The 72,089-nt window shown below is 40.9% G+C and overlaps 3 protein-coding genes across 4 annotated transcripts; 1 reads left to right on the top strand and 2 right to left on the bottom strand.

Moving 5' to 3' along the window:
* Positions 1 to 665: 665 nt before the first annotated feature.
* On the bottom strand, positions 666 to 47,291 carry LOC121304345 (gamma-aminobutyric acid type B receptor subunit 1-like). 2 transcript variants are annotated; one of them, XM_041235431.1, is made up of 23 exons: positions 46,725 to 47,291; positions 33,226 to 33,312; positions 32,491 to 32,694; positions 31,397 to 31,591; positions 31,240 to 31,272; positions 26,089 to 26,249; positions 14,617 to 14,751; positions 13,576 to 13,746; positions 13,377 to 13,478; positions 13,205 to 13,270; positions 12,372 to 12,563; positions 10,700 to 10,945; positions 10,322 to 10,385; positions 9,310 to 9,387; positions 6,899 to 7,049; positions 6,420 to 6,552; positions 5,577 to 5,693; positions 5,176 to 5,283; positions 4,830 to 4,923; positions 4,303 to 4,430; positions 3,724 to 3,852; positions 3,244 to 3,387; positions 666 to 2,808 (listed from the first exon to the last, which is right to left on the bottom strand). In XM_041235431.1, the coding sequence occupies exons 2-23, from the start codon at positions 33,302 to 33,304 to the stop codon at positions 2,563 to 2,565; spliced, it is 2,976 nt and encodes a 991-aa protein (XP_041091365.1). In that variant the 5' UTR covers positions 33,305 to 33,312; positions 46,725 to 47,291; the 3' UTR covers positions 666 to 2,562. The 2 variants fall into 2 exon arrangements, with proteins under 2 accessions (XP_041091365.1, XP_041091364.1); XM_041235430.1 differs by having other exon boundaries at positions 5,176 to 5,286.
* An 8,359-nt stretch (positions 47,292 to 55,650) lies between these two features.
* Positions 55,651 to 62,843, bottom strand: LOC121304355 (SH3 domain-binding protein 5-like). Its single transcript, XM_041235446.1, has 6 exons — positions 62,347 to 62,843; positions 60,639 to 60,701; positions 59,997 to 60,125; positions 59,449 to 59,610; positions 58,561 to 58,734; positions 55,651 to 58,131 (listed from the first exon to the last, which is right to left on the bottom strand). Exons 1-6 carry the CDS (start codon positions 62,578 to 62,580, stop codon positions 57,640 to 57,642), a joined length of 1,254 nt encoding a protein of 417 aa, XP_041091380.1. The 5' UTR covers positions 62,581 to 62,843; the 3' UTR covers positions 55,651 to 57,639.
* Positions 62,844 to 69,637: 6,794 nt separating this feature from the next.
* LOC121304176 (L-selectin-like) lies at positions 69,638 to 72,087 on the top strand (the record flags this gene model as incomplete). Its single annotated transcript, XM_041235144.1, has 4 exons — positions 69,638 to 69,977; positions 70,907 to 71,247; positions 71,635 to 71,676; positions 72,008 to 72,087. Coding segments are annotated over 4 exons (732 nt in total), but the record flags the coding sequence as incomplete, so codon positions are not given.
* Between the last annotated feature and the right edge of the window lie 2 nt (positions 72,088 to 72,089).

The following is a 72,089-nucleotide window of genomic DNA, read 5'->3' on the forward strand; positions in this document are numbered from 1 at the left end:
CACATTTATATTACTAAAAACTGTCATTTTTACAAGTTTACAACCAGTTTTGTTTAGTTGAATTCATCAAGTTTGCCTGGACTGGAGGGAGCACCCTTTCTCTTAGGGGTGAGTGAGAGAGGGAGGAAGAGAGCAGTTCAGGCCCTGTGCCTCAAGCCTGTCCTGGACTAGAGGGAGCACCCTTTGTCTTAATGGGTGAGAGAGGGAGGGAGGGAGCAGTTGAGTCTCCAAAAAAAAAAAGCATACTACTAAACCCTACTGAGAGTGATATGGCAGGTGTTTCCAGTATTCTTCACAGCCTTTGTAAGTGCTAGTTTGAAGTCAGTGGGAGGGTGGGGGTGGGGAGAAAACATACAATGATGTAGAAAAAGTTTAACATTTATTACAGAACAATTTATTACAAGAATGTCCATATATTCTGTAAGTATATTTGTTTTATATAGGTGAAAGTACATGTAGAATTCTTTTCAACAATAAACAGTACTGAATTAACATATTATATATGATATATATATATATTATAATATATATATATATATATATATATATATATATATATATATATATATATATATATATATATATATATATATATATATATATATATATATATATATATATATATATATATATATATATATATATATATATATAAATTTAAGGACTTCTAATCAAAACATTTTTCCTAGAATTGTGTTAGTTTCTTTTAATATACACTGTATATAAAGGCAGGAATAAAGTCTCTAAGGAGAAAACAAATAGCCCAGAACACAATGATGCAATGATGCACAAGCGCACCTCATAAAGTTAAGAAATAAATAGCAAATGTCATTTTAATTGCTTTTTTGTTTTGACATTTCCCTTACCGTTTTAATTACAATCGGTCTGAGTGGTTCCGTTGCTTTAATATTGAGTTTTCATTGTTCTGTAAATCTGCCTTTACCTGAATTTCAGCTGCTTTGAGCTGGTCTGGAGAATCCTAAGTGCCAGACATTGAACGGCCTCCCTCATTCCACCTGCTCTCTCTGTCTCTGTAAAGTGGGTGGGGCTGGCAGAGCTGCCAAATGATTTGAATGGAACGAGGAAATTTGTTCAGTCCTGGCACCTGGGATTCTCCGGACAAGCTCGGAGCAGCTCAAACCCAGGTGAAAAAAGTCAGCACTCTTAAATGAACTATTAACTATTAAAGTAGCAACATTCAGCACTCCCTGTAAGCCAGATAGGATAGTGTGTGGTTATAAGTCAAGCTACTTCATGCCAGCCCTGTCTATCTTCACAACAGCCACAGTGATTTTGCAACCTCAATGCATTTACTATATGAATTAAATACCCCACCTCAAGTGCTTCTGCATTTGTGCCTCATGAAAATCTTTTGCATGGATTTATAAAGAGGAGGGTAAGGGATGCCATGATATCTAGAGAGCAAGACAACAAGACACACTGACCAATCCTGGCCAATTATAAGTTGGTTGCCGCACAGCAAACACGTTCATAAATCTTACCTAGGTTTTCAATACGCGATTATAAAATATACATGACTTCTTATTTTCAACCCTGACACCTTCACAAGAGTCCAGTCACTTCCTGGGCCAGCTTACTGGCTGAAAGCATTGTCAGTCAACAGAGGAAGCAGCTGATTGGTTCCTGACAGGAAAGAAGACATTGGAAGGGTGGGGACACTCCAGGTGAAATGGCCAAGGAAGTGCAGGCTTGCAAACAGAGGTTTGAGTGTAGTACCAAATGTTTTGCTATCATTTCAAAACTGCACACCTGAGACCTATACAGCAAATGGCAGTAAGATTTCTGCAATTACCTTGTTAGCTACAATGACTTTAAGTTTTACCTGCAGTATTTCAATTATTATACTGAAACACTGATCCAATCCATTTTAATAAAACATTATATCCAATTATTTTGCCCGTTTATCCCCTATTTAGATTGTCCAGTACAACAGATGAACAGCTCTGATCCTCCCAACCATCACGTCTTTACACACAGGCGCTATAAAGTGGGTGAAGGACAAAGGACAGCCCTGCCAGTCTGAGCATTACAGTGCAACAAACCTGTACTCTGGAGTGTCTCCAACAGCAAATCAATGAATAGCTGAATTGGAAGTCATTTGAAATATAAAGGATGCACTCAAGCGGACAAACTGTACAAATGTTTATAGATTTTCTAAAATGCAGCACTTGCAAATTCAACATTATATAAGTTGGATTATTTCTGACACGACATTTCTAAAGTTGGACCACTTTGGATCTCTTTAGTCCTTTTCGGCCCACTTCAGCACCCCCCATTTGTGACGACTTCATTACTTTTCTAGGGGTGTGTATTTTCATATTTGTTTATAGAAATCCTGAAAAACACATTTCTGACTTTCACAGGGAGGAAAGTGACAAGTTAGCCCACTTTGGCCCACTTTAGCACAAGTCAGACCACTTTAACACACTTTGGCTAATACTTTTTTTGTATTGTTAACAACAAATTTGCTTGTAGAAACCCTGAAAAAAAACATATAGTGATAGCTATATTTCGATTTTTTCAGACAGCATACATTCTGGCTCACTTGTAGAGCAGGTGGAGACGGCTGCCATGGCAGTTATTACGAGTGATTTTGTCTGCGAGGGGCGCTGGGCGGCCTGTGGGCTGGTATAGGGAGGGGACAGGGGCCAGATTGGAGTTGGAGAAATGCTGCGATTGGTGGTTCTCCAGAGGGGCCTGGTTCTCATTGGCCGAGGGGCGGTGGCGAGATCGGAGCTGTTTTCTCTCAGAGAGTTGGTGACGGAGTTCAGAGACGCGTTCCTCCTTCTGTGGAGAGAGAGAGAGAGAGAGAGAGAGAGAGAGAGAGAGAGTCACATATATCACAAATATCCACACATGCTTTGGCATATCTAACTGATGTAGAGTGCTGTATTATGGCACTGGCACAGACCAGGTTAAGAGGAATGTTCTTGTTTCCTCCTTCCCCTCTCTCCTATGTTGCCCCTCCCCTCTCTTTCCCCTCTGCTATGATCTTCTCCAGTTGGCAGTTCTCTTTCCCTCCCATCTCTACCCTGTCTCCTTTCCCCTTTCCCCTTTCCCCTTTCCCCTCTCACATCTCTGCCCTCTCTCCCCCCTCTCTCCCTGTCCCCCCTCACCTCTGCTATGATCTTCTCCAGTTCGCTGTTCTCTTTCCCTCCCGTCTCCTCTCCCCCTTCCCCTTTCCCCTCTGGCATCTCTGCCCTCTCTCCCTGTCCCCCTCACCTCTGCTATGATCTTCTCCAGCTCACGGTTCTCTTTCTCCAGCTGTCTGGATTTCTCCTCATCGTTGTTGTTGGTGGAGGAGCCAGTGCGCATGGTGTCTTGCTGCTCAGACTGCCACTCTCCCCGAGTGATCAAACGCCTCATCTGAGTAGAGAGGGGGAGAGAGAGGAAAAAGGGGGGGAGTGGAGAGGGAGAGGGGGGGGGAGAGGAAAGAAACAGGAGAGATGAGAGAGGGTAGAGAGCAGAAAGAAGGGCAGAGAAGGGAGAGAAGGGAGAGAGGGAGAGAGGAAAGAAGGAGAGAGAGAAGAGGGAAAGATGGGGAGAGAGGGGGAGAGAGGAGGAGGAGATGGGACGAAAGGATCATATTTTGGTCATGTTCAGTTTACAATATAATCTGAGTGTCTATTTGCTAGCATCACCCTGGGTTTAGCCTCTGAGAAGCCTCTGTGTTGCCGAGCTGTCAGGGTGATCTAGTCTTACCTTGGGGACAAACAGCACAACTAGGGTGATGTAAACTGAGAAGATGATAGCCAGCGCTGCAAAGGCAAAAGCTGCATCCTGCTGACTGTTCAGGATCATTGTGACTGGGGCTGTGATCATACACAGGACCTACAGAAAGAAAGCAAGAGAGAGAGAGAGAGACAGAGAGCGAGAGAGAGAGATATTCCACTAATATCTCAAAGACAGCTTAACACATTAACCAGTAAATAAACTATTTAATCAGCTAACTAAACAAATGAAGACAGGTAAGGATACACTAAATAGATTACTAAATCTAACTAACTAACCAACTGACTGACTAGCTTACATACTAGTTAACCAGCCAACGATGTAGCTAACTCGCTACAGCAGTATTTCACTAACTAGCCAGTTAGCTAACTTGTTATCCAACAAGTTTGCTTACTCGACAGACAGTGACTTGTGCCTATCTCACTCTCTAACTAGACAACTATCCTGCTAACTAGTCATGCTAACAATCTAGCTAATAAAATAGCTATATATTTAACTAGCTAAGAGAGACTGAGACAGACAGTCAGACAGACAGACGCGCAGACTGACCGCTACATTGTAGATGGCCATGCCGACAGCGCGGTGGTCATTGATTTTCTCAGTGGACACACTCTTGGTCTCGTAAGCCAGAAAGATTCCCAGCAGAAGCAGCAGACCCTTGTATCCATACACCACGCCTGAGAGGAGACATATCACTGTACTGAGACAGCGCAATACACTACAGAAACAAGCAGGAACATATCACTGTACTGAAACAGCACAATACAGTACAGAAACAAGCAGGAACATATCACTGTACTGAGACAGCGCAATACACTACAGAAACAAGCAGGAACATATCACTGTACTGAAACAGCACAATACAGTACAGAAACAAGCAGGAACATATCACTGTACTGAAACAGTGCACTACAGCACTGAAACAAGCAGGAACATATCACTGTACTGTACACAATAACAGCCCAGCCCCCAAAAAGGATCTCATAAATCATTCAGTGATGCCACTGACAGTCTCTGTTTTCATGGAGAGAGGGAGGCCCAGGACTGAATAGCAGGGCAGGGATTGTTCAACTCACCCAGCCATGTGTTCATCTTCTCTGAGTTGCAGTGCTCAAGTAAAGGCTGGACCAACACATCGAGATCACCTTTGGGTGCCTCTTTAATGAACTCCTAGAGCAAGAGTAACAGAGAGAGAGAGAGAGAGAGAGAGAGAGAGAGAGAGAGAGAGAGATTGTGTCAATAAAGCCCCAATAACAGATGTATTCAAATCATGCCAATAATGTCTTTTAAAAATGTATATGTATGTATTAAACACAAAACATGATGCATGTTCTAAAATACATATTACAAACAAGTCCTATTTCTAGATTGGGATTGCTATATAAACTGCTGCTGGTAGCTCTCTATTTAGTAATGTAGTACCTCTACAGTGATGTGAAGGGGATCCACAATCTGCCAGATCATCAGAGACAGGATATCTATGGCCAACAGAACCCCAACTGTAGCGTAGAGCTTCCAGGGCTCCAAGTGCTGCTGAGAAACAGGACTGGCAATTAACCCTTCAAGTGTCAACATCCGTTAAGCTTTGATTCAGTTTGGTTTCATTTTTAGCTCAGTTTAATTTTGTTTAGTTCATATTCTGTTCATTTTTTTCACTAAAATGTTTACCTTTGTTCAATTTAATTGAATTCAGAATACGATTTGTATTCATTCAGTTTTGTTCAAGTTAAGTTTAGTGTTCAGTCAGTTTGGCTCAAAGTCAGTTTAGTTTCATTAAGTTCATTAAATGTCGCTCAGACCAGTCCCCCAGTCCTCTGAGTTACCTTGCGCTTGTCTTTTTTCTCATCCTTCTTTGTGAAGACCGTGTGGACCCACCAGATCTTTGTGAACATGCTGCCGTAGGCCAGGCTGAACCCCAGTCCTAACAGCCAGAGACGTGCCTGGAGACAGGAGAGAGGACAAGCACGGCAGTAACATCCACCCCCCACGATGGCTCCAAATCCAACCCTTAAACTTCGATTTGCACGAAAGCCTAGGAAAGAGGCTGATGTGGTTACAGCCATCCAGGAGAACCAAAAAAGATTTCGACCACTTTGAGGACTGGGCAGAAACACGGCAAATTAAATTCAGTGTCAGCAAATGTAAAGTGTTAAAACTAGATGTTTCAAACCATTCCACTATAAGATTTGTCAGTGGTGCTCCCCTACAGCACTCACCTTTACAATCTGATCAACTGGACCTTTGAGTTCTGAGACAATCAGCTACTGGGAACCGGAAGAACTTAGATGGGCAGAATGGCCACCTCTCCCTCAGACATTTTATGTTCTCAAGTAAATTCAGAATCGGCATATATCAACAGTAAGTACAGAATAGTAGAGAATAAGCAATCATTAACTGGCAATTGGAAAATGGGGTTTAAAGACCTAAACTTCAGTAGGTACGCAAAGTACATTAAAATGACTGATGTACTATGAAGAAGGCTGTTTGATCCCGGCACTTAGGATTCTCAGGACAAGCTGAAAGCCATCTAAAGGCAGACTTAGAGAGAAATGATCACTCAAGAAGGGAGCAACAGAATAACCCAGCAAGCTGACAAACTTCCTAAAACAGCAAGCGAGCTGTATAAAATGAACTGAAGCTGAAGCGCCCGTCAACTCCCCTCTTACCTGGCAGATGAAGGGGAAGTGGCCCTGGGCAATGTGTTTCCTGTCTAATCCTAGTGGAAAGACAGCAGCCAGGGCTAGCACACAGCCCACAGCAGTCATGTTGTTGAGGTAGGGCTGCGAGTTCTGGATGTACCTGGATAAAAACACAGAAACACAAACGAGATCAGTATTCACAGTGGTGACGTCACACAGTACCTGGTTCTAAAAACAAACAAAAAAAAATCACCTTTTTGTTATTTATTTAGAGTGCCCAATTATTTTATACCTGATTTTACTGTGCTGTATTATACTTTGTACTATGGGATACTTTTATAAGGGATAGAGAGGCTTAGAAATATGAATGACTGAAGAGATCTCCTGATGGACCTTCCAGCACCTTGTGGAGTCTATGCCACGTCAAGGCTGTGATTAAGGCAAACGGTAACCCTGCTATTGAGTCCTAATAAGCTACACACCCACCTATACAGAAACAGGCTCACCGCACGCTACTGTTGTAGATGTTGAAAGTGAGGCAGATTATTCCGAACAGAATTCCAAAGCCTGCAAATACAGCTACAGAGACAAAAAGCTTCTGTGACAGGAACCGGTATTCCACAATCAGCTCTGTCCGGTCAGCGGGAGGACTCCCACCTGAAGAAATATGGATTTAAAAAAATCCATGTTTAAAATATTGTAGCAAAAGTTACTTTGGATGTGTGTTGAATACAGCATTCCAGGGTGTGTGCAATTGGTATATTTTTTATGTTTCTTGTAGACACGGCACTTGGCTGAAGGAAAAGCAACTGGGCAGTGCAGCTCAAAAGAAAATCTCAGCTTACTAAAAGTGATTGCTGGTAATTGTCTTTCAACACAAGTTCATACCACTGGCAAATGTGATTAATCGATTAGTAGTAAATGGTAAGATTGGGAACCCCCGAATGAAATGCATTGAAACGTTACTTATAGGCCACAGTCTCAGTTCCATTGACTTCAGTGTTACCAGACCTTCAATATTAGGGCCACTGTATTCAATGGACCAACACATTATGGCCTTAAACAGGGGGTGAAGTTAGTCGATTAATTTGTTTTAACAGTGTAGTTCCACTGATTACCACAAGAGGTCAGCCCACTGCAAGGAATTTAAAGAGAAGCATTATTTTGCTTAATGTTATAGAAAGCCATGTCCTAAACTGCACAAGGAGGTTGGTTATATTGATCTTTTTCACAGAGGATAAATTAGGTAGGCAAAACTCCTATCTAATAGACCCATGTCCTTTACAGAAAAAGATATGCCATTAAATACATGGACACTTCTAACGGAAAAACAAATCAAAATAAATAAAACATTATTATGAAAATATATAAAATTGTACAGAAAACAGACAAAATAATATATGTACATTTCTCCCCCTCTTTGCCCTAATTTCTGTCTCCTCTCCTCCCACTCTCCACGTCTCTCTCTCCCTGCACTTGCTGTCCTTGACTGCTCTACAGGACACAGGTTTCCATGACGACCTGGCTCCCAGAAGGCACTGCAGCAGCAGATCAAGAGTGGTTACCCCGGCAACCAGAGCAGAGAGGGGAGATGAAGTTGTTTCCAAGGCAACAGAGAGGGCGAGAAAAAACAGTTTTCTGTACAGGCGTTATTGATACACTAACCCATGTGTCATTTCTCTAGGTAATAGACTCTACAATTAGAGTTATTCTTATTGTATAACCTCAAGAGTTAGTGACAGAATCTTGTTTGTTTGTTTGTTTTGACCTACTACAACACAGATACATTTTGTTTTGTTAAGCATAGGATACTGTACTGGAGGAATTAACAAAAGATGAAGGTTCATCTCTACACCCATTCAGAAGGGACTAGCTCGGTACTGACTCCTTTGGAAAAAGTCTTCAAATGGGTTTAGAAAGCTATGGTGTAAAGTAATGCATTGTGTGTACAGCTGTGGCCAAAAGTTTTGCATCACCCTATAGAATGAACTCACGTTGCTTTAGAAAGTCGAATGAAACCTGTTGAATAATCTTATGGTAACATGTGGAATTACACACTGCTTTGCAATTTTCCATATACTTAACGAAAAACTGGCACGTTGAAAAATGTGACATTTCGAAACGGTGCTGCTATTATGGCTTGCGGTAGACTTTTGCAATATCATTTTGTAGTTTCTTTGATTAAATGATGTTAAATAAACAACCTAAACTTTGTTCATATAGTTTTAGTTTTTGGTTTATTTTAAATGATGTCTCAATCCTAAAGTACTAGGTGATGCAATATTTTTGGCCAGAGCAGTAGGATGTCTCTACTTGTAGAAGAGATGTCATTGAGTGCAGTTTGGGTGAAAGGACTGCAAAGCGAGGCTGAACAGTTCTAGCTGCTAAAATGTCTCCCTACCCCTCTCCCTCCGCCTACACCTCACTCTCCCCTCCTCTCTTTTTGCTGTCACTGAGACCTCATCTCCATTCCCCTCGACCTGCTTTTCCCTCTCCTCCTCCTCTCCCTCAATCTCCCCCTGCCCCTCACTCCCCTCTCCCTCACCCAGATGAAATCAAGCTGTTTGCTCTTCCACAGACAGCAGGAGACCCTGACAAAAAGGTCAGTTCCCCTGCAGGCTACAAAGAGCTCATCTACAGACTTCCTTTTAATAGAATCTCAAACTGCAGGGGAGTGAGGCGAGACAGACAGACAGAGGGCTAACTCACTGTCATTCCTGCCTGTGTGCCAAACTGGGGGGGGGGGATAGGTGGCACAGAGACAAACAGCAGACTGATTCGCTAGCCTCTCCTGTCGCCTACGCAGTTTCAATTTCTACAGCTTCATATGGGTGCCTTTATTTAAATTGCACCAGGCACAATGACCAATAAGAGACTGAAAGGAAAAATATGTTTTTTTTTTTTTTTTTTTTCTCACCAATCCACTTGTCATTTCCATACCAGGTGAGATTTCCTTTGGAACTGTCAAAGTATCCTATTTTCTTGTAAATTCCACCTGTGGACACAATGTTAGAAGAGAAGACATGTTATGAACAAGAGGAGGCAATTTTGCCCATCACTGCTTTTCCAATCCTAGAAAACGGGTAGTGACGCCGAAAGGTTAGGATCATGTATATCATATATATATTATATATTATGTACTATATATATATATATATATATATATATATATATATTATATATTGTTTTTTTTTTTTTTTTTTTTTTTTTGATTGTTTGATCTATGGCTATAATGCTGGTCTCAGGATACACACAATATAAGCGTTATAAACGGGGGAGGGGGCCGCAGGACACATAACAACACACATCTGACTAAAATACAAAATAAAATAACTCCTTCTCTATAATGCACATACAGTGAAGCAAAAATGTAATTTTCCATGAATTAACCATGCACAAAGCACCTTGTAACTAACACTATATTTTTTACAAAAAAAAAAAAACATTCCCACTTGTGGATCATTTTAGTTAGCAGTTTTGACACTATAAATAGCCCGGTTAAACGAGGGTCAGGAGGTCAGTTCAAAGCGAAGAGGGAACTGGCTCGCCCCAGAATCGGCTGCCAGCGCGGGGCTGAAGTGAAGCTGAAGTGTTGCGTCTCACAGCAAAAAAAGTTCATACATTAGGAAAGATAAGCAGGTAATAGGCCTAATATTTATTTAGTTATAAAACGAATTCTTAATAAGATGTCTGTGTTACAAAGTACCAGCACAGATTAGATACAGTATCAAAAGCGAGAGACGGAAACAGAAGTTTATCTGAGAAGTTGTTTACAGTTTGAACGCCTGTACTGTATTTACTGTAGAAATACTGCATGAATCGCTAGCATAGCGAATTGGGGGACATGCTATAGGAGCATTATATCCGAAGCATGTTATAAGCGAGAGCCTTATAGCGAGGGAGTACTGTATGTGATGAAGGAGACCTACCTTGAAGCTGCTCAATCAGAGTCAAGGCCATTCGAGAACCCTGGGCATCGAACACAACGTGACCCTGTAAGAGACAGAGGGAGGGAGAGGGAGAGGTGAAGAGAGTAAGGCATCTCAGTCCATTGAACTGAATGGAAAGGCAAGGGTGAGGGGTAGAGACAACGAGGGTGAGGCGTAGAGAGAGCGCAGGTGAGGAGGGGAGAGAGACTCACAGAGACTATGAAAGAGGAGGTGTTCATGGCTTTGTAGATCTCTCCCGTGACGTTGTTTTATTTGAGGAAGGAGCAAGTGAGGGGTAGAGAGAGTGAGGGGGGGGGGAGGGGGGTAGTGAGAGTAAGAGTAAGGGTTAGAGACCCAGGGTGAGGGGTAGAGACTCACAGAGACCCCCATGAAGGAGGAGGTGTTCATGGCTTTGTAGATCTCTCCTGTGATGTTCTTGTTGTTGTAGTTGAAGTCCTCCAGCCGCAGTCCCCTCTTTGCCAGCTCCCCGGCGGTCTTGTTGAGGGCCAGGGCGAGAGCCCACACCGCGTCGTAAGCCAGCGGAGCCTCCTGGAACCCCCCTGTCTCCTCTGGGTTCATCACCCCCAGACGAGCCATCATCTTATCCAGGAAATCCTCGGAGGTCTGCAAGGAGACAAGCTGCTTTCACAAAGCAGTTCTAGGTAGCAGTCTGCAAAATCCAATGCAGGGCAACAACCCTGGTCCTGGAGAACTACAGGGTCTAAAAACACTTAAAACCTGCAGGATTGGGGCTCTCCAGGATCAGGGTTGGAAGCCCCTGATGCAATAGATGGGGCCCCTTAAATACTTCCTTCTATCTATTCGTATGAAATTGGCCACAAACCAATTTCCATCTAAACAGGCCAGCGATCTATCACCCAGTCATTACCTTATTAAATATACATATCACTGCTAAAGCTTGATATAATATATATCTGTCGAAAATGTCTTTGAACTTCATTTCCACTTGACATGTTTACCTTCTATAGATAGTTCACTGAGCACATAACTCAAACCCCCACTTAGAGCTATACACTCTCTCACTCTGGTTGCTGGTCCATTTAGTATGCATGATCATCACATTTCTCTATGCAATATACTTCCATAAAAAATATATTTTATAATGCTTAACGTTTTTTGTTTGTTCACACAAACTGTTTTAAAAGGTCTAAAAATAAAAAGAATATAATGAATAGATATACATAGCCCACTGAGAAAAGTCAATTGGCAATTATCCACCAAGAACAACCCACTGCTTATAATCAATTAAGAACATTCATTTTGCAATAATACACTCAGAATAACCCACTAGCAATCACCCACTGTCAATAATACACTCCTTAAAATCAATTAAGAGTATTGCAATAATACACTCAGAATAACCCACTAGCAATCACCCACTGTCAATAATACATTCCTTAAAATCAATTAAGAATATTCCTTTTGCAATAATACACTCAGAATAACCACCAGCAATCACCCACTGTCAATAATACACTCCTTAAAATCAATTAAGAATATTGCAATAATACACTCAGAATAACCCACTAGCAGTAGCCCACTGAAAATAATCCACTCCTTATAATAAATTGAGAATAACCCATTCACAATAACTCACTGAGAACAATCTACTCACAGTCATGAATTGAGAATGGCAGTGAGAGTTGAGAATGGCGTGCACAGTGAATGGCAGTGAGAGTTGAGAATGGCGTGCACAGTGAATGGCAGTGAGAGTTGAGAATGGCGTGCACAGTGAATGGCAGTGAGAGTTGAGAATGGCGTGCACAGTGAATGGCAGTGAGAGTTGAGAATGGCGTGCACAGTGAATGGCAGGGAGAGTTGAGAATGGCGTGCACAGTGAATGGCAGTGAGAGTTGAGAATAGCGTGCACAGTGAATGGCAGTGAGAGTTGAGAATGGCGTGCACAGTGAATGGCAGTGAGAGTTGAGAATGGCGTGCACAGTGAATGGCAGTGAGAGTTGAGAATGGCGTGCACAGTGAATGGCAGTGAGAGTTTCCAGCAGTTCTCATTCAGTTCTGAGTTGCTCACCAGGTCAGACACTCCACGCACGATCTCGGGGTTCAGCATCACAATCTCTGTGGTCACATGACCCTCGACAGCCTCGGTCATGTTCTCCACCGTGCAGTTGATTGACGGGTCATTGATCTTAAACCAGTTGTCGGCATACCAGCCAATCAGAAACCAGACGTACTTCTTACCATAAAGCTTCTCCTTGAAAACCTGGAGGCGAGACACAGCACTGAAGAATTGTGGGATCTTGGAGGAGTCATAGCCTGACAGAATTTAGACAGGCAGAATACAGCAATTTGAACTTTTTTTCACTTTGCTGATCTGTTTCAGTCATCACATCCTGAGCACTTTTTAAAAGGCTCTCAAACCATTAAGAGTAACACTTACCCCCCCCCCCCCCCCCCCCCCCCCCAATACAATTGCATCAAACATTATTAAGATTCCCACAGTATAAATCTGATTCTTATGATTTAAAAAAATATATTCATTCTTATGTTTACAATATACATATATATATATATATATATAATATATATATATATATTTTTATATATAATATATATATATATATCATACATGTAAAAACTTCTGAAGCCACAGCGCCACCTAGTTGGTTCGCCCGCCATCGACAGCAAATGTGGGTACTGCCAGCAATGCAAAACAAAACTTAATACCTGTTCACTAGATGGCGCTGGCTCGCACTTCAATAGAAGGCGCTTTGCCGGATCTAGCCTGGGATAGCTATGGCAATCAGTTAGAAAGGAAGAGAGGCTCCTGAACTCAAAAGGGCACAGAAGTTAAGCAAATGCAATAAGAAGTGCTCAAAATGATTGCAAACTCATCACTCGTACCTCACAGAACACTTTGCGAGCTTCTGTTTCATAAAACAGCCCCACGATTATCCGGGCGTCTTGTCGCTAGAACAGGAAAAAGAGAGAGAGTGGTGTTGTGAATTAGCTGAACAACAAAAACTACAAACGTGGAGCCTATACTTAGTAACAGGTATGGATTGGATCGAGTTACCTTGAGATTCTTCACCGCCACGGCAGGGTCTGAAAGAAAACTCTGTCTGACACTGAGTTCAATCCCTGCCTTCTTCACTCTGTCCTCCAAATCATCCAGAGTCTGCAGAGAGAGAGAAGGGTATCACTCCTTTAAAGAGGAACCACTGATAATGTTGCTGGTAATAAGAGGCCTCCGCAGTAGACAGAGACACACTCACTGAAGTGAAGACTTCTGTCGTCTGCTGGATGGTGGCGATCTTGCTCCAGTTCCACTTCTTGAAGAGCTGCACTCGAGTGGGGTTGTGCAGCGTGGCCGAGGGGTGAGTGCGGAAGAACGTGGGGAAGCGTTGCCGGTTAGAGAGGGCTGGGGAGCTGGAGCCGTACGAGAGCTGGAGAGAGAGAGAGAGAGAGAGAGAGAGGTGGGGAAAGAGAAGTCTTTATTTAAAACCATGGTCGAAACCATAATCTATTATCATCATACTATTGTCAGTGTTTAGCTTGATGTTTCAAAGTACTGCAAACGTATTACCGATAATTATATTCTTGCCAACAATGCAAAACTAATAAGCTTCAGCGCCACTGCTGTCGAGGTGTTTTGTTCCTCTCTCTTCCTGTAGACAAGTGATTTGTCTGTAAGATGCTGGGGGTTGTTAGGTGTCATGCATATAATGAAATAGAGAATCTCTGACTGGGACCATGAGTTAGAGAGCAGGGAAGGCAGTGCTGTGCATAAACTTTGCTCAAATTGATGAATTCTACCTGATCTGCTATAATAGCGCTGCTATTTTTTCTGTTTTGTTTTGTGAACAAAATCAAAGCATCCCCTGGGGAAATAGAGAAAGAGTGCCTCTGAGGAAACTGAATCTATTCAGCCTGTAACACAGAGAAGAATCACAGGGGTCTTGCATGAGTCTTTAAAATCCTAAAAGGAGTTGACAAACCAGAACCAATACTTTAAGTGCAGCACAGAAACCAGGACCAGAGGACACCACTGGAAATGAAACAGAAAGAGGACAGACGGAGTGAGAATGGGGAGGGTATGGAATGAGTTAGCTAGCCATGCTGAATCACTGGGGTCCTTGAAGAATCAAAGTTGGTCAAGCATGGATGTACACGTCTGCTCTTGCAAGCCTCCTCTCGTTTGCACATTTTCCTATGTTCTTATGCTCCTACTCATTAAAGAGTGAGTAATGGGGTTCTGAAAAATGCAATATAGCACTAAATGGTATCAGATATATGAGATCATAAGCAGCTCTCACCACAATGAGATTCCACATTCTTGCAGCTTCAGCTACCAGGGTAGAGACCGAGCTGCAGCCAGGCATCAGCACAATCTTGATGGGGTCTTTATAGAGCAACTCGTACAGGAGCTTAGTAGCTTCCCCTGGGTCACACTGAGAGAGAGAGGGGGAGACAGTCAGGTTAATACTGATAGAGAACTCAGAACCTGTCACACCCAATCCTGTAAGACATCTTCTCTTAACCGATGGACCTCTGGCAGGTGTCAGTTACACATGCTGCTACAAACTGAACGGTATTGATGGAAACTGATCAATGCGCATTTTAATTATGGGTCTAAAACAGTCAACTCAACGCAAAGGAGGAATTCAGTTGCAGATTTGAAAAAAAAATAAATAAAGAAAAGATGGGATTGACATCACTACTGGGCCGTTAAAAAAAGAAACCAGGATTTTTGTTGCTGGCCTCCAGTCTGTGTTTGTGTGCTCACTTTCTCGAAAGCATGATAGGAACTCTTTCTGGAATGCTGTTTTGTAAATTGCCAAATATTGCACTACAGTGCTTTGTTTTGCAATGGTTTTCATCAGTTTTCTTTGTATAGTATAGCTGCAGAACCGTACTTTGGTGTTTTAGGCACAGTGATATATCTGACGCTTAATTTACATTCCCCTAATGTTACTAAAACAGCTACAATGTACTCCCTCCCATGGTTGCCTGGAACCAATTACATTGGAAAAGACATATTCTACTGCACTTATTAATTAGCTAATCCTAATTATAATTGCACTGAAACTTCTGGATTCACTAAAGACTTTATGGGCCCTATCCATAAAAGTACTTGCCGACTGCCTTAACAAAAACAAATTTCGTTTAAGTCTAACGAAAGTCGTCCATTGCTGTTCATAAAACAGACTGAGAATACGGACGACTGTCGCAAAGCACTTTCTGAATGAATGGGTATACAGCTCTTCAAGAACGAAAATCTGCCTCTTTATGATGACACCATCAGCATTATTAATGTACAGGTACCCAGATTATATCCTACTTCATTGTACCGATACAATATGTGCCATTAGTATAACAGAGATGGGCAATTGATCAGATTACCTGAATCCCTGGATAGAGCCATAAAACTCTATATCAATGATCCACGACGATCCTGAAGGCATTACAAAGCTTATTTGTCTATGTCGCCTCCATAACTGGCATTAAAACCATATGAGTTTAGGACATACGTGACTATAGTCTGTTTTTGTTAGCTGTGGCAATGTGAGATTACCGAGGGACTTGTTTTTCTCGTATGATACCCATGATCATATTTGAGTAAGAGCATCATAGAATACAGTTCTGTACTGAAGGAGAGCTGAGGATATATCCCTTGATGTAGATCGAGACACCTTCATTTATGCCCTAAATTGAATTTTCTCCATACTGTCTTGTCAACAAATTATTTAGGTCATTAAACAAATGTCTTTCCAGAACCAGTGTGCCTTTTTCATTTTAATTGGGTAGATCTAAGTGTTTGATTTGTCGGAAGAGACAAATTTATGAATACATTACCACAAACTGTATCCCAGGGAATGCAATTACAACTATTCCAGTATTCATAAATCACTTATACTCATGCAAAAATAAAATGCGTCTTGATATTTTATTTATTATTATGCTAATCACCTCTTGTGATGTACGTGGGAGAAATTTAAACCCATCGTTTAAATACACTGAATTCAAATCTAAAACACTGCCAAAAGATTATTAGCAGAAAAGTGGGAGACAGCGATAATGTTGACAGTTTATGATGAAAAAGTTTTATATATAGACAGTATAAATAGAGCAAGAAATGGCATTAAATAGGTTAATGAAAAATGCATAAGTGATATACAGGACCTAGCTGTTTTTAGGTACGCAAATGAGGTGTTACTATCATGGTAAAGTATTTGAAGATGAATTACAATAACTATCTGTACTCTCAAGATGGAAAAGTGCTATTGTGACATACAGATGGACAGACGGACAGACAGACACCTCAATCTGATACTCCCATTATCTTCATAAAGTTAAGACCAATTTCATCACAATTTAAAAAGCGATTTTCCAGACACATGCACTGATCTAATACTGTCAATAACGCATGTTGAATTTCATAAGCAGTTGTGCCCAGGTTTCATAACAATCAGCTACAAATGCCTCTATTATATGCATTTCTGGTAATACTGAGTGTGGTTTTTAGACTGACAGCCTCTGTATACCCAGAGATTATGATCCCCTTAATAACTTGAGTTTAACAAAGTCCTGAGCAAGTTTCATCACAGCTGGATAGACAGTTCTCTACAGCTATGGCCAAAAGTTTAGCATCACCCTACAGACCCTACAAATTTTGCTTCATAAAGTCGAATGAAACCTGCAGAATAATGTTACGTTAACATATTGAATTACACACTGCTTTGTGGCTTTCCTTATATATAATGAAACAATTTGACATTTTGAAATCTAACATGAAATGCTGTGCTGCTATTATGGCTTCCAGTAAACTTTTGCGATATCATTTTGGAGTTTCTTTGATTACAAGGTATGTTATATAAAATATCTAAATTATGTTCAAATAATTATATATATATAATTCTAGGTGATGCAAAACTTTGGATCATGGCTGTAGATAAAAATTTAGCTTTAGCGTTCTTTTAAGGGTGGGCAGTGTAATAATATTTCTAAACCTAGTTTAGCCCTCCTTCAAAAGAGAGCAAGCCTTTCTAATGCTTCTAGATTTTGGAGCCTTGCTTTGCGCTCTGATTCTGCTTGTAAGCAGCTCCCTAGTCTGACTGTGTCAATGTCAAACAGGACACTCCAAGGCTGATAGCATCAATTCAATGGATCAATCACTTGATTGAATTTGACATGACATTATTGCTCTTCGTCATCATAATGTAAATCCACCCTGAGCAAAGCAAGTTACTCACACAGATTTATCTGACAACAACATAAAACTGCTGGATTCAGAAACTGTCAAATCTGGGATTTGAACATCTGCCATACCACTGTCAATAGGGTTGGCCACCTTCCAACAGCGTGCCACTTGTCAGAATTCTATAACTTTTAAAAAGAAACTCCCCATTTAGCACTCTTCTACCTGGCATAAGGTAGCATGTAACTTTTTAAAAAAAATAAAGAATACATACAGCTATGTATTTATTATAATATATTATATGTTAAATATTTTATTTAACATCAAAGAAAACTACAAAATGGCATCACAAAAAATCAACCAGAAGCCGTAATAGTGTTTATTGTTAGATTTCTAAAAAGTCATGTTTTTCCCTCTCTGTCAAGTATACGGAAAACTACAAAGCACCATGTAATTCAGTATGTTAACGTAACATAATTCAGCAGGTTTCACTCGACTTAATGAAGCAAAATTAGTTCATTCAATAGGGTGATGCAAAACTTCTGGCCATAGCTGTAGGTAGCTCAATTAGCTTTCTGGGAGATGACTTGCAGAACGAACAGGGTGTATTAAATGAAATCATTATCGTACCCACGCATCCTTCATGCTATCTGATTTCCAATTCTCTAAGCTTTTCATCATGTCCTTGAAACTTATTTTTTAATTAAGAGATTAAGAAAACACACACACACACACACACCTGCTGACCTTATTAAGAGAGTCAGGAGGTCATTACTTAACAATTAATGAAATAATACTGCTGTTTATCTGATAAACAGATTGATCAATAGCGCGGGTAGCTACTGCTGTTAGGGAATGCATTCAACTTAACTAGGAAAAGCAATTCATTCATTTAAAATACAGCACAAAGACAACAAATACTTTATGGCAGCTAATTAGTCAAAAAACAAAAAAAACTAATTGCAATTAAGAACAAGTGTGTCAGAACCATCCAGCTCCAACCATGCAAATTCCTAATTAGAGCCATCGGTACGATGGAACATTTGCTAGCTGAATGGATGAACAGTCAGACACCTTCACATATACCCAGAATAGATTACTCTTAATAACTTGAGCTAAATAACGTTAAGACCTAGTTTCATGACGATTGGAAAAGCGGTCCACCAGGTGGAACAATGCTAAGTGTGATATGTGCATATATGATCTATCAAGAAGAGCCCTTGACTGCAAACATACCCCCAGATTATAATAATCTCAGTAAAAATATGTCCTGTCATTGGATCTAGATATTCACTGTCTGGCCACTTTATTTGGACATGTAGCCAATACAGGGTCACTGTTTGACCTGATAACAGCCTTGATATGGTATAGACTGCACAGGGTGCTGGAAAGTGCCTCAGGCGTTTTATTTATTTAACTCGAGAGTGGGTGTCGGCGAGCTCACTGGGCACGATGAGGAGAAACAGTCCCTGCTGGTTTTTCCTTCTTGACCCGCAGGAGCCTGAAAGTCTCTGTCCTGCTCCTCTAACCATTCTCAATGCTGGATGGACACATTGCTATCTTGGAAGTAGCCACCAGGGTTGAGCACTGTTGGGTGGACTTGATCTGCACTGATGCAGAAGTTAACTATAAATCAAAAGACCCAAGGCATACCTGGAGAACGAACCTCACACTTGGGCGATGTCAAATCCACATTGTGCTGGCAGCAGCTCCTATTTGTACGTCCCTGTGCACTTTGGCTTTGCGGTATGTTTCTCATTAGTTTAAGCATATGTGGGAGCAATTTGGGGAAAGTGGTTTTGTTAAACAGCACACAGATTGATGGCTCTTGCGTGAACGGAATACAGTTAAATTAAATGTAATTGCTAAGTGAGCCTGGGTAGGGTTTAGATCCAACAATTAAACAAGGCTGATCCCTAACAGTACGAAGACAGGTTGCTGCACGCAGCCCTAGACTCACACCCTCTCAGTACCAATAAGGAATGTCCTGATCAAGTGGCTAAGTGATTCTCTAGATATATCTAAAAATGCTCGCCATACAGACACACATCAAGACAGACACTTATATGCTCAAATTTTCATAATCTCAATAGTTTATGCTAAAGAATGTCCATACCAAGTAACAAATGGAAGTCAGATGTAGAACTACGGCCAGATGTGTTGCATCACCTAGAATATGAGGACTGAGACATAACAAAAAAAAAATACTACATGAACATAATTTAGATCTTTTATTTAACATCACGTAATCAAAGAAACCATAAAATGATATCGCAAAAGTCTACCAGAAGCCATAATAGTAGTGCGGTATTTCACGTAAAATTTTGAAATGTCACATTTTTCAATTTGTATCAGTTTTTCATGAAGTATATTGAAATATATAACGATATAACAAAATCAATTCTCTTATCACTAGCAATTGTAATATCATTACTGGCCCCCCTTTCTCTTCAGTTGAAGATCTGTTTGCTTGTCTTTTCTTGTTTGGAATATGGAGATATCTCAAAGGCAAAGCTAACATCGCAGCTGTCTCCTGTTACCAAACAAACAAGTTTTTATCTGAGTAGGTTGATAAGCATGGCAGATAATGATCGAAGCTAAAACAGCCACCGAGAATAAAAGAGAACACACGTTATAGATGAGGCTGTATTTTTTTCACGGTTATCACAGATTTCAAGTTTTCCATGTCCATTGCTGTGTAATCTGTAATTCCTCTTTCCAAATGAACAGTGTAAATATCACTTTAAAATAAGTACAGCAAATGTTTGCCTGACTGATGCATTACCTGTTGCGCTGTGTTTAGGAACCTGGCAGTCGGTTTAGTATTAAATATCTTGCAACATGCGTTGTATAATAACTAGAGAAGTGTCAATTTTGAATGTGTGCTATTTTTTTTTTCTGCTTTAATAAATACTATGTTTAATCATGAAATTCCTATTTTTAGACGGAAGTAAGAAGTTTTTTTTTGCAGTGAAAAAGTCATAGGGTTTTAAAAATGGAAGAAATGAAATATGAGGAGAATGCAGGAACGCACGAACTTGTCTTTTAAGGATCGGGGGTGCTCCATTTCTCCAGAGTCACTCCTGTCTGTTTTCTTGTCTTCTGAGATCCAGACAGTCCTGTGATGAATTCTAGACGCTCTCCGACACAATCATACGGGCATAATTACCTTTATTGATCGCATTTGTATTGTGAAAACAACACCACACTTATTAAACGACAAGGAGGGGGAGGAAGAGAGGTAAAGGCCAGAGGTAGGGAGGGGAGAGAAAGCAAAAGAGGGGGAGGAAGATAGAGAGAAGGGAGAAGAAGAAAGGGCAATGTATGAAAAGAGAGAGGCATTGGGAGGCGAGAGGGTGAGAGAGTGGGGAGGGGGAAAGAAGAGAAAGAGAGTGAGGGGGAGAAAGGGGAGGAAGAGAGAGGAGAGAAAAAGAAAGGGGGAAGGAGAGGGGGAAAGAGAGGAGGGGCAAGAGAGTAAAAGGAGAGTAACAATGGAGAGAAATGAGAAGGGGTAGACAAAAGAGGGCAAGAGAGAGTGAGGAGAGAGGGTCAGAAAAAGTGAAGAAGGGAGAAAAGAAGACGGATAGAGTCAGAGAAAATTTAATGCAGTCCAGTCCAGAGCACTATCACAGCACTGTACTGGGGAAATGAGACACAGATAATTGAATTGAGAATATATTTCTATTGGGAATAACAGATTAATATCAATCTATCTCATTAAGCTTAAGAAAAAGCAATGAACAGAAGTAATGTAAATTGATCTGAGATTTGGGAATGTTTTTAATTAAATACTATTAAATAATGCAATTAGAGCTGTGACACTGGATCAAAAATATTGAGACTTGCAGATCACAGATAAAAACACTTACCAGCGTGGAATAGCTTAATTAAATTGTTTTACAGTCACAATTTTTGCAATTGCTCGGAGTGCTTTTGGGTTCTGTTGCTCCTCCAAAACTGAGTTCTTATCCTTGTTTCTCTAAATCTATAATTCTCTAAATTTTACCTGGCTTTGAGCTACTTTGAGCTTGCTTGGAGAATCCTAAGTGCCAGACAGCTTTCAACTCTGCCAGTTACACCAACACCCTCTGTCTTTCTGTAGATAGAGTGGGTGGCAGAGTTGAAAATACAAAAAAAAAAAAAAAAAAAAAATCAACATTACTTTGATTATTATATAAAGCAAGTCTTTTACCACAGGGGAAACCATGCACCGATTTATAATCAGTGAGTATTATTATCATTCTGATTATTATCAGGTTTTAAATCATAACTTACGGCTTTATTATGGAATTCTATGGTCGATTTTGGAGATGAACGTTGCTATTGGTGCTTGGAGATCTGCAGAGCAGTATTAAAAAAAAAAAAAAGAACTGAGCCCAGGGTGGCATGGCAACTGTTGTCAGGGATACCAAAGTTCAAACACTAGACTGATTGATAGAAGGCTTCTTTCTGCATCAGCCTGCTACAACATTTAGCAAAACTGGTAACTCTCAACTCTGCATAATGATTCAACTAGGGGCAATGCTGTGGAAGTGTTTACAGTATCTTCAGTTCACTCCTATATTATTTTTTTATGTTTAAAAAGAAAGAAAAAAAAAATAGTGACCAGATCTTTTTGTTGACATTGTAGGGTTATGATTCAATTTCTTATATCTCTCTTATATACATTTCTTATAATTGCAATATATTCTGTTATTGTCATTAGAGAGTCAACCAACTCAGTTAACTTCACAAGATTACACTGATCTGATTCCAAAGCACAGGCTTCCGTATTCAACCTCTGTTACATTTAGTTATTAGTCACTAGCATCAAACAGCAGATTTAAGGTAATGGCCAAGTGCTGGAATCGTCTATATAATCGAATATAAATGTCAGATGGAAGCAACCTTGGATCTCAATTAGGATATTGCACAAGAAGAATTTCAAAAATATTTTACAAAACCCTGTTTCTGAAGAATGCACTTCTGTACACTCGCCAGTCAGCAAGGACGAGCTACATACTGCCTTGTAAAAAGTAACAGCGTACTATACCTTTAAATGAGTAATGCACCACTAAGGCAGTGCATCTTAATTCCTGTCCCCTCTAGATCTGTGATTTTGTATAGAGATTTTACTAACTCGCATTAGTCAGAGTTATAGCGAAGCAGAAATTGAGTTGCACACCCCTAGTGGTCATTTTTCAAACCACCCACAATGTAACTTTGTTATAAAACAAAACTGTTACTTAGTTCCCACTGACACACAACCTTTTAACAAAGTTGCTGGAGTGTTTAAATTGAGTCACGATGCTGCTGCAAGGCTGTGTGTTAGCGGCTTCTCAGTGACCGAATGAAGCACAAATTATGGCAACAACAGATGATTTACAGCAAGACTAGGAGTGGGCATTGTACTGCCCATTTTTCCTCAGACGCTGAATAGACATCTCATCTTTAACAATATCAATCCATCTCCCAAGCTCAGTGGTACCCTCAATATGATTAATTATCAAAAACAACCAGTTTTGCCTCCCTAACCTGTGGCAGTGCCAATGCAACGCTCCCTCCAGAATCCCAGACAGACTATTGTGATATACGATGGGCTGACTGCCTCTACTTTTTCTACTCGGTCACAGTCTGGCCCCTCTGTGAACCCATTTTCTTTTCCGAAAGCCTCTGCAAATTTGACTGCGGGGTTATTCCAGTAATATTTAGACCCATCGATTTAATCATAACACTACTGTATGTTCATGCAATCTACTTAACGCTCCATTGTGCAATGCACTTGGTCAGATCTCATTGTCTGAGACTTGTATCATTTAAATTGTGTTTGCAATTTGATATTTAAAGTGTTGCATATACACTAGATGGTGTTAGATTGCAGCCTCACGCAGGGTTTTATCGACGCTCTGAAGTCTGTGACTATTCCTGTCTTTGCATCGTGAATGGATTTCAGATTTATTTAAAGCCATGAGCTGATTTTTTTTTTTTTCAAGATTAATGTTATTCATCATTAATCATATATCGAAATTGTGTGTGTGTGTTTCTGCCTCTCCAATCTTGAACTAATACCTTAGGAAATTAAAAACTGTAAAAATGTCATTTCAGGCTAAATCTTTCTCATGAATTTAAAGAGAGGACGATTATCTATTCAGGGCAAAAAGGCTAATGGTTTTTTTTTTTTTTTTTTTTTTTTTTAAAGATTATTCTTGCATGTAAACCAAGCCATAGAGGATGTTCTGGAATCATTTGGTGGATCTATTCGATTCTATTCTATTCTAAATGTACTTGATTAAGATTCTAAAACCACATCATGTTAATAGTTATTAACCCACCGAAACCCAGTTGTTACCCTCTCACTGGCTAATCACATTCACAGTTTTACACTAGCCACTGAATCAATACTGTGCTAAAGCACTCCACTCCCTCTTCAGGCAAAAGCCCTATATCAGAGTATACCCTTTACGCAAGCTTAAGACAGTACAGTATAGCAAAGCATAATAAATGTACACGTTGCATTTCCCATTGTAAGCTTCTGTAAGAGGCAAACGCCCACACATAGAATGGCAGGCAATACTTTATAAAAGACATTGTTGCACTTGAGAAAGTACAGGGAACGGTAACTAGAATGATCCCAGGACTCAATCAGCTATTGAGAAAACTGCAAAGAATTCCCTTCAGCTCCAATAAATGACTCAAGAGAGGGGATTTATAAAATCCGAAATGGTGTAGATAAAGTCAACCCAAGTCTCTACTTTAGCACAGAGAGTAGGATGAGAGGGTTAAAAATGAAAGCTGAGTAAAATGATGTTTTTTATTTAGAAATATTAATTAATTTATTTACTTTATTATATTATTATTATTATTTATTAAATAATAATATATAGTATTCAACCAAGTCGTGATATTTCCTTTACCGTGACATTGTAAATGCCCCACAGCTGTAATTTTTAAAGCCATACTGTACATAATAATAATGATAACACAACAGCAATACTATTAATTGATATTGAATAATCTATTTGTTTATTTACTTATTAAATGTATTTATTTACCCTCTCTCAGAAATACACATTGTGGGATTTGCAAAATACAATGAATTAATCTACGTAGTGGGTTTAAATGAATTACAAAACATGAATGCAATCACATTTCCCTCAGTAAGAACCTTAAAACATTGTTTACTTATTATTATTATTATTATTATTATTATTATTATTATTATTATTATTATTATTATTATTATTATTATTATCACTAGTAGTTGCAATCATATTAGAAACGTTTGTCATCCTCTCTGTATAGCAGTTTGCTGAAACAGCCAGGCAGATAGCTAGCTAGACAAATACACAAAGATGTTACACAGTAATGTAACGGTTTTAGTGCCTTTGGTGTCGCGGTTATTGATTTGTGTTATGTGTGTCATGTATTAAATGTTATGTATTAAAGTTAGAAGAACGTTCAATACGTCAGGAGAGAAGGACGTTTATTGTACTACCGATTAAAAAAAGAAAAATATAGAATTTCACCCAGTCAGTTACATCATTAACCCTGTAATGGCCAAACAGTTATTATTTTTTTTTCTGAAACGAGAAAAGCTTATTCATGTAAGCAGATTCCGATTCGTGTACAAATTTCCAGTCTGGCAACATTGCATATAAAAAACTGGCTTGTGAGACTGGATTTAAATATTCATATAGAGGGGAGGCTAAGCATTGTATCAGATGTGATACAGCCATGGGCACTGCAGGGTTAAACGACAGCCTAAGGTGTATTATTTTTCATTTTTAAATATGTTTTAATACACTTTATAGCGGTTTATACCAAAAAGGGTCCGACAAAAAAAAAAAAACCGATGAATTAAAGATTATTTACTTTCCGTTGAAGGCGTTCCTGTTTCTTTATTAGCGGTGTTAAGCGTATAGCAAGCTTTGCTGGCGTGCTTGTCTACATTGTCACTGTAGTTGCAGTGCAGTTGTCCATATACTTAACGAAAAACTGACCAAAAAATTAACATTGTGACATTTCGAAATCTAACGTGAAGTACTGCTGCTGTAGCTTCCGGTAGACTTTTGCGATATAATCTTGGTGTATATAGTTGTTTTTGTTTTAGTTTTTTTGTTTTTTAATGTCTTAAAAGTTTGCTTACATTGGGAGTACACGTCTAACATTTGGAGTTTCAGTGTCCCGGGAAGTCTATTAAAAATGTGTGCCTAATTTTTCACCCTAAAATTACTCACCCTTGCTCTTGCGAGACGGCTTGATCATTAAATTATTCTACATTTGAAGAGAGGACGACTACTGTAAATACATTTATATTTAGCTAGCGAGGGGTCTGAGGGCAGTCAACTGGCCCCAGACCAGCAGGGGTGGTTGAACATATTTTAAAGTAACTCAAGAAAATAGGGGTACCGTAGTTACCTCACACTGCCTAGCTAAATAGAAAGGCATTGGAATAAAAGCACAGTTTGACACACACGTCCAGCTCTTCTGTACCATATACATAACAGCAATGTAACACAAGGAAAAGCAGCCAACACAGAAGAGCGTGTGAAAATACATTTACGGTGCATTTATCAATAAGCGGGTAAAGAGGTAATCATCACCGGCTTACTTTGCTGTCGTGGTGGATGAGTTTGAGCTCGTAGTCCGGTAAGATATCTGCTCTCCGGTTGACGTGTTCCAGAGCCATCTCGGCCGAAGGCAGGCAGGCTTGTCCGCCGGGCCAGCCCCCGCTCATGGGGAACAGGGCTCCGATATAGAGGGTCTTCTTACCTAGAGCCGGAGCCGGGAGCGAGGAGAGCGCCGTCAGCAAGGCGAAAGCCAGGAGCAAGCCGAAAGAGGGACGCCGCTGACCGGCTATCCCACCCACACACGCCGGCATAGCAGTGCAGTCTGCGTTTCGTTTTTTCTAATTATAGCTTTGTGTCAGATTTTGTTAATGACCTATATACATGTTATGTTTAGGTTCGTAAGCATATACGCATCTGTTTGATTTTGTCTTTTTTTTTTTTTTTTTCTTCGCTCGTTGGCTGTCACAGATCTACATATCTCTACTTTGAGTGCCTTTATATATCAAATTCACAACTAGCCAATTAAAAATGCCATTTCGACTACTGTCGCTCTGTCGGGAAATCCGTTTGTCTATTTATCACTCCCCAAGGAAGGGTAATCAATCGACTTGAACAATCGACAGATACTAATGTAATCGATTAACGAAGGGCTGTATTTCTGAGTGATGTTAACTGCGGCAAGCAATATACTGTATTGCACTTTGAGATCCCGGTATATTCCACAATCCGAGATTAACGTGGTAGTCTATGTGTTCCTCGTTTTCTCCAAAATGAACAAAACGGTAACCGAAATAAATAATCGATAATGTGTTTAATACATGAACGGACGGATCAGTGGCGTATATTTAAAAAGAAGGAAAACTTCTACCGTCCACGCCACTGCAGCCTATAAAACGACATGTTACATTTATGTATACATGCAATATATTATTTATCTAAGATAAACAAGAGATGATTCCAGCAGTAATGTCGCTCCGGTCATTTCAGCAGAGTTCAGCAACAGACAAGCCAACGGGGTGCGGAGATTGAGTGTGGGAGAGGAAGGGAGAGAGATAGAGAGAGAGAGAGCTGGGTTTAATAAGCGAGTTTTAAATGGATCGCTCTCTTCATCCTGTTTTTCTGCTGCAGTGTATGCCAAACACAGAGAGAGAGAGAGAGAGAGAGAGAGAGAGAGAGAGAGGGGGGGGGGGGGGCAGTGAAAGGGGGTTTCTATTTTCTCTGGTCGTTGCTCACAATCCTGCTCTCTCTCTCTCTCTCTCTCTCTCTCTCTCTCTCTCTCTCTCTCTCTCTCTCTCTCTCTCTCTCTCTCTCTCTCTCTCGATTTCATGTAATTATAATGTTAAGTGCAAAAGTTTTTTTTTTTTAATTACGTTTTTAATCAAACAGCATTATATATATATATATATATATATATATATATATATATATATATATATATATACACACACACACACATATATATATATATATATATATATATATATATATATATATATATACACACACACACACACACACACACATATATATATATATATATATATATATATATATATATAGATATATATATATATATATATATATATATATATGTCTCAATCTTAAAATTCTAGGTGATGCTAAACTTTTGTCTCTAGCTGTATGGATTTCTCGGTAGGCCTACATTTCTTTCTATAGAAGATATGGGATTCCATTTAATAGAAATTATGTTAATATTGTCTTAACCCTATTGTTTTTTGATACTAGAAAAGTGAATCGTTAGATACTGGATTGCCCAACTTTCACAGAACGCAAATGCTGTATGTATTACAGCTGGAGAGGCTCTACCAGAGCGATAATGCCTAATTAAATTACTTCCTTAAAATGTGGGGCCATTTATAAATTAATTTACACACACACACACACACACACACACACACACACACACACCACACACACACACACACACACACACACACACACACACACACACACACACACACACACGCACACACACACACACACCCTCAGCGTGCAGACCGTGATGATGCGCCACCATCTGCAGTCCCAGACGAATCAAAGACGTGTTAAATGATCTCTCTATGAACACTTACACATGCATAACCATTTCAGAGCGCTGCACCTTTAAACTAAAAGGGGAGTCATTTCACAATTTGGTTCGGGATTATGAAATATTCCTGCCGCAGCACCGCAAGCGAGTCTTCAATTACCTACGCGGTAAACAGTATGCTAAAGTCCATACTGTGAATATTTAAATAGTGGGAGTCTATATTAAATCGTTTATGATTAGCAAAACTAATATATATATATATATATTTGAAAGGATAAAAGGATAAGGTCAAACTCACTTAATGTCACTCCTGTTATGTATCCCCACAATAATAAAACTTCTCTGTCAAGATATAATGCGAGTCAAGCATGATAAGTTGCTGCACGGTATTTAAATATACTGGGAAAAAAAAAGCTTTCTTTATTTTAAAATAATTTTAAAATGATTAGATTATGCTGTAGATGTACAGCGAAATAGTCTGTATAGAATTTTTTTTTTTTTTCTTTTAAGCTATTCGGGGATCCTAAGACGTTTAGCCGGCGAGTGCCATTATTAGTGGCAGTAAAACGGGCCACAGATGTCGTTTTCTATTCCTCAGCCTCTGTTGGATGGTTGAAGTGTCTGACATGGTGTTTAAAACGACTGACCAATGCGGTTTTGTTTTAATGAACAGAAAAACAACATTTCTCCCGTCTTGGTGTCAACCAGCAAATTGATTAGAGAATACATTTCAATTGGGAATAGCAGGCTAGCGTGTTTCTAACTGAGTTCAAAATAGACATAACTAATAAATTGATCTGAGATTTGGTTGCTTTTCCTAAATAAATACGGTAACTATTGTGCTGAAAAAATGCAATTAGAGGCGTTCATACACTGGCCCAAAACAACGCAAACACCGAGAGACCGTAAGGGTCATATTACATTGTTGAGTTGCTATATTTTCAATTGTTTTTAATTACTGTCATCCGAACCGTGTTACTTAATTCGGTAATCTAGCATTTGTTTCAGGTTTTTCCTCTGGGCTATGCATTTCTCAATCTTTGTCTGTCATCAGGTGAAATATGCTTTACCATACCTCTCTGAGATTTATAATGCTTTGCCGTGCTCAGTATTATAGTAAAGGCTCTTATGTTACAGCAAAGCTACGTCTTGGTTGGTCCCCAACACCCCTGTATCACTTTATCTTTGCGAAAGCCGAGCCCAATATTAGCATGACGTAAATAAAACCTACACCCATGTAATAAAAATACATGTAAATCTTTTATGAAAGATCATGTTTGCTGTACTGTTTTGGTTTTGCAAAACGGTGAAGTAATCGCCACGAAGCGTATCTCCCAAAACAACTTATACGTTTCTCAACTAGGTAAAACTTTAATTGATTATTAGTTCAATTAAGGGTTTAGTTAAGTAATTGAGAGTTCAGATGGAAAACAGACCAGAACATATAGGGGGTCCCTGAAGCCCGAGGCTGAGAACCGCTGGTTACTTTCTCAGTTAAGAAGTGAACATTTTCAAAGGTGACAAAAGATTTTCTCTTTCGTTGGTCAATACTGCCATCTTGTGGTGACGATAAAAATAGCACCTGCTAAATAGGGAGTTTATACTGCCATCTGGTGGAGATATAGGAGATATCATGCATCACATTTTAATTCAATGAGCAAGTTACTTCAAACGACATGTTCTTAAGATACTGACAATCATTTTGAATGCTTCTTATGGCTATTACTCAGTTATTGTGTTAACCCATTAAGTACCAAGTTAATATTTCTTTGAAAAAAACAGAACACAATCTGATACATTACATTTAGAATGAACTTCTGCAGGTAACAACATCAGGGCAAGTTATCATAACAATATAGTTGAAGCGAGAATGTAAACAGGAGTTAACGACTAGTTAAAATGCTCAAATGAGGACAATGGCATCTAATGGGGTCATGTGCTTCAGTTCTAGTTGCCTGTAGGACAGATCAGCCAAAGAGTCTTTCTAGAAGTCTTGTGAAAAAAATTGACATTTATAAAGACACGTTTGCCAATAAGGAAATACATGCACTAGAACAGTGGGGCGCAAAGTAAAAAAAAAAAAAAAAAAAAAAAAAGATTTAGCTTAATACATAAATGTTAACAAACACATTTTTTTAAAGTTTTGGAAAGTGTCCATATTTTTGGTGGATGCATGTGTAGGAGGCGGGGAAGTGGAGAGAGTCATGAACAGTAAGCATAGAAAAAAGTTTGCGCACCGCGGCAATAGAGGGCGCTGGCGATTACTACTAGAAGGACAGCTTGGCTGCTCTGGCCTGCAGCACATGTGTCTATGGCAGGAAATTGGAACTTGAGTTATGCAAAAATACAAAACCCAGTGTTTGAGTAGAAAGTGCATTTAGTTATAAAGCCCCCAGATTGTGGAGCTTCTTGCCCTTCTCTATTAGAGGTGCTGCTTCGGTCAGTATTTTTAAGTCAAGAGTAAAGATTTAATTTTGTAGGTCAGCCTTTTTAACCTGACTTACAAATATGATTGTTTTTATCTATTTTATTTGCTTTTTTTTATCATTTTGAGTTTATAATTCTTATTAATTTCCTGTTTTCTTCAAGTGTTTTATTATTATTATTATTATTATTATTATTATTATTATTATTATTATTATTTGTTGATATTGCATACTTTTCATACAAGCATCAATATACTCATTTAATTACCTTGATTAGGAACGAAGCATTTAAAAGAACTAACGAGCCAAGTCTTTATAATCAGCTTTTGAAAATATTGCTTAGCTATATGAACACGATTTAGATATTTAACATCATGTAATCAAAGAAACGACATCATGTAATCAAAGTAATTCAACAAGTTAATATAACATCATGCAACAGGTTGCATTCGACAAAATTAGTTAACAATATAGGACAATGCCAAAGTTTTGGCCATAGCTGTACAGAAAAATACATATTTTGTACATATTTTTCTGCACTACCTTCGACTGAGACCTTGGAGTCTCATGAGGTTCCAGCGTGATTTCGGATGGCATATTTTAACCTGCGGCGCTAAGATAAGGCAGGACCACAAGTACTGAAAGGGTTAAGGGTAATAAGCAAGGTTAGGAGGCTTAGACAGTCTCTTTCCTTTCTTTACAGTAAGATGTCTTACCTGAGCGTGCCTGGCCAGTGTAGTGGCGGTCATCTGCAAAAATAAAACAAAGAGTGGGGTCACGCACTAACAGATAGGACAGTGGTCTGGTGAGGGGGAGGGTAAGGGGAAAGCAGATATGGGAGCGGGAAAAAAGTGAGAATGCTGGCATACTCACACTGGCAGACTGGTTTGGCATTGTCCCACTTGCCGGTCTTGGTGCAGGTGCTGGTGTTGGCCCCGAGCAGTCTGAACCCGGGGTCACAGTGATAGGAGAGCTGGGTGCCTTCGACTGGGGAGCGATCCAGCTCAGAGAGATCAGACTGGACCTGCCCATTCTCCAGAGACAGCCACACACGAGGGCATGGGTGAACTGAGAGAGAGAGGCGCAGAGAGATGAGAGAGGGAGGAGCGAGCTGAGAGCTAGAGAGAGATGAGAGAAGGAGATGAGAGACGACAGAGCTAGAGAGAGATGAGAGGGAGATGAGAGAAGGAGATGAGAGATGAGACAGATGAGGGAGGAGTGAGCTGAGAGATGAGAGATGAACTAGAGAGAGAGATGACAGAGCTAGAGAGAGATGACAGAGGGAGGAGAGAGATGAGAGAGGGAGGAGATGTTCAAGCTAGAGAGAGATGAGGGAGGCAGGAAAGAGATGCGAGCGCTAGAGAGAGACAGATGAGAGAGGGAGGAGAGAGCTCGACAGAGACGGGGGGGCTGGTGTGTTGCATATAGACAGAGCAGAGTTGTTTTGTGTGTTTCATTGTGTAGTTGTATATAACTGTGAATCCTTACCTATACATGTGTATGGCTGTAGCAATATCACTCTGTGTGTCACTGTATAACAGATCATTGTGTAGTTGTGTGTAGGTTTGTTTTTAGTCATGTAGAACTGTGTATAGTTGTGAGTAGCAGTGCCTCGTTGTATGAAGTAGTGTATCACAGTGTGTAGTGCTGTATTATATTGTGTGTCACTATGTGCACAGCTGTCGCCAAAGGTTTTGCATCAACCTAGAGAATTAACAAATTTTGCTTCATAAAGTCGAATAAGTGATGTTTCAAAATTAAGGCTTCTGGTAGACACTTGCGGTATCCTTTTGAGGTTTCTTCAATTACAGGATGGTAAATAAAAGATCTAAATTATGTTCACTTAGTTGTTGTTTTTTTTTTTTTTTTTTTTTTTTGAAGTGTCAATCCTAAAATGCTAGGTGATGCAAAAGTCCTGTCTCATGTTGTAGCGTCGTGTCTCGTGCTGTGCGACAGACTGTACTCACGGCATCGGCTCTCCTTGCTCATGTCAGTCCATCTCCCATTCTCCAGACACTTGCGAACTTTGGGCCCAGAGATGATCCGCTCCCCCCGGCAGACATACTCGATCTCATAATCCACCGGCAGGATCTGCACCCTGCGGATCTGCTCCTGAGTCAGACCTCGGTACCGAATCCCTCCATCGCGAGGGGGCTTGATGATGTGACAGCCTGGGACAGAGAGAGGGAGACAGGAGGTGAGGGCCAGCGGGAGGGAAGAGAGATGCAGGGAGGGGGAAAGGAACAGGATTCGAGGGCCAGGCAAAAGGAGAGAGAGGATTTTGGAGGAGAGGGAGGTGGGAGAGCAGGGGGGGTAGGATGGAGAGATGGAGGGAGAGTGGTAAAGAGGGCAAATGAGGGGAGGAGGAAAGGTAGAGGTGAGATTGGGTAGAGGGAGAGGGGAAGGGGAGGAGGGTCAGGGGGGGTGGAGATGAGGAGGAAGTGGAAAGGAGTGAGGTGATTGGGAAGAGAAGGAGGGGAGCGAGAAGGAAGGGGAGAGGGATGAAGAAGAGGATGCAATGGAACGGGATTTGGGGGAAAGAGAGACAAGGCAATAAGGTGTGAGGATGATGGGGGGTTGCAAGAGCAGGGGGAGAGAAGGGGAGAACGAGAGAGAAACAGATTCATTAAAGGCATAGTTCGATAGAAATGTGTGACAGCCAGACAGAGACAGACAGACAGACAGACAGACAGAGTTGGTACCTGCAGTAGACACGTTCCTCAGCGTGGCTCCAGTGGATTGGAGGGTGAGTAAGAGTGGCAGGAGCATTGTGATGTCCATCTTCCCCTCTACAAACACAGGCAAAGAGGTTATTCCCTGATAATGGAGACTCTCATTTGCTCATTGAACGGATTTCCCGACACATTGCATCGTCTGCCTGATGCAGAGGAATCGATTACATCTCAAACTGTTTTAAGGTACTAAGAGTTAAGCTAAAGGTCACTGCCAATGACACCAATACCTACAAGTGTAAACCGACACTTCGGTCATTGAATTTATTTTCTGTTAGCATTTCTGAATTCAGCACTAGAGGTTAGTAGTTATGGGAGACACGTTCTAGATTTCAATAACTGCTTTGTAACGCTGTTTTCCATTTCTTGTGCTGGAAAAGCAAACCAGCAGGAACCAACCTGGAGAAATCAGGAATGCGTTTTACAAAACAGCCCCCCAAAATCCTGTGCCAATCCCAGTATATGTGTGAATGCAAAGCTGTAAAAAAAAAAAAAAACACCAGTTGTACTGAATGGTCATTAGGGCAATTCTAAAACGTGTCTGTTGTTATTTTTACATTGATGTTTTTATTGTGCTTGATAATTCACTGATAGTGAACATAGAACGTCTTTAAAAGGTGGACAAAACTCTAAAAATATTCTACAATTTAGCATTTACTATTTTCCAGGGAAGTATTTCAATATTTAGAAACATGTTCTGTATAACACAGTAGCACTGAAGAAAATGTGACCACGCTGTTCTGTTCTGCGTTAATAAACATTATGTTTAATGGGGAAATAGCTTGAGAAATTCTGTGAAATGAAAAAGAAAATACAGCCCTACTCATAAAGCTTATAAAATAATTGTAAAAGAACATAGCAAAGTGTAATAAAGCATAGAGAAGCACTGTGAACCCCAGATAGGTTTGGTGATCGAAACACGATAAACTATGTTACATGCATAGAATGACTGGGAAAATATAGGAAAGCTGCAATTTTAGGAAATACAAAACGGCAGACCTGTATAAAATGGCTTTAACTGTGCTCTCCTGTTATCACCAGAAACCCTCCATGGATCTCTAGCCTTATTATACGCATGCTTTCTTACGTGTTTGATCAGGAGCAAATCTGGTTACAAAAACAAAGTGATTTTCCACGGCAGGCCATTTAAACCGATTTTCAAACTCGGCTTGTCAAACAGGGTTTATGAAAACAATAAGACAATCAGGTTAGTGATTCATTAGCCTAGCCCTGCATGCTCAATGCAACTCAGCCGAGAGAGAGAAGAGAGAAGCTCTTTCCACTGCAGAGAAATTGATTCAGACACACAGACGACATCGTCGTTTCCTCTGAATAATATTAATAAGAGCGCTGGCCATCTACGTTTCCGAATATTTAAAGCAGTTTCCAATTGCATTTTCCTAGTCTTTACCTGTTTTTTTCAAATCCTTCTGAGCGGAGCACGACATTTATCAACAGCATGCGCACAATGGCATACAATAAGAATTAGCAACGAAATGTTTAAATCGCAATTTGATATGCGGTTCTCCGGATATATGGAAAAGTGTGTCATGTATCACATACGATCGCTTCCACTATATCCCTTAACAATATTCTCTATTGCTGGGAAAGTTACACACGTACACCTACATGTTTACAATGGAATATCGTGGTAGATTTTTAAAAAACCCCTTTACCCTCAAACAAACAGACAGACGGACAGATGGCTGTTTGCAGAACCTCCACACTCACGCAGCTGTCACACTGTTACCTAGCTCTGAGACAGTTGTGTGCATAGCTAGCCTGAAGGCACTGCTTAAAATATCACTTAAAGCCACAGCATCATATACACATTTTCAGTTTGACGCTATAATTCCTCCGTGGTTTCTGTTTGTTTTCTACATTCAAGTGAAGGCGCAGTCAGCCCATCAGTGCTTGACCGATTCCTGGTAGCTGACTGATCTCTTTTGTCAAGGCGATTCTAAAAGGATCCCATTGATTCAGAATCAACAACATGGCAAGGAAGCCCTTTCATTCACCTCACCACTCTGTGTAAAGAAGCTTCTCCTACCCATCTGTCCTCAGCCTGTCTCCATTTCTAGCGGTGCTCTCTAGTCCTGGATTCTGTGCTGCGCTTCAAGTATTGTGAAGGACTTGTGACCTCCTTTAACGCTGGCTTTGCCCTTTTGCATTAAAAGTTGGAACGTGTTGTACCACTAAACATCCACAAGAGGGAAGCACTGAGGCTAAATCTAACAGAAAGGATGTTTAAAAGCCGACTGTTCCTAAAAACTACAATAAATATGTCTTTAGGGAAAGTAATTGATTATCGTGATATTATCGATAGTGTGTTTAGATTTAGTGTTCTAAGCTCCACAGGGACCTGGGTATAGTCACAATAATGTCACACACAAAGTCTCTCTCTCTCTCTCTCTCTCTCTCTCTCTCTCTCTCTCTCTCTCTCTCTCTCTCTCTCTCTCTCTCTCTCTCACACACACACACACACACACACACACACACACACACACACACACACACACTCTCACACACAGTCTCTCTCTCTCCCCCTCCCTCGCTCTCTCTCTCTCTCTCTCATACACACACACACACACACACACGTGTCCTCTCTCTTGGTACTATAATCACTCTGGGATGATAATGAAAGCAGACAACTCTGTCTAATGCTGTTTCCTAGCAACCAATCACCCCCCTCTCTTCCTCTCTCTGTCTCATTCACTCTACAGACAGCCAATCTTAAACTAACACAAGACACACACAGTGCCCAGCATCCTTTACTACCGTCTGTCTGTCTGTCTGTCTGTATTGCGTTACAGATCCGAGTGTCATTCTACCTACTGCATCCCTGTCTGTCTGTCTGTCTCCCAACAGTATCTATGTGGCTGTCTTTCTGATCACCCTTTTCCTTCACCACTCTCCCTACCCCTACCCCCTTTTCTATCGCCCTTTCCTTATCTTCTCCTTAATTCCCCTCTCCTCTCCCCTCTCCCATTTTCACTTTTTCTTTCTCTCACCCTCCTTCTCTTTCCCTCTCTCTCTTCTAATTCCCCTCAGGCATTCTTCTCTCTCTCTCTCTCTCTCTGTCTCTCTGTTTCCAAAACATGTTTTTATAGAAACAGTGGCAGATCATTCAGAAAGGTTAGCAACCAGCCTATTGGAGCGGCAAGCGTTCCAGCAAAGATCAGGAAAACACAGGCTGCCACTTGATAGCCTTACAGCAGGGCTAGCCAAGGATTTAAAACACGTTTTCTAACCTTGTATGTCGCACAGGCAACCTTATCTTTGACTCGCCTTTAAAAGTGCTGACCAAAATTAAAACAACATTCTGCAACCACATGTCTTACCTGTTATTGACGCCAGCAACATTATCACAGTGCTAAGATTCTAAAATCAATTTTCTTACCTCTTACCAGCACAAGCAACATTACACCCTCTCCTTGTCAAAGGACTACTAAACTTGGCTTCAGTTAAATGCATTTTCCTGCTTCTTATTAGCTCTTGCAACACCTGCCTGTGCCCCTTGAAAAACTGTTATAAGGCTCTCTCTCTCTCTCTCTCTCTCTCTCTCTCTCTCTCTCTCTCTCTCTCTCTCTCTCTCTCTCTCTCTCTCCCTCCACTGGTCCCAATGAACTGATAATGTAACTAGTGCCAGGATGTCTACAGCAGCTCTGTTCCATGTAATGTTGAAACCCAGTGGTTTGGAACAGCAAGCTCTCCTCACTGTCAAATGAAAATTGAGGCTACTGGCTTATCTTTCCCCAGAGCTGACAAAATAGCTCCAATTTAGAGAGTAACATGTAGTACATAACTTGCAGCTTTGGAGGAGCACGCAGTTCTGAATTGCGTACAGGTAGGTCTGCAGGTGCCCGGCTTGCCTCAAGGGTCCCCAGCCAATCTAACCCCAAGATACTAAGAGATAAGCAAATGGATTTGAAAACGGGTCATTTCTGCCTCTTTTTATCCTCCCCTCTCCCCTCTCCCCTCTCCCCTCTCCTATAAGTGCTTCGGTAACACACAGCTCCATGTTATTTTAATGAGATTTTCCAACACTTTTCAGAAGCACTTAAGGGAGTCTCCGGGCAAAACAGAACACAAGAGATTTTTCAAAATAAAATAACATAAAAAAAAAAAAAAAAAAAAAAAAAAAAAAACATGCCTGCCTCTTTCTTAGCCCTGGCCAGAAAAAAATGAAAAGTCAGCAACAGCAACAGGTTAAAATCAGAGCTCTCAGCATGCAAGAATGGACAGATCAAAGGACAGAATGCCATACCCTCAATAGCTTAAGGTAAATAATGTTAATAGCACATTTCATGACAACTGGATAAGCCAGTGAGAGTAGCGGATTCTAGGGGTCTTGTAACCGCCATGTCACGCTTCTATTTATTTCCATATATCTTCCAAGCCGCCTATTTAATTGTGATCAAACTTGTTATGAATATTATTTAGCATAACATATTGGGAGTAGCAGATTGTAAGGGTACACGGAGGTGCCTCTCTGTACATCCGCCCGTCTGTATATCTCGCATAAATCAGTCAATTTAGTAGCTTATGACACTAGCACCCCATTTGCTTACTTAATATACCTATATACATATACCGTTTATCCAATCATTATGAAACTATTAATTTCCATTTCTTATTATACTACATGATATCTGTCAAGCTCGTTAACTTTTCCGTCGTCCCGTTAGCTCTCATATTTTATTCTATAGGTTGCTTTCCTTTGTCAATTTGTACACTTAAACTCAATGCAAAGGCAAGCTGGTGAGCACAGGACGCGTTTCGTATCTCGGTATGATATACGGAGGCTGTCGGAGTCTTCCTTGTAATCTCTTGTAGTAATATATCTTATTAGCAGCGTGTGTGTGTGTGTGTGTGTGTGTGTGTCAAATGCATGAATTGTGAGCATGTTATGATAAGGACCAAAGGACTACCACAGCTTTAAAAGGGGCCCCAGGAATTGTGAATACCGAAAGGTACACAAGCTGTACTGGAAAACAGTTACAAAAGAAAGAATCATAAAAGAATGATATCATCACAGGACAGATATAAAAAGGCTTGTTAGAGCTCTTTTATTAGACCCGAGGAAGAAAGAGTGCAGGTAATTATTCACAGGAATGCCTTTAATGATTTGCATACTGATGTTTAATAAAGCATTAGTATTAAACTGACTAACTGTTGCGTTGAGCAAATCATTCCAGGTTAATCCACAAAATAAGACTCCCACCAGAGAGCCAGCTAACAAGAGAATCTGATATTATAAAAGGCTGGTGTTGCATCTATTCCTTCTCCCCCTCTCCCCCAGTCCCAGTGTGTGTTTCACTACAAATCTACCCAGTCTCGTTACATATTTGCAACCCGCTAATTGCTGTTTATAAAGAGCTGTAAGACTTTTAATTAGGGGCCATCTGCAATCTTAGTTGGGGTTAATTGAGTGTAGCTGGGGTCACTTAGAAAGAAGGCTGGTTTAAACATTCCAAACACAATAGCGTAGATTTGAAAGCCACGCGAATACACAAGAACACGGGAACAAAGAAACCGCGACACCACTTTTATCACACATGACTTCCTTCAAGTTAAATTATACTGGCCACTTCATTAGGACCAATGGATGTGGCATTGCCCTGGCACAGGGCCTTTTCTCCTGTATAACCTGGCTGCCTTCATCACTTTGGAAGTTTCATTTAGCCTGTAACAATGAAGAATTAGCTGGGACTTGATTGAAGTCTTTAAAAGGAGATGCCAAACCTGAGCCAATACTGTAAGTGCAGAAACCAGGACCAGAGGACACAGTTGGAAGTGGGACAGAGGGTAGGAGACACTTCTTCCCACAGAGAGTGGTGAGAGGATGGAATGGGTTACACAGTCATGCTGTTGATGCAGAATCACTGGGATCCATTAAGACCCGACTTGAAAAAGCCTTGAGCTCAATCAGTTACTAGAAACCGGACAAGCACTGATGCACCAAATGGCCTTCTGTCTTTCATAAATCTTCTCGTTCTTAAGCTTTTTTGTGGAACAATGCTGAACCCTGATATCAAGATAAAGCACCCATCCGCCAGAATGGAGAATGGTTTGAGGAGCAGGACAGAGAGACTTCAGGCATCTTCAGCTCCATAGACACCTTCTGCAGATCCCTTTCCACACAAACAATACCCCCCGGAGATTGGCATTGTGGACTGTCAAGGTCATTCACTGAATGCCAAGCACTGAACGTGAATTTGAAAACATTGCCTGCCACAGTCCTGAACTCTGATCCAAGGTTAGATCAATTATGTGTTTAGTCTTGATTATGTACTGTACTGAAAAACAGTAAAACTTGCATTCCGTCTATATTCATGTTTCTGACAGACACTTAAATCTCAGTGGTAGCAGTCCACCATCGCTAGAGTGATGCTTTGTTCCTCTCTTTCCTGTAGACAACTGATGTAGCCATAAAGAGATGCTGGCCCTTGGATTCAGTTCCACTTCTATAGTGGGAGACAACAGTGGTAGGGTAAAGCATAGGCAACCTTTGTAAAGCCCAGAGAGGTATGGCAAAGTATACTAAAAAAAAAAACATGGCAAACCAGTAGAACCATTAGAAAAGGATTGGGAAACCACTGTGCCTATTTAGTGAGGTAAATGTGTACAATGAAAGCTACTCATTAGAGAAAGTCATAATTCATGGGGGTTAAAACATATCATATTGATTACACTGATTATAATTGCTAAATGAAAATGGCATTAGGGTCCCACCCTACTCTAGTCTATTTGAGACCACTGACCAAACTCACCTAATAAAAGTTTCCCAATAAAAGCATATCGAAGTGTAACAAAGCACAGTGAAATCACAGGCAAGCATTGCAAATCCCAGAGAGGTATGGTAAAGCCTGTCAACTACAGTGAATGAATAGTATATCCAGAGGATAGGCTTGAAAAACGACCATGCAAATTCACAGTGGTAAACTTTTATGAGAACAGAGAATGGTAAAAGGTAGGAGCTGCTAGAGAATTTGCCTGCTGCCTCTCTGTTTGTGGCACCAAGCCAATTTCTTTTCCATTGAAATTGAAACACAACACTGTTAGTCACTTTGAGGACAGCGACAAGCAACAAAATGTCAAAAATTCCCCAGCTTTCAAGAGCACTAGACTGCCATTTAAAACACCTGGAAATGTGATTTAAAATTTAAACCAGGGTTATTGAGGAATACACTAATGGAAATAGCTAATGAAAATATCCACTACAGTGCATTAGGACACATACACGTTTCATATATGTAAAAACGTCAGAAAAATGTCACAAAATGTCATGGCATAGACTCCACAAGGTGTTGGAAGGTCTCTCAAGGGATCCACTGAGTCATTGCAGGCATGGAAACAAGACTCCTATTGTAGGTGTTACTATGACCTTGATTAGCCTCTGTGTATAGATAGCTCAGGTGTGTCTTATAAAATGGATCAAAGTGCTATGCAAGGGGAGTCTTATTTCCATCATTGCATTCCTAGTTCATGCAACTGCTGCAAAGAGGTGGGCTGGAGGGAATGGATTGTCCAAGTGCACTGACATCATTGGTGTGGCCCTGGAAGAAGCCTCTGTCATGCTCCTCAGACCAGTCACGATTCTGGCACGGTGGATGGGTGCACTGTTGTCTTGGAAGCAACCATCACTATCCGGGTTCAGGATTGCTGAGTGGACGTGAACTGATGCTCAAGCAAACTATTCGTTCGGCCTTCCAGAGTAAGCAAGGGACCCAGGGTATACCAGAAGAACATGAGCGCCATCTAGTGATCTGCCACTTTGGATCAAGTTTCTGGCAATACAGTTCTACGCACAAGATGGTGCTGGTGCTTGGTTATATAAAGACACTTTGGCTGATCTAGACTACATTATGTCTACGGCAGGCAACTAGAACTGAAGAGCAGCCCCTGAACTGATAGAAAAATTAATAACAATTGCAATAAGAACTCAGAATGATTGCATTGTAAAAAAAAAAAAAAATGCAAAAAATTATTAGACAACTATAGGACAATTCAGAACGATTGCATTGAATTGCCACTGAAGATCTCTTGGGTATAGTTAGCATACTGTAATCCCATTCTACCAGCTGCATCCCATTGCAGCTGCCCTATACTTGTGTGCTCCCTTTGTATAGAGAACCATTGTAGTACTGCAATTGTATTCCCGTTGCAGATCATTAGGTGTCTTTTGTTGTAGCGCATTAGTGATAACGTTACTGCTGAAACAATATCAGCTAGGAAGTAGCAATAGAGCAACGTTACAAGCAATTAATCAGCCATTAGAGAGTGCCGGGCAGCTGTAAATCCAGGCAGTGTCCCAGACTCATTATCACAGATGTTGGCTGGACCATCATCTACACATCACAAACCTGGCTTGATAGCACGGGCCAATGATAAACACTGAGCTGTAAATCACAGGGCTTCAGAAAACAGGCAACGGAGGGGGAGGGAGAGAGTGATGAGAGGGAGAGGGAGATAGAGAGAGAGAGAGGGGAGGAAGGGAAATAGGGGAGGAGGAGAGGGGATAACCAACCAACCAACGGCAAAGCCATCTCAGAGCAGCGCTTCACAATCAGGACCGTAAAATAGGACGAACAATAAAATAATAAAGCAAAATAAAACACACACACAAAAAAAACATCAAATGTAACCACACTCCAAAGGACTGAGAGAACAAATAGGTTTTCAGACATGACTTAAACTTTGGAAAGGAATCTCCTAGCGTGACATGCCATGCCTAGACACTGGGTTAGCAGCAGCCCTGACTTTATCGATCAAGGCCAGGGTTATAAGGATGAAGCAGTTCTGATAAAGAGGTCAACAACGTCATTTTAAAAGAGGAATCTAACAGGAAGCCAGCGCAGTCACAATAAATCAGACATGATCAACTCTTTTGGTACAAGTCCGAATTATTTATTTATTTATTATTAAATTTTCAGCGCCCAACTATTGTAGCCCCAAGTTTCTCCCCAATTTAGAATGTCCAATATTTTTTTTCCTCTCACTGCAGCAATTCCCCACACAGCTGCTCAGGAGAACCGAAGGAGCTCGAGAGCAGATCTCAGCGAGCTACCGGCCTCTGGACAAAGGCCAGCCCTGCAGGCGTCTGCTTTTGAGTTCACTAGGACCCTGGCTCTTAGGGTCTGCTGTAGTGCATTGAGGAAAACAGTCCTTGATGGTTTTGTCTGCTTATCCTGAGGAATCCCCAGCAAATACCATTGACTTCGCACAGCCAGGATATGATCCTGCACTCCCCTGACTGTATGACTCACCCTGCACACCACAGAGAAACTCTTTTATCAGGTGAGCCTTACAGTCAGGACTGTTGCCTCTGCATTTTGAACGAGTTTTAACTTCTTCACTAGTCAAGCAGCTAACCCAACTAATAGAGAATAATCAATAATCAACAGCATAGTTAAGCTTTGCATTGCACAGAGAGGTACGGTAAAGCATATTAAAAACATGATAACATATTGGGAATGCATAGTATAACCATGGAAAAAATATAAACGGGGGGGGGGGGGGGGGGGGGGGGGGGGGAGACGACTGCATTTTAAAATGTAGACAAGAGAAAAACAGAGCCTGAAGAGAAGAGGAAGAACGGGCATCCTGGGAGAAAGTAAAAGGAGTCAACTGAAGATCATTTTGACCTGATAAGCTGAAAATTATCGACCACGAGGGAGCGAGGTGAAGGCAGGAAGATGGAGAGGGGGCGTGGGGAGGATGAATATGGATGACTGCCTCCCAGCAAGCTGATATTGAGCTGAATTAAAATGACAACATCCCCCCCCCGAGACAGAGAAAAGGAAAACAACAGGAGTGATGAGCCCAGCGTGGAGATGAGAAACAGGGCTGTGCTGATAACCAGCTTCCTTGTCTCAGTGCAGCAGAGTTGCCAGCTCAGCCAGTACAGCAGAATCCACATGCCTGCTCCCCTGCCTGCCTCTTGCAGGACAAAACTGCTACCTTCTCACTAGCATAAACTAACAGAAGTGACTCTGTCCAGTCCAGCCCCTATCCATGTCTCTTATAGGATAAACTGCTGTCTATATTCTCACAAATATAAACCAATAGAAGTAAATCTGCCCAGTTAACCCGCTATACCTGTCTCTCACAGTAGAAGACTAGCGCCTACCTTCTCACTAATCAAAGGCCATCTGTCCAGTTTCCCTACGGTCTAAGGCTACTGTTTTCTCAATAAAAGGACCCTTTCCATTTAACCCTCCTTCCCTAAGGTCTAACCCTATTGCATTATCTCTGATACAAACTAACAGAAGTGAATCTGCCCATTTTGCCGTATCCTATCTTTTATATTACAAGCCTGCCTTGTCGCTGATACAACATTAATCTCTCCAGTTGACCTCCTTACTGCCCCTAATGCTTTGTTTCTACTGCCTGACACCACAGGCTGCCCATGGCTGGCCACCGAAATCAAAAAATTCTTCCAAACCTGGGAAATTATTGCCACTGTCAACGGTCACTGGGGGATTGTGGGATTGTATTATGTTTTGTTTCAACCTTTGGTTGCAGCCCTGAAGTACTCTACGCTGTTCCAGTAGTCAGGTCTGGATGACCCATACAAGAAATAATCTATATTTGCTCCAAAAAATATTACTTATTAAATGTCGTGAATAAGGTCATGCAAAATCCTGAATAATGTATACCAAATTTATGAACAAAGTATAACAAAAAAAAAACGTATTTATAGCAATGCAAATGCTCTGCCGTCTTTTCTTGCATTGCTACACCACTCTCTTCCATTGAGGCGATGGCGGTTTTAGGAAGCCGGGGGTTCTCCTTCAACCTGCTTCTCATGTGTGGTGAAACCATTGCCCTTACAAGTTCTTGCAATAATAAACGTCCTTCTCTGTGTTCTGGATGCTGTGATGTGTACAGCATGTGGTTTTCAGGCTAGATACATCCAGAAATTTGTACAACAGGACCTCTGGCCACCTTCTGGATTGTCGCTTGCAGGAATATGCACGAAACCATCTGTCCGTCAGGTCAGAGCCACCTTTACGCTGTAATGCTTAATATTTTTCTTTTTCTGCCTCATGCATTGTGGTCAGTAAAATTACAGCCTTGCCAATTTTAGTAATTTTAACCTTGACTCTTAGATGCCTTCATCACAGCAGGTATGTTGAGATTCAACACAAGTGTCAGTCCTTTCTCAAGTAGTGCTTCGGCAAGGGGCATGCTTGTGAATAAATGATCTGTTGCTACATGGTGTTTCTTAATTGGCTGTACAGCTGCAGTAAGATGTTCGATCCCAGATTCCTGTGGACTTCTTCACCGGGCTGTTTCCCATGGCAGACAATCCCATCTACAGCAAAGGAATTTCTTGCACCACATGGCATGTTAGCAAGAAAGAGATCCCGTTTTAATCTGAAAGCTACCACCTGGTCCATTTGCAGACGGAAGTCTCTTATCCTCTTGGGGTCAAACCTCAGAAAACAGCTAATATCTTCAAATCTTTCGACAGACGCTGTAGCTCGATACACTGGGTTTGAGATCTCCAAAGAGCTCCCCAGTGGAAACATCCCAGGTTTGTTCACATCCCGCTAAAAGGGAAAAGCCCAAAAAAGCCAGAAGCTTGTTTTTTAGATGCATCCTTTCATGCTCACTTCTTACTTGCTCCTCCTCTTCATCCTTCAAGGTTTGTACAAGCAGGTCCCAAGGCATCTTTGGGTAATACTGTTGCTGTTCCAGATGCAGGACCCATGGGTTCCTCACTAGTTGTTTCTTAGTGTTTTGCCTTGAGGTAGAGCATTTTCACTCTAGTATGTGCCATTGCGGCTGGTTTGAAAGGTCCTGTCTGTTTAATTCCGGACGTGTTTTGTAGCTCCCCAGACTTTGACTGATTTGTTTTCCCTGCATCCTCAGCACAATTGAACTGTACACAACGAGTACAAAGAGGTTAGAGATTTACATTGAAGATATACAGTGAGTATTAACGTGAAGCTGACTCACACACTCACTGACAGACACAGGAACATGCATACTGACACACACTGACGCACAAACTATCACAAACACACACTTACTGACGCACACACTGAAACACACAGGAATGCGCACACTGATACACAAACTGTAACACACACACAAACATTGAGTCGCGCACCCACAGACACACACACACACACACACACACACACACACACACAGAGACTGCCTCAAACATACACAAGTACACTTTCAGCTTTGTCTGAATCCAAGAAAAAAAAAACAATTAAGAGAAAAATCTTGAGTCCATCATCTTTGAGGTTGTAGATGCAATAAATCTACTCAGTTTTATAGCAGGGGAAGGTACACTGAAACACACCACTGTTAGGTTGAGTCCTAACCCTTAACCCACAAGAGGCAGGGTAATCGTATTTGTGACAAGGCAAGCGTTGACCTGGCACAGCAATGTCAACAGGGTGCCATGGTCACTGACCAGAGAAAATTAGAAGAACAAAAAAAGGTTCCAGTTGATAAAATGATGTTGTGTTCCCACTACCCGTTGATTAATAGCAGCCTCTAAAAACTGAAACTGATTGCGGGACATTGCGGGCATGTATAATGAAACCAAAGTCGCAGAGCATGTTAAACAGACACCCAAAGGATTCTATTGCAATGTCAAACTGAACACGCAGAGACGCCGCTTCTTATTAAAACTATTGGATAAAACACGTCCCCACTCACAAACGACCACATCATACTGTAATGGATGTTTCAATATTTGAATATGGCTATTTAATTTATTATAACTCACAGAGTCGTTACCGGGCGTTTCGGTTTCACACACACACACACACACACACACACAGCATTTGTACATATTGATTAAAAAATATAGCCCGTTCACCATGTTGATTTTTTGTATATCATTGAGGTACTGCAGTGCAAAGCGCCTGCGCGGACGGAAAAACGGGTTGCATCCGAGGTTTTTGTGTTGCGAATGTACATTATTACACATTTAAAAAAAAAAAAAAAAAACTACAATTGAAAGCTTCTGTGAAGTGAAAATGCAGATTACTACAACCTCATCTAATAAACTTGTACTTAATGCTGTATCCATAAACTAAAATACCGTCCAAAGAAACTCATATCTAACGTCATTCAACTGGCAACACAGCATTTGACGTTTTCATATCGCTGAAAGCATCGATATCCACTATAAATAATGTATTATTCTATGTAAAGTCAGATTTACATATTGCATATTCGAGAACGGGAACCTATGAAACCAGTATTCAAATCTACAATGTGTCACAAAGATTACAAGATGTTTTTTTGTGTTGTTTAGTTTTTAAGTAGCTATTTTTTTTCAGAGAACATGTCTATTACACCATACAGCGCCAGTCCTTACAAAATATAAATAAATTATCAAAATATTATACAAATGTATTTACATATAAACCATAGCAAATGTAATAATAATAATAATAATAATAATAATAATAATAATAATAATAATAATAACTTACCTTGATGTAACTGACAATGTTCAGTCGCGTTTTTTATTTATTTATTTTTTAGAAATGTACAGGCCTGTAGTTTTGTGTTTATTTTGAAAATGATATAACCCAGACTCGTCCAAACATTCACTCCTTGGAGTAATAAATAAATAAATCTAACCGCTATTAGAAAATGAATAATCTATACAATTAATTCGGGTTCTTAGGAAAATAAGCAGAGATACCTGTATAGTGCATAGTGCAATACTGTATTTTTAACTTTCTGCTTCGGTCAAATTATGGCTTTTCAGACACCGGTAAGAAACATAAATAAATACATAAATAAATAAACAAATGAAGTTGAAGATTTAAAAAGACAGATATAAAAGAGTATTGTTAACTGATAACAATATAACAATCCGCTTGATTAAAAGCTAATAGGAATATAGATACTGGTATATTCTGCTTTCCTGTAGCGGCGTGCAGGTTAGAGAAATATTCAGTGCGCACGGTAATGCACAAAATTCAGATGTACTCAAAAATACATATATATTGCTGTTGGGCAATGGGTACGGAAGCTACCGGCAGAACGATTTTTTTCCTTCTGCAAAATCTCTCTCTCTCTCTCTCTCTCTCTCTCTCTCTCTCTCTCTCTCTCCTTCTGTCACCCTGCCTCTCGCCACACACGCTACGTCAGTGCGCGTCATTGGGCTTGCTTTCTGTCTCAACGCCCTTCTCCTCCCTCACTCACCCGAAAAGATTTTAAAAGTATGTATCTATCTGAAACAAAAACACAATTAAAATGCGAACAGAAGGTATCAAAGTGCCCTCCACTTAGGCAGTTATTCTGCCTATTTGCTTTGTGCCGGGCAAGGCAGCCCCACTGCTTTCTTGAAACTTGGCTTGTGTTTTTGGTATTTCTATTTGAAAAGGCCGGGTACTTTTGAGAACTTGCAGTTTTTTGTTTGTTTGTTTGTTTAAATTTCCAATGTGTTTTTGTTTCAGATATCACTTTATAACACACACAGACACACACACACACACACACACACACACACACACACACACACACACACACACTACAGGAATGGCAAAATCGTCCAACCTATATTGAGGCAATGTATTGCCGTTTGGATATGACAAATGTAAATGGTTAGGACTCAAATCCTATATAAATATATAAAAGATATAAACATTTCTCTCTCTGCGTTTCCATATGCGTGGTCGCGTGTGATATGCGCGACGCAAACACATCCTTTCAATATCGTGGGTCAACAAGAAAATGTAGCTCTACTATTAATATCATAATGCGCTATTTATTGAGATTAATGAAACTGTCTTCTGTCCAGTCATGTCCCTCTCCTTGTCCCTTGCTGTGTAATCATGTGTTAAAGAATACTGTAACTGCTTGCATTATTCTACCGTAACCTATACAATAGTATTGCAACGACTCGGGCATTTGTGCTGTAAAAGGACTTGTTGTCTGTCCAGTGTGTTGTTTGTTTATGTGTTCCACGGTTCCATTCCATTATCTAGTGGGGGCGGCACACGGATACCTACCTGTCTAGGTCCAGCAATCCTGGACATGCTTCTAGCCCTGAAGAAGTCAGGGAGTGGGGTTCAGCTATAGCATGGCCGAGGTTGCTGGCCGCTGGAAAAGGGGGCGGGAGATAGTGGGTTATAAATGGTGGTGCATGTGCCGGCGAGAGGGTGGTAGTTGAGGGATGAGTTGTGAAAGAGGAGGACAAGCGGAAAGGATTGAGAGTGGAAGAGAGCCTGGGGATAGGCAGGGAGGCATGTTTTATTATTTCATTTGTGGCCTTGGTCCGCAGCTCACAGTGGTCCTTTTATTGCATTTTATTGTGCTAATAATCTGCTTGATTCGAAATGAGAGGACTGCCTGTGTGAACTAAAAGCAGGCTCCACATAGGCTCTACTCTCGATGTAAAATAGAGTAACCCTCTGTGCTCCACAATATTCTGATTTAGAAGTGGATTATCCCAACCAAGGCTGCCAAATGCCCTCTTCTCACATTGTTTTTGCTACTTTATGATGTTGGCATTAGTGTGTGTGGTTTTGAGTTCTGTTGCTCCAACACTGAATTATCATCACTTTACTCTACTATACCTGTCTTTGAGCTTGCATTGGTCTTGTCTGGAGAATCCCTAGGTGCCAGGAATGTACCCTTTCAAGCAAGTGGGTATAATGCAAACCACCAGCACTGTGAAACCAGTTTGCAAAATCTCGTTGCCAGTTTCAAACCTGGGGCTAGTTCCGTCTGCAGTCTACAATCCAATCTGCAATCTTTTTTTTTTTTTTTTTTTTTTGTTCAGCACTCACTGATTTAAAAGCTGCAACTGGATGCTGATTAAGTAACTTCCATAGCAGCCAGCAATCCTAAATGGGACTTAGAGAGAGACAAACAGAGTCCTGATTGAAATGGATTGGACCTGAGATCTGCTGATGATGCTGATGGAAATGAACGAGTCTGATTTCAAACAGTTTTCAAGTCTGTCCTGGTCCCATAAAAAAAAGGAGGATGTAAATAATTTATCTACAATCTTTCCCCCTCCTCCCAAACACACAGAACTTGACAATTGAAAAGGGAGTATAGTGCAGGCGGTCAGACCTACATGTGTCACACTTACTTTTCTCCATGTATCCGGAGAACCGCTTAATCAGCTGGCATGAAACTTGGTATTAACATTATTTAGCAGAAGCTATAGAGAGTATCAGGCTCCGAGGATACAAGGGGGTGTCTGTCTGTACATCTGTCTCTATGTCACACTTATGTTTTTTGCACAGAATCACTTCTCGAATTGTGATTAAACATTCCATTGCTAGTTCTTTTTCTATACCATTCTGTGATGATAGATGTTGTAGTCATCAGCGTTCTCATCATACGCTAATTTTGAATTTACAGCTGTGATGGTTGTTACTGACGTGCTTGTTTTGTTTTTTTTTTTGTTGTTATTAGCTGAGGTACTGTTGCATTCTGCCCTAAGGTAATTCAACGAATAGTTCAGCATTCAGTAGTTAGTGAAAAATGATTTGTGTTTCCCATTAAAAATGCAATACTTGTCATCTTTTCAGTAATAAATGTTTAAATACAGAACACATACAAAAATGCCCTAACTCCAGTAATTTAATAGATAGCACTGTGCCTGTGTGTCAGTTTGAATATTTTTGTGGGCAAACAGATCTCGAGAGAGAGAGAGAGAGAGAGAGAGAGAGAGAGAGAGAGAGAGAGAGAGAGAGAGAGAGAGAGAGATAACAAAATGTGGTGATACATTACATTTTATGTGAAAGAATTACTTTATGTTACATAAAAAAGCATTACAGTTAATGCACAACACAGGAATCAGAAAGCACTTTAACAGTGCAAGTCACTTCTTATTTGAGCCGTAGCCTGACCAAACCGAAACCAGCTCTTCTGCAGAACATATTTGATCTAGATAGATGATGTAAATGACAAGCAACTAGAACTGAAGAGCTGCTCCTAACCTTGTAGTCAAAGCACCTTCAAGTCACACCTATAATCTAATCTACAATCTTTATTTTTTTTTATATAGCGCCTTTCATAGTGGACCACCATCACAAAGCGCTTTGCAAGATATGAGACTAGGGTGTGTGAACTGTGCATCAGCTGCAGAGTCACTTCCAACAACGTCTCACCCCAAAGACGCAGCACAAGGAGGTTCAGTGACTTGCTCAGGGTCACACAGTGAGTCAGTGGCTGAGCTGGGATTTGAACTCCTGGTTACAAACCTGTTTCTTTAACCACTGGACCACACGCCAGTTTCTATTTTGCAGGAAACAGTCCTGTTTCATGGCCAGCCTCTGTCTGTTAGTCTAAATAAAAGTGGCAATGCCAGTCCTCGCGATGACCGTCTGCTTGATTGAGATATTTCTCTGGAGTCGCCGGTCTGTTTGTCAGAGAGCCACGTGGGGAAATACTTGCAAATCAACAGCTAACCTTGTACACTGTAATCAGTACACACAGCTATTAGCAGGAGATTACAGCAGCATCACTCAGCACACAATCAATATTTCAATGGGGGAGGGGGGAGTCTGTGAGAGAGAGACAGAGAGAGAGAGAGAGCAGATGGAGTGAACAATACCCCTTTTTGTTTCCTCTATGCCTCTCCACAGTGCTGTAAAAATCAATGTTTCCAATAGCAACATTGTTACTGGTCCCCCATATAAAACGGGTGCAAAGCAATACTTTAAAAATACTTTTTATCTCTTATTAGCAGTGATGGCATTATCATTGCAGCCTCTGTTATAAAGGAAAACCAGGAGTTTAACATCCATTTTCCTACCTCTTATTAGCACAAGCAACACCATCACTACCCTCCCTAAGGGAGCACTAACCAAAGTTTTCCAATGAATTTATTTACCTTTTAGCGCTAGCAACACGATGACTGGCTCCCCACTTAAAAGCGAGCTTAGCAAGATTTTGAAATCAATTTTATTGCCTCATACTAGCACTAGCAACGTCACCACCGTTTCCCTGTAAAAGAGTGCCAGCCACAGCGTTACAATCCATGTTCTCAACTCACACAGGCAACATCATGACTGGTCCTCTTATTACTGGTTCCTTTTAAAGGCATGCAAGCCACTACTTATAAACTCTCCAAGTGAAATGACCCAGGCAGTGTAAGATTTCTTTAACCCAGATAGCACGTTTTAAAATGAAAATGCCTGTTTGCTAAAAATGTGTTTCTTTCGAAACTGCACATTTGAGACCTACGTAATGAATGACTGTGTTATCTAATTAATGGATGTGCGTGGCAGGCAATTTATGGAACTGCTTTGATAGTTTTAACAAATGTCTTTATAATTGATAAAATCAACAAATAAATAAGAACACTAGATCTCAAATTCCCTTTGTGCTTTGAAAAAGCTAATCTGCTTTCCTTCTCCAGGCGAAGAAATTCATATCAATTTATAATGAGATCTGTGGGGGAAAAAAATAGCTCATTTACTCTTTGCTTTCTGAAATAGGAGATCCTCAATAATTCAATTGTTTTAAATATAGTAAGGTTAAATAGGTAAGGTTACCGGTGTGGCCCAGTACCCGTTTGTATCAGTGTGTGTGTGTGTGTGTGTGTGTGTGTGTGTGTGTGTGTGTGTGTGTCCCTCATCGTGCAATAAAAACACACAGGACACGTTAGGACACTGAAGACAAAATAAATATGTTAATCAATTAATCCATTAAATAATCAATTGATTAAAATGGAACGCACGCATTTTGCTGTTTCTTTAAAACAGAGAAAAGTATAAATTAGTTTTGCTCCGTATCACTGCCTAAGTTGAGTTTGTGTGCGGATGTGAAACACCACAATGGTAATCTATAGTTTTGTTAATAACCTTACATATTTTATATGTCATTTTCACGAAGACCATGTAAATACCATGTAATGTAATCAACGAGAACGTTTCTGTAACGGCATTCTGTTTAATTTCGCTTTGCTGTAAGATTACAACTTAAAAACAAAATCACGTTCTATTTTGTAATAAGCAATTAGTTTGAAATAACAATACACGGTGGACCATATAGATTTAGTTAGGAAATGATTAATTAAACAAGAATATTAGTCCCCTGTCATGGTTGGAAATTCAAAACTATAGCTATCTGTGGAAAAACATTACAGACAGACAGACAGACAGACAGACAGCTTGTGCTAACAACGTATGTCTTTGGATATGCTGTTGTCTAGTCAAAAAATGTAAGTAAAAGATAGAGATCTGGTCGGATAGACAGACAGACAGCCATCACATACCCCCCAGTTATGATATTCTCAATAACTTATGGTTGGAGAGAAGACATGGGTGAGGAAAGAGAACAGAAGAGGTAGAAACAGGGAAGGAGAAAGGAGAAGGGGAGAGGAGGGGGTGGTAAGAGGGGATGGAGGGGGGAAAGAGGAAGGTAAACAAAAGGGGAGAGAGGGAAGGGAGTGAGAGGCAGGGAAACAGGGACAAGGAGAAGGTAGAGGAGAGGAAAGGAAAGAAGGAGACAGGAGCGGATGAGATGGAGGGGGACAGAGGGGGAAGGGAGTGAGAGGGTTGAGGAAGAGAAGGGAAACGTACGGGGAGAGGGGAAGAGTATGGTTATGGGGAAAGGGGGCTATGAAAAAGAGAAGATGGAGAGGGGGAAATGAAGAAGGAAAATGGGGGGATAATGGAGGTGGAGTAGAGGTTAAACGAAAGGAGGGAGAGGAGTAAGGGGGTGGAGTGGAGAGGAAAAGGAGTAGGATAGATATGAGGGAGGGGGGTGGACTGTGGGAAATGGGATGGGGCTGTTTGATCTGCTCTGACTCTGGTGGGCACAGTGTAACTGCGGCGCTATTGATCTACACAGTCTAACACGCACTCTCACTGAGAAACAACACAGCCTGCAGAGTCACAGAGAGCGAGAAACTGTGCGAGCTTCCCATGAAAGTAAAACCCATCGGATTCATTGCATATCGTTAGCAGCAAGATTTAACTCAACCAGTCTGTCGCAGTGAGAGCCGGGAAGCAGGCACAGGTGTAGTGCTATGACTGTCGCACTTTTATTCCTGGGGCAGTGAGCCTCGTCTTGTGGTAATTAAGAAGCGGCTAGGCTAATATATATTAGCAATAATTAAACGCACATTGCATTAAAAGGGGGTTTACAGCGACCTTGCAAGACGTTAGAATGATCACAGAAAGTAATTGTAATTCTGGTTTAAAACAGATGCAGCTGGAGCGTTCTGCATGTACAAGGGTTAATAGAAGTAATTATTTTTTCAATGTGCTATTAAAATTTCCTCACAGCTTAAAAGGGATTCCTTCATGTAATGAACTATGAAAAAGTATGTGCCAACAGGCTGCCTCTGCTGCTAATTAAATTAAATTATGTATGTATGTATTTATTTATTTAACTGCATTGGTTTTTTTTTTTGTTAACTCCTCATTGCATTGCAACCATCAGAAGCGCTATATATATATATATATATATATATATATATATATATATATATATATATATATATATATTATATATTATCGTCTGACGAGCAAAACATATAAATATATTTATTACAAAAATTGCTTTGTGACTGACGTTTTAGCATTATTTATAATAACAAGAAACACTCCTGCAAACCGACTGCTTGTTTCTTGTTTTGTTTCAATAAATAATGTTTTAAAACATAATGTAAAAGGAATCTGACGCATAATACAAATATAAAAGAAGAGATTTTTGGGTGTGCGGCCAATCAAGTCTCTACCAGTGCCATCAAGGAAACCAGGAGTGGTTTGTGTCATTGCTGTGAACTGTTTTCTTTTAACTCTGCAGAAACGTTAATATATGAAGTGCCATAATGTCGGCTTATGTAAAGGTTATTCATTTATAAAGTACCAGTATGCTACACTGGGACTGGCAAGGTGTTTTGAAGTCAGCCCCAGTCCCAGTTTGGATTGCGGGCTGGCAGGACTCCATCTCTCCCTGTCGATGGTTGGAAGTTACCTCGATGAGCGTCCAATTGCAGGTTTTAAATCAGTGCCTGGTGAAATAAAAACCTACGATTCTGACACTAAACTGATTAGGAAATATTGGAGGTTGGGGGGAACCCATTTCAAAACAGTGGGACTGACTGCAGCCCCAGTTTGACACTGAGATACAGATTGTCCTTTGGGGTGCAACTATTTTAAATATTGCATGTAAAATAGTGCAGTTGTATTAAAACCCTATGCAATCTTTTTTATTATTATTTTTTTTATTTTTAGGTAGCAGTGTAAAACAAGATACAAATGCCCAGGTCTCATGGGATATTACGTAAATTGAGAATAGAATGGTCACAGCCGCACACTTTACAAGATTCATATTTATCATATTTATAATCACTTTTACTGGTCTTCCCTTAAGTTCCATACATCACACTACTAAATTTGCATTTCACAGCACAAAGGGTAGTCTCCTGATAGTCAGCCCCATTTACCATTTAGGGTCATAAGTGATATCATCAGAATGGGACCATTTTACAAATACGACACAGACTTAAACTTAAACAGTTTGACACAAATTAATTAGTGCCTTCAACTCCCAGGTATGAAATGTCAACTTCAGTCATAATACTGCTGTAGATTCAAAGTCATGCACAAGCAATCTAGTTATTGCCTTCAACAGTTCAGGAGAACTGAAGATCAGTGTGTGTGTCCTCTGATCCCCAAGCCAAACACACAGGAGTTCCACAGCGGCTGTGGAAATTAAACCTGAAGCACTCTGAGGTTTAAAAATACTTTCGCCCAAAACAAACATTACAATATCGGAATTTGTGTCAGACGAAATCTATTTCAGGTGACCGTTTCTTTTACTTGGATTGCACACTTTAACCGGAATTAACAGAAACGTGAACAAATGAACCTGAATATTTACTGGCCTCCCTGTATAGAAAGGGCAAGCCGCTTCAAACAAGTGTGTTACTCGTCTTCATAGCAGCAGACAGACATAAAGTGTTTGCTTTAAAAGTTTTGATATCCACTTATTTTTAATACAATATTCACACATAGTGATACCGGCGTTTTAGAGAAGGCGCTGTATTGAACATTGATTACAGCACCCCTTACTGGTCAGCATCAGATAGGCAGTCAATGGCGCAGTTGTGAGCATCGCCTACAGCACCACCCTCTGGTGGCGAAAGACAATAGCACAACTGCATCTAAAATGTATGGCCTTAATAGGTCATAATGTGGTTGCTTTTGCTCTGTAAACATCATTCCAGAAACACCGTGGAGGCTGCTGGGCAATGCACCCACAATCTTGCCCCTGTGACGTCAGAGATCTTTCTGCTTTTCCACGATAGTTGCCGAATAGTTGCACACAATGTGTGCAAGCCTAGTAGATCACATCATCCCACCACATATGCATACACTGCAGTCCAGGATAGTTAACTTAAATTCTTTGGCAGGTCGGTATATACACACTTGGTTTACTGTTGTGAAACCTTTCATCATCATCTTTTACTGAAATAGCAGGTTCCAGTTTGTCCAGGAATAAACAGTTTTCAGAACCTGAAATTGAGTGAGGTTTTGCATTTTAAAGTCTTATTCCTTTATTTTCGCTGAACTGGGTTCAGCCCATTTAAGCCACAATCGCCACACTATAAATCCATTTCTTTCCCCAATACCTGATGACTGGAAGGAAGGAGGGGAATCACGTGGAGATATAGCACAATGTCAATTTCTGCAGCTTGGATAGTGTTTTAAAAGCATTGCCTTTTAAAGAGAGCCAGGGCTTTTAAATTCAGTTTCTTCACTTTACTAAGCACTAGCAAATGTACCCCTATAATGATATGTGGTTCTCTAGATGTATGTGTGACATACACTGCTTGGCCACTTGCCCTGATCACAACCTTGACGTGGTATGGACTCCACAAGGTGCTGGAAGGTGACTTGAGGGATTTAAATCCATGTGTTAATATTTCAAGCAACTGGTAAGACAGGCAGAGGACTGATGACAAGTATAGTTCATCCTAACCATGCTCAATGGATTGAGGTTCAGGGATTGAGGTGGAAGATGCCTGCAGTCTGTCAGGTTTCTCAAACCATTCCTGCACAATCCCATTTGTAATCTAGGGACCCAGAGTATACCAGGAGATTATGCCCCACACCAGGGCGATAACAAATCAAATGCCCTAATAAGTGACCAAGTTTCCTGGCAGTGGGAGAAGACGTTTCCTCTTGCACGCCCTGGCTGCTTCTTCAACCCCCTGATGTAGAGCTTTAGCAGCATTATCTGTCACGAAATGTACATATTTCCATTCCTGTCTCCAACACAAAAAATGAACGTTTTCAAGTTTAATGATAAAAAATCTAAAATAAATTAAGTAAAAATCTCGATTGCATTAAGTCCCCCTCCCTTCACACACACAAAAAATGTCCTTTCAGTTGGACCAAACACCCGCCATAGCACTGTCAATGGGTTCTAGACAGCACAATTCCACGGGACGGTGAACTGAGTCTGCAAGGTGATTTTTTTTAAAGTATTCTGAAGGGATACAAGCCTGTGATCGAGCCTCAATGGTTTACTCTAGCCTCCAATTCCATCAAGGGTGATTGGTTTTATTGTACTGTGCTGGGGTGGGACTCTGCATCCAAGTGTGTTCTCCAATACAGAATAGCTTATTGTCTATATAGTTTCAAGTCAGATCAAGTTTCTTTTGAAATACGAATCTGTGCAGCCTTGGATATACAAGGAAGAACCTATCGAATGACTGCGTGCTATCGTCTCCCAATCGAAAGCCAGCAGCTGGTCCATTGTCCCGGTGTGTTGGGCTTGAATGGGAGAGATGCAGCTTTCTGTCTTCTTCATATGTGAGTGTCTGAGTTGCCACATACACACGAATTGAACTGTCAGTTCATTCATTCATTCATGTACAAGACAAACTTAAACTCCTTACCTGTTATTAGCACTAGCAATGAGATCGCTGGTGCTTCAGAAGGATTTCGAATCTTAACTAATGTAGTTATATTCGTGTTTAGATTTGCTCTAATATTGTGTTGTAATCATCAAATCTTGATGACTCTTTAAAAGGCACCCTGTGGCCTCAATACGCTGAAATCGAACCCCCAAATACACCAGAGTGTAACGATTCAACCTGTCCTCCCTGCTGCAAAAATGTCATAAAAAGCAAAGTCACATACTGAAACTAGAATCTCACACATGTTGTACCACCAGTTTCAGTAGGACAGGTTAATGGTTACACACTGGTATACCAGATATACTTGGAGGTTAGACGTGATACTGAGAGCTCTATGAAACCACAGTGGTGCTTTAAACTTCTATGGTGAAAAAAAGTCACCAGAAGGCAACAACCTTAACGGAAAATGACACAAAATTAATCTGGACAAGAAAATGACATTGGATACTTCATAGCTCTTTCAGACACAGCCAGAGAGAGAACTCTGTCTTCATATCTCACAAACTGATGCTCCGATGGTGTTTTAAGAAGGTGGGAGAATGACACCTGCCTTCCTGCCCTCTGTGATCCCGACTGCCCTCCCTCTGACCCCTGCCTAGGTCATCGCTGTGCAGGCTGGTAGCATCGCACTCAATCTCCCCGAGGTGCTGCACAGAATCAAATTTCTGCAGATCCGAAGCGATGGTCTGCAGACTGAGAACAGAGATATTATCAGCTGAGTCTAGGTGGTGGGAAGGGCTTGTGACATCAAAGCCAGCCCCTCCCACCCCGGCTTCTGGGATTGGAAGACAAGCCGCTTCTGACTCAGCCCCCACCGGCGAGCCCCGCCCCTCCCAGGACATCGGTTGGGACAAGTCCCGTTTCTTTCTGTTGCCTCGGCGGGCGTGGATTTGTTCGCTGATCTGTTCCAGGTTCCTCAGAGCCAAAGAGTAGCACAGTTTCACCTGGGATACTTTGCGCTCCAGCTCCAACACTTTAGACTTGTGTTCCTGTTTAAAAAAGAGCACAGGAGACAACTTGTATATGGAAACATACAAAGAGGGTGAAAAAGCTTTGGATCACCCGCACATGTAGCACAGGCATATACATCCTCTGCCATGGCAGCTTTACATGGACTCTGGAGAGCACCAATCCACCCAAATCCAAGCAGCTGTTTCACTTGGATTGGTAAATTAGCCCAGTCAGTACCAATGACCCTTATCTGATTGTCAGCACCTGGTTTCTGTTGAAAGCTGAAGATGAATAAATTGGTTCATTTGTTGGCTTTTTTTTTGTATTTTTTTTTACTTTTAAATCCATTGCTACTACAGAAAAAAAAAACACTTTCCAAGCGTTCCTCTACAATATTAACACTATAACCGTAGGATAACTATTGAATTCATAAATTCATTAAACCATATTGGAGCAGCTGCTTTTACCTCCAGGATGTGGTTGAACTGCGCTTTGAGTTCGAAGTAGGGTTTGGACTTCACGATGACCCTCTTGAGTGATTTCTGCAGGTTCTGAACCCTGGCCTCTGCTTGCTGGCACAGCTGAGTCACTCTCTGGTGCTCCTTTTCACTGCAGAGCCTCTCCTCCTCAGCTTCGTTCACCTGCCAAAGCAACACCCAGCACCCCAGAAACAGAGCCACCCCTCATCAGGGCATCAAACTTGCACTGCACCCAAACAACTTGGAGACTAGTGGAACTATGCATCACAACTACTACAGAGTCGCTTACAATAGGACCTCACCTTTACATCTCATCCAAAGGACCTCCTGGTATCAAGCCCTTTTCTTTAACCACTGGACCACCAAGCCTCCCTTGTTTACAGATACTGTCACGGATAACTTGGTACCACACAGCTGACTGTTAGAGCTATTTGCTGAACTACAATAAGCTAGGTTGTGCTTTTTGGTTTTGTGTCACAATACAAACGGTACATGCCTCTATTACGATACTAAATATCACTTAAAGAAAGTATCACGATTCCACGACACAATCATGAATGGGTGATTTATTCAGAAAATTTCCCATATGCTGTATATAACAATAAGCAGTCTCCATGACACATGCTCACTGCTTACACAAGTATATTTTCATATTTAATACGCAGATCCTAAATTAAGTTTTCATATCCCAAATTAAGGTTAGTTACTATATTAAACACATTTCGATCATTCCTAGATGGCACATATTACTGGATCACGGTGAGGTAGGAAATACAGGGAATCACTAAGCTGATATATAGTCTGTAAAGACAGCCTGCCTCCCACTATACCCCCTCTCCCTCCCTGCCCCAGTCAATGCACAGGGCAGGCTGCTACCTTGGAGGTGGCGTGGTTCAGCATCTCTTGCCAGGTGGGGTCCAGGCGATTGCGGTCCGCCATTAACCCTTGCTCTGCCACGTACACCATCTCCCGCGCGGCATTGTGCATGCTGACGGCTCGCTCGTAGCTCAGAGCTGCTTTTTGCGTCTCCTGCTGGGCCTGGCGCACGCAAAACACAAAAAACATGCAAGGGGTCAGCTTTAAAAAGCAATTCTCCACGGGGGTGGTTCGAGTCAGTCCCTTGGAAATTCAAGTAAATACGGTCACCACAATGTTCTCCAATACCCTTTATGAAACGTGAGTCTTTGCTACATACTCTGGTGGACGTTTGGGTCCACTTCCAACGCTGTTGGATTGGAGGTGCCATTTTGAATGTGTGTTTTTTTTTTTTTTTTTTTTACAACAATCTAGTTTTAGTTCTAAACAACTACATTTGAAGCAACAGTACTGTATTGTAAGCTTAAGAGTGAGGGTTTCCTTTCTCTATATAATCTGGGAGAGTTGTATTGGGATGTGAGTGTTGTAGTCCAGGGTTACAGACTGACCTCTTTAGCCAGTCTCCTGGCCTCATAGTAAGGTCTTGCCTTCTCTATACAAGCCCCTAGCTGGGATCCTTGAGCGTTGAGTTTGCGTGCCGAGTCGGTCAAGATCTTCCTATAAGCAGATCGAGCTTCCTGTGGGAAAAAAAGAGATTTAAAAAGCGCCGAAAAATACAGTACTTGGGAGAAACACAATTTCTAATTTTCTCATTTAAAATCTCCCAAGAAAGTCTGAGCTAATATTTCTTAAACAGTTTCATTAGTGCCAATTTGAGACCACACACACAAACACATCGGGGGTTTACAAATCAACTGGGGAATACATTTCTCAACACTCTGGCAAAATATTTTTCGGATATCTATAAAACCGGCAGGAGCCTGGACATCTTGCAATGGAGTTGTGCCTCCAAAGTCTAACGCAGTTTCAGGGATTGAAATAAGACTCCTATTGCATTCCAGGTTGTATTACTGGCTTGATTAACAGTGACAAGCTCAAAGTGTGTCTCATTCAACTCAGAGTAAAACCGGCACTGGATGAAACTGCTATGCAATGGGAGTTTTATTAATATAAAAAAAATTCACATGAAATGTATTTTATTGTCTGCCAAATAACGTGCCAGTGAATAGGACCTGGTGTCTCATACTCACATCGAGTTGCAGTTCGAGACTGTTGATTTCTTCACTGGCCTGATTCAAGTGCTCCAGCTCCAGCTACGAAACAGAGGGAGACAGAGGCTTTCAGCTTTGTGAACCGCACTTCACCTGGTACTAAAAGTCACGTTTCTCTCAAAACCACACTCTGGAGACCTTGATAGTGAATGGAAGTGCTCAGCAGACTTGCGGTCAGTTACAATTGTTACTTTGTAACTATAATTGCAAATACTGCAGCATAACTGCAAATGTAACTGAACATAATAGCACTGTATTGTAATTATAACAGGATCCCAGGTCTCAGCAGGTAAGATTTACGAAAGTCTTTTGACAGCTACAAGCACCTTGGAACTCTTTCACCCCTAGTCAGGAGCTGCGCTTCAGTTCCAGTTGCCTGCCATCAAATATGTAAGCAATGTTAGCTCAGCCAAAGCATTATTACAAAAGGAAGAGACAGCGCCATCTAGTACCCAACCGTGTACTACCAAATCTGTAAAAATATCAAGAGAGAAGGTTAATCTTTTCACTAGACCCCTTTATCCAAGACGACTTACAGGGCAGCACAGGGTTACAATACAAAAGCAATACTTAAATACCGTCAAGTTTACAGTAAATTATACTACTAAGATGCAACAAGGATTAGGATTACAACATTTTACATCTACAATGACACAACAGTAGTGCAATGGTGCAAGGATAGCGCATCAGCTGAGGATCCAGTAACGTGGTGCTTACGTCAGGAGAATACAGCGCACAGTAGGAGGGGTAGAGCAAGATATCTATAAGAGCAGTCCAAACAGGGGGAGGCAGCGGAAGGCAGGGAGAGGCAGAACGCTTCTGAAATTCTCCGATAGCTGGTTCAACCACAGAGAGGCTGGAGAAGAGAAGGAGCGGGCACGGGAGGACGGAGAGTGGAGGAAAGGTATGACCAGTTGGCAAGTAGAGGAGGAGGAGGAGGAGCAGAGAGGGCAAGGGGGTGGTTTACCTTTGGCAGGCAACCAGCTAGAAAAGAAAGAGCAGCTCTGAACAACACAGACTTCAAAAAAAAAAAAAAACACAGCATTTTTATACCCCAAACAGTTAAGCAGGAATCCTCGGGGTTCACCCTAAACAACACTAGCTTGTACATCATTTCTCTGATGAACAACAGAGCAGTCTTTAAATCAAACACCGTTATAAAGCTTTAAAGAAGGGTTTGAGAATTTAAATAACCAACCACACTATGAACAAGCCGAGGGGAACAAACGAACCCCCCCAAAAAAATAATGTTTTTTATTAGCACTAGAAGACCGCCAAGCACCACTTCAATACTTTCAGACTGTTCAAGTAGAAACAGTGTCCGTTTACTTTAGTTTCCCACAGATAAGCCTTTTAAAGCACAGTTTTCACACGTTAGCATGTTTGCAATCCATACAGTCTGTGCGTTCAGCTGTAGGGGCATGATCCAAACAGAACAGAATTAACAACACCACTTGGATCTAACCCAATCTATACCGGTACTGTGTTCCAGTTATATCTAGCACAATGGGCGTTACGCAAAGCAGCAAAGATACACACGCAAATGTAGTGCTACAAAAACTGTATTTTCAGTACTTAAAAGGGAGCCACTGCATACGTTTTTTGCACCACCAGTGTTAACAAGCCAACACAATGTGTAGTAGTTGTGACAGCTGCTCGTCTCGCAGAATGATGTTTACCGACACACCTGTATTCTCGGATCCAGGTCTTCCTGCTGGCCAATGTCCTCTTCGTCTGCTCCCTGTTCCCCCTCCGGCCCATCTGCATCCCTTTCCCCGGCTTCTGTATTTTCACCGTCCCCTTCACCCCCTCGCTTCCCTTCTTTCTCGATTTCTAGCGGCTCCGAACTGTCTTCCCTCCATTCCTGACCGTCGGCCCCCCCTGACCCGGCCGGGCTCTCACGCAAGCTCCCCGGCTCCATCTCGGGCCTATGGAAGAGTAAGCGAAACCAGAACCCGTCCGGATTTTTGTTTGTTTGTTTGTTTTTAAAGACAAACGGAAACCGAAGGACTACTACATATATGCTTATTGAAGTACAATTAAATCAACATTAATGTGTTTATTTTTAAAGTCCAGGCCTGTATCTAAAGCGGGTGTATTTTATAATTTTATTCCGATAGTTTGGACTTCTCCCAAAGCCAGACATTCCCTAAGACAACCCGGAGGCGGAGCTGGCCTCAAAATCGAAAAGTAAATAAAAACGCTTTTCTAGTTACAGGACTGTCCTCCCGCGGATGCCGTATGGAGTTATACGGCTGTACGGCACTATACATCTCTCCTCTATTAAAGCGAGAGTGAGAGACGCCATCTTGATACGGCACGGTATGGTTGCACACTACTTTCCCATTATACGCTGTCTGTGCAAAATGCTTGACCTAAACATGCTGGTTTTTAACTAGCAGTAGGCTTGGGATACAAAAACCCTGTAGTTTAATAGTTTGTTTTGTTTTTTTTTTTAATTTTGGAAATCTGTTTCGACACAGCATAACAAGGTAAGCGCATTTAATATTGACTTTGTTTTCTTAATGGAGTGTTGTGAAACCGGTGTCATATTTGCTACATTGTTTTTCGATGGTTAAAAATGCATAATTTGATATTTTCAAAAGTGTACATTATTGCACTACACAGTTCGCGTACAGTATACTAAATCTTGTTTGAACGCGTTGTTGTTGTGCGCAGTTAGTTTTCAGTCGCACTCTTCAAAATTGTGGGGGGTAATTGTGTATATTAGTAAACTGACATACAGTTCTCTTTTTGCATATCTTACGTGCAGGTTTTCGCTCCCTATAGGTCACCTCAGCAATGCCTCCAGGGGAAGCTGCTGTCTGGTTAATAACACGAGGCAGGTGAAGTAACCTCACAATTGCAAGACTGCTGAGGTCTGAGGTAGCACAGTTTGGCTGTTATTTACGGCGTGCCAGTACTGGACTCTGCTTTCTCCAAGATAAAGTGAGACAGGAGTGGCGGGGAGCAACCAAGTAAGTAAGTAGATCAGATGGAAGCACCAGAGCCAGTGCCCCTGTAGAATCCCTAGCGAAGCCCGGCGACTTGGCACAGTCAGGAACCTGCCTTCCCCTGACTCTGTGACTCACCGTGCCTTTACCAGGGGAGGGGCGAGGTGACGCCCGAGCATAGGAAAGGGTGATTTTAATAAAGCATTTAATGAAAGCCCCCAGTGCCCTCTCCTTGTGCCCCCAGTGCCCCCATCATGTGCCCTTTTTCTTAATCCACAAAAGCAAAAGCTGCAAAATGTTTTTCCTAAATTTCTTTGTTTGAGAAATGTCTACAACTTTTGTAAACTTTTGACTACAACTGTAGATTTAACCCATGTGCCGTCTCTTTCTTTATCATCATACTGACAGTTGCAGCAGTCCCAGCTGTGGGGTCTGCGAATGTTTATGTGACTGGCAGACCTGTTTAAACAAGCATTTTCACAGCCATGTTTGAATAATTATAGCTTGAAAATGCAATTCTGTGCTTGATCTAAAGCTGTGAGTTCCGTATGGCCACACATTCAGCTAGCTGCAAGAATTAATTAGGAACGGACTGCTAATTACCAAGCATAAGTGCTTTCTTCAAATTACAAAGCCCTACCACCCAGCTGCTGTCTCTGCCATTAGCTCTCAAGATTTCAGAGACTGGGTTTTCAGAATACAGCTGTAGAGAGGCTTTGATTTTCTACGCTGATAAACTGACTTTGATGTGCTGTTTATTCCCCTTTCCTGTGTAAATCCTTCCTTATTTTCCCAAAGGCATTTCAGAAGTACAACTACAGCAGGAATCTCTTCCTCTACAAAGTCAAAAAAACTGTTTTTGAACAACTTAAATTGATCTTTGAATACAAAAATCAACGGGTTTGCTCAAGCAGATGTCCCGCATTCTAATAAACCAATTAAACTAGGTGGCTTTATAATAACAGACCCAAAAAAGCCATTTATCAGTGTGTAGGGCCTCTGCCCTGCCACACACTATAAAGTCCTGTGTAGAACAACAGCAGCTACCAACCTAGCGTCTATATAAAGCTCTAATCTAGTTCACTGACATTGCTTGCTGCGCGCTGGGCAGAGCCTCGCTGTATTGTATACAGGGCAGTGCTATATAGTGTCATCAAACCCTGTATAGAACTACAAGCAGCTACCTGACATGTCTGTATGAAGTTCAGCTCTAGTGCAAGTGCAATGTAGCAAGTCTGAATGAAACATTGATTGATGGCCCCCGGCACTCTATCTGCTGCCTCCAGTATATCCTAACAGCAGCGTGTTTTCATCTGATAGCTTTCTATATGTTTGCTTGGTCCTGACTGCTTCTCTTTGGTGTGTAGGTGATTCGGCGCTTTGTGGTTTGGCTCTCCCAGTGTAGCAGTCAGTCAGGACCTGGCACAGCTGCTGATTCAGGCAGGGCTTATGAGAAGGTAAGGGAGATTTGGATGCACTGCGTATAGAGGAGGCATCCGTGCTTGCCTGTCTTTGCATAGATCCACAGAACCTCTCACCCCATTGTGATGACACTTGGTTAGGACATTCTTTTAACGTGGGCTGTTGAGAGTAACAGAATCTGCACAAGGTCATCTTGGAGTATTTTATGTCTCAGTCAATCAGATTATACAGTGCCTTTCAAAATGAATAGCTGAATGCTCTACACCTGTGTTCTTTGAGACACAGTACCTCACAATAGCGTTGTGAGCGTTCTCATTTATTTCATTCCTAATGGCTCCCACATGAACGGTTAACCCTTTACCGCCCTGGTTATGTTCCCATACCTACGTAATGCCTATTTTCGCAATAGCAAATATATTGGACAAAAATTGCTTTGTACGCATGTGGATTCTCGCAGCAAAAATAAAGTACAGCTCAGAAACAAATAGAAAATGCTTTAAAAAAAAAAACAATTATAAAAAATGTATATTTTAGTGTCATCGGAACTGTTAAACACTCAGTAATGCAGAATTTAGGAATAGAAAAAGAAATTGGATTTCAGTGACAAACATTTCCACTGGAAGAATTTTTCGACAGACACTTTGTGGAAATACTAAAATGTGAATCCCGTGTAATATTTCTTGTTTAAGAAAATATGTATTTTAGTGGCGTTCTGTTACCTTCAGATTTAGGGCTACACCAGATCTAATACCATCTAATTGTGCTGAAAGTTGGCAAGCGTCTTCTTCAGAACACATCGTAAATATCACTGATAGCCCTTAATTCTGTATCTTTCTTTCTTCCCAGGCTCTAAATGGGCCAACATACAATTATCGTTAACTGCGCAGCGAGACAGTCCTTGAAATCAATGTGCTTCGAGTTGCATTTCCTCACTCGAAATAGCTTTTATTGACTTTCCAGTGAAATAAAAGCTGATTGCAATGTCATTTTGTGGCGAGAGAGAGCGCAAGTGTGTGTCATCTTAGGGATTCTGATAGTAAAGTAATCGATGCAACAAAATAACTTCACCGTTTTGCACTTTGCATTAGCTACAGTGGTCTCAAATGTGCAGTTTCGAAAGAAACGCACGTTACGGCATGCTGTGTATTTTGTTTTGAAAAAAAAAAAAATACACATAACCTTCCAATACTTTAGAACAATTCCAGCTGCCTGATTTGATGTTGACAAAACTGAACCCTAATTAACACTTAAAGCACAGAACAGACACCAGACACAGTTGGATATAAGTGACTTAGGACAGAAGAGAGGAGACACCGAGAGGGTGAGGGTATGGATGGGTTACCTTGCCATGATGTTGATGCCGAGTCACCCCACTTGGCAAAGTTTTGAGGTCTAACAGCTACTAGGAACCAGGCGAGCACAGATAGGCTGAATGGCTTCCTCTCATTCATAAATGTCTTTTATATTTTGTTAAATTGCTAGGAAAGACTGCATTTCCCTAAAAGGATGGGTCTGTGTCTGTACACCCCTAAAGGGCTGAAGGGCTAATTGTTGCATATTATTAATATAACAATTGTCTCAGTGGTATATTACTAGCAAGTGCCCTTGAAAATGAGACGTATCTCTCACGGTTTCTATCCTGGTTAAATAAATATGTTTGACTGCTTAGAATCCATTGCACTATTGCAGCTCTATATTAAACTAGCATAAACTAGTTAAGTAATTGAGCTCTCTGTTGGGACGGAAACCAGCAGCCACAGGGGGTCCCCAGGACCGGGGTTGAGAAGCCCTGGTCTAATATAAGGGATGTCATTGCTGGCATTGCAATATATTCGTGTAGCGTTGGAAAGAGTTTGTGATAACAATACGGAAAACGATACCCCAAACACTGATCAAATCACTTCCACAGCGAAAAAATGATCTAACGGCGAAATATTACAATTACGGTTGAAAGGATTTATTAGAAATATCATGAAATAATTGAGAACATATATATTTTTAAAACCTAAATTTACCTTGAACTTGTAGTGATTCATCAGGTACCTTTTCGCTTAGTGAAGACGTTCTAAGAACATGGTCACACACACACACACACACACACACACAAGGATGATATACATATAATATATTTATAATCTGGGCATTGCCTGAGGAATGAACGGAGCAACTACTGGACAATCCATACACGATGGAGTCTGAACTACCAAGCTCTCATTAAATACCACTCTAAAACAGCTCCTAACGCAGCACGTTTCTCTCTTCAGCCAAAGCCCCTCTCTCTCTCCTAAATCTATGAATGGAGCAACATTACTGAACAGCCCGCGCCTCGCTTCCCTGCTCTTCTGACTGTCTGTGATTGGCTCTCGGCAGTTGCAGCTACAGGATTGGTTGCTTTCGTCGATGCAAAGTTCTGATCTATTAGTTTTGGTGGCTAATATAAGTGAATGCAGACCAAGCGTGTCTTTGTTTAGCATTTGCTGCCCTATAGATGAGAACTACACTTAAACATAGAGCAAGTCAAAAAGAAAAAAAAAAAGAACACTTTGGTGTAGCAGGCAGACTGGTAAGGTAACATTTAAATTCTGTTTTTCATTCACGCTCTCCTAGAAATCGGGGTCCATGTGTGTTCCTCGTTTGTTGTTTTTTTGGGACACTTACATTAGGACTGCAGAGACCTGACAGCAGGGGGAGGGAGCGGTAGGCACTTACTGTACATATACACTTGCGTTCAGAAAATTAAACCCGTTCTAACTTTATTTTACAATGTATTCATTTTAACATGGCATTCTTAAGTATGGGTTTAAAAACAATACCATAAATGCTCCTGTGTTTGCAGTCTCCTTTAGCATGAAGTCCTGGACAGTTTATAAAAAGCACAGAGCACTCTGGTGATTTGAAAGGTCACATTGTCACATACAGTGCTCCCTTTATTAGGCGTCTCTTTATACTCTGGAAGAAGTTATAATGATTTTTGGCATCTGCGCCCATTTGCCCCATAATGCCATTCCACCAGCACTTTCATTCTCATTAGAAGGTGGAACACAAATAGTACGGTCTAGAACTATGGCTCCCGACTCGAGCGTTGTAAAGGGGGGAGGATTGTATTTTGAATTGAATGAGGAAGGCTGCTCAGTCCTGGCACTTGACATTTTCCTAACAAGCTCAAAGCATGTTACAAACAGATTTAGAGAAATGTAATAATAACTCAATACTATGACACCCGAAAAAATGACATTGAAGCTACTGGCTTTTTAATGTTAACAAAGAATAAATACAGAACCGTGTTTTCAATTATTTATTACAATACAAAAGGCCTGGTTATTTTGGGGGTACACTAGAAAAACCCCTATTTTTGGGTAAGACTATTCTCAAGAACCTCTTTTTAGATTTGAGTTTCCTTTTCAGAAACCAGTAACTGCAGCCAGAGATCTATCCTGCTTTAAAAATAGAAAACTTGATATGAAGCCGAGCATCTCTGTAGAGAAAACCACAACAGCCATGTTGCTTAAAGAATGATAGCGACACAGCCTATTTGATTTGCTGTCTGTTACCCTTTTCAGAAACCAGCAAGAGTTATATCCTTAGTGATCAACAGAAAAGCTGGTATGGCGCTCGGCAGGACTGTAGAGAAAAAAACACCGACCTCGTCAGTATAAAGAATAATGATGAACATAACAAAATAAAGGAGATGGCAAAAGGAAAAACTGTCTGGATTGGTCTGTTCAATAACCCCTGGAAATGGTCACACAAAGGGGAGTATTCCTCTTTTCAGAACTGGAACACAGGGGAACCAAACAATGAAGGCAGTAACAGCTGTGTGGAGGTATATGGTAAAGAGGAGGAGAAAAGAGGTAAATGGAATGATGCTGGATGCCATAATTCCTCTCCCTATGTTTGCTATAATGGTAAGGATCCCTCGGTGTTTTCACTCCATCTGTGACACAAAGCATTACATCATTTAAACAACATTGGGGAAAAAAAGATTGGGTTTTCTTTGTAATTTATGAATGGTCATTCTTTGCTTATTAAATCAAATACATTTATACTTTGAAAGTGAATGGTTGTTGAGGTGAAGTTATGTGATCAGTGAATTGAGGTGATGAGGGTTCATTTATTAATGAACAACGTTTCATCATAAAGTACAGCTGTGTTGCAAATAAGAAGACAATGAGTCTCATTTTAAAGCAAGTGCCGGGGGGGGGGGGGGGGGGGGGTTGATGGTAATAGAACTAGTGAGCTACTACTAAGAATTATTTAAAAGCGCCTTCCTGCAAGTTCTTTCTTGCAAGTTTTATTTCTCTCAAATCTGTTGTCCTAAATAAACAGCAGCAATGTTGGGTCAAAGGGTCAGAGGTCAACGGCGAGGTCCCGGATCCATTCATCTCACACGTATCATCTCAAACGGGATACGAGACACAAATGTTTTAGAATCAGTTGGCTGAATGTGCAAAACAAATCTTTGTCCCAACCCTTTGTTGGATCATTATTTATAAAAATGACACTTTATCATGTTAGTCTTGACAATCCAAAGAACACTATATATGCATGAAATGTGCTTAGTTGTGATTTGTAATCAATTAAACATTGGTTTTTCTTGGTTTTTCAGAATCCTGTACAGACGCTTCCTGCACTAAATACTACTTTGAGACAACGTCTATGAACTGGTCTACAGCTCAGACACACTGCAGAGAGAAATACACAGACCTGGCCACTGTCAACAGCCAAGAGGAAGTAATGCACCTCTTAAAAATTATAAATACTAGTAGTTCCAATATCTGGATCGGGATGTACCGTGATGTCAAGGAGAACTGGCAGTGGTCCAGTGGAGATGATGTCACCTACAACATGAGACCTGTCAAAAGCTTCTGTGCTAGACTCGATCCAGATGGACGATGGACCGATTCTGTCTGCCATGCTACAAACCATTTCATGTGTTATAATGGTATTTTTTTTTTTTTTCCTGTTATGCTCTCTGTGATGCGGTGTATAGACCCCAAACTAGTGAAGCTGGTTTCCAGGGTTGCTTAGTTAAATTCCTGTGTAAAAGGTGCATGTGTGTTTACAGGGCAGCATATAACTAGGCTCCTTCTTGCAATAAACTAATAGCATAAACTAAACTCTGAAAAGGCTCTGAAGAATACAGTAAGGGTTTGTCTGACAAAAGCACAGGTCATGTTAAGATGTAGGGTCAGACATACTCAAGACTGAAACAATAACCAATATCCCTTAGAACAAGAAGAACTCCCATTAGCTCCATACTCTGAGTAGTGACACAATCTAGTTCTGCACATGAATAACACTAACACCAGTTTAACTAACACATATCATTGCATCTTCACTTCTTTACAAGTTTTACGGTATTTTCTAAGTGCAGGGTGGACTGCCCTGGCACTAGTGGCTGTACAGGGATTATTGTGCCCTATCTGTATAGTCACTTACTCTAAATCAATTCTGTTACGGGCTTTCTGAGTTCTTACTGGATAGCGTCTCTCCATCTTCTCCAGAGGTTCTTTGCTTGCTCCCTCTAGTGACACAATTTAGTACTACACATATAAATGAATAATCATAACACCCACTTAACTAACACATAACGTTACATGACCATATTTCAAACTAACTTTGTTTTTTTTATTACAGTAACGCAGCTTACAGTGCAAATGTGACTCGCCAACTTTCAAAGCCCGTGCAACACCCTCTTGTTGAGCTCCACTTTTCATTGTAAATTGATTACAAAAATAAACGGTTTTAATGCATACATTTTCTTAAAGAAAACAGTAATATTTGTTATTAGGTGATGCTAATAACTGTAACAGCAGGAGAGCCAATGCACCTCAATAACGACATCTGATCTTCTGTTTGTTGCCTTTTCAGGAACCAGCGAGAGATATATCCTCATTGAAGAACTGAAAACCTGGACTGAAGCTCAGCAGTACTGTAGAGAACACCACACTGATCTAGTCAGTGTAAAGAATGCAGATGAAAATATTCAAATAAAGGAGAAAGCAAAGGGAGCTGCTGTCTGGATTGGACTGTTCAATAACCCCTGGAAGTGGTCGGATGGGGGGGATTATCACACATTTCTGAACTGGTCAGAAAAGCAACCTGACAATTATGGAAGCAAAGAGAAATGTGTGATGATTAAAAACCAAAGTAATACGCCTGAATTGAGCGACGCTCATGCAGCCAAGAGTACCCATTTATTTGCTATGACGGTACGGAGCCCTGTTCAGTCTGCTTTCTTGTTCAGCATACTGGTTTTACCTCCATCTGCGAGCAGGGACCCAGTCCATCTGGTCCTACAGTAGCTCTGGCCACCAAATAGAGAATTCTACAGAGCATTTACTTGTGTAAAGCGCTCTGGGCTGCTTGCACTCGAAGGATGCTATATAGATGAAATTGGTTTGGTATGATATTGTCACCATTTCCTTGGTGATGACAGCAGAATACAAACACCTTTATTAAAATACATTTCAGCAATATAGTTAAAACTTTTTTTTTTCTTCTGCAGGTACATTGTGCTGGGCGAGGACAGCACGAGACACAGTTTCATTAAAATGCATTAGAATAATACATTTGAAACCCTTTTCTCCTTTTTACAGATACCACCCCCTCAGACCCACCTACTGCACCAGCCTCTAAAGGTAATCAGTTCAGTGTAATTCCCAACCAGTCACAGGAATGAGGCTTGTGCCATGTGATCTACTAGAGTAAGCTGTGTGTGAATTGCAGGTACCAGCCCGTGTAACTCAGGACAGCTAAACTACATGTTTTAGATGTGGAAATACTTTGAAAATCACACATGGACATGGGAGCTTTACAGTATTATTGATACCTACTGCAAGTAGCGTCAAAGTCTTTTGTGTCTCAGTTGTTCTCTGAGGCTCCAGGATTGAGTTTTCACAATTTCTCTCTCAATCTGCCTTTACTTAGCTTGATGTGTGTGTGTGTGAACTCTTCTGTTTGTCTGCACAGACAAGATGACAATAGCAAGAGTCAAATTTACCGCACCAGTAGGAATGAATCTTGAAGACCCCAATGTCAGCAAAGCCATTTT

This window comes from Polyodon spathula, chromosome 37 (assembly GCF_017654505.1).
Source record: "Polyodon spathula isolate WHYD16114869_AA chromosome 37, ASM1765450v1, whole genome shotgun sequence".
Taxonomy (NCBI): Eukaryota; Metazoa; Chordata; class Actinopteri; order Acipenseriformes; family Polyodontidae; genus Polyodon; species Polyodon spathula.

What these genes read in the sequence shown, in the direction of transcription:
- LOC121304345 (XM_041235430.1), bottom strand. Translation starts at nt 33,304, where the DNA reads ATGGACATCACAATGCTCCTGCCACTCTTACTCACCCTCCAATCCACT. An exon ending in GAGGAACGTGTCTACTGCAG is followed by an intron (nt 32,695 to 33,225) that starts GTACCAACTCTG and finishes TCTCTGTCCCAG; the next exon opens with GCTGTCACATCATCAAGCCC. An exon ending in TTGTGCTGTTTGTCCCCAAG is followed by an intron (nt 3,388 to 3,723) that starts GTAAGACTAGAT and finishes CTCTCTACTCAG; the next exon opens with ATGAGGCGTTTGATCACTCG.
- LOC121304355 (XM_041235446.1), bottom strand. Translation starts at nt 62,580, where the DNA reads ATGGAGCCGGGGAGCTTGCGTGAGAGCCCGGCCGGGTCAGGGGGGGCC. An exon ending in TGAACCACGCCACCTCCAAG is followed by an intron (nt 58,735 to 59,448) that starts GTAGCAGCCTGC and finishes TTGCTTTGGCAG; the next exon opens with GTGAACGAAGCTGAGGAGGA. An exon ending in AGTTCAACCACATCCTGGAG is followed by an intron (nt 58,132 to 58,560) that starts GTAAAAGCAGCT and finishes TTTTTTAAACAG; the next exon opens with GAACACAAGTCTAAAGTGTT.